Source organism: Bidens hawaiensis, unplaced genomic scaffold (assembly GCF_021521415.1).
Source record: "Bidens hawaiensis isolate Kalapana, Puna unplaced genomic scaffold, B.hawaiensis_p1.1 tig00060975_1, whole genome shotgun sequence".
Classification (NCBI taxonomy): domain Eukaryota; kingdom Viridiplantae; phylum Streptophyta; class Magnoliopsida; order Asterales; family Asteraceae; genus Bidens; species Bidens hawaiensis.
The window spans coordinates 1-66,671 of NW_027500975.1; the positions used below are offsets into that span (position 1 = coordinate 1).

A 66,671-nucleotide genomic window follows, 5' to 3' on the forward strand; every position below is an offset into this window, starting at 1 on the left:
ATTTGGTTTTCTCCAGATCACCTCAATTTGACTTTGACCCCTTGGCTTTGATTAAAACTTTTAATGATAGAACATATATATATATATATATATATATATATATATATATATATTTGAAAATTTATAAGATATTTCTTTACAAATCTACAAACAAATTTGAGGTTGAACATTGGACTTACATGCCACGTAAATCGGACTTACAGGCCTTTCATTCAAGATGTTTAAGGGACTTATATTATTGCCTCCACCCTTGTAGTTCTGTAATTAACCCTTATGTTTGTATTTTCTCAATAAAAATTTTGTGAACATGTATCAACTTTTGGTTGAATAAACATTTGAAATTAAAGTAGTTCACAGCTGTTCTTTGTCATTCTTTAACAGATGTTTCAATTTTGGGTAACCAAAGACCAACAGGCTTGTGTATAACTGGATAATCACTTTTCTGCCTATCATTTGAAAGATTTTTCTAGGAACATGCATAGACAACAATGTAACTCCACATAAATCTTAGCATTTTCTTTATGTTTATATCACCTTAGATTTTACATATCATGAGAAAGCAACCATACATGTCAATGACTGTACTAAGAGTTCTTTTAGCCTAATAAATCCATATGATTGGCTAAGTAGTCAATGTACTATCATTTCCAATAATATTCAGTTTAATATTCAATCACCCCAATGTCTCTTAATTGGCAGGTAAATGGTTGTTCTGTTTGACCACAAGTGGTTAACAGGATCAAACATACATTATGAATAAATGTCCTTTCAAAGTCAGAGCTATTGACATAGTTTTAAGTGAAAAAATAGAAAACAAGTTATGATTGCCCCAAATGCTTTCAGTTTTCTGGTTAATGGCTATCCTTTTAATCTTTGCAGATTGCAGGACCAAACATACACAAGTGTATGTCCTTCTAACTGTGCAAATGACATAATTTTCAGCAAAGATAACTACCTGAGATTTTTCATTGAAAAATCCTTCTTTTAAGCTTCTTTAAAGCTTGAACTGAATAGTACTATCATGTCTCTGCACCATTAACAACTTGCTCATGTATTTGATCAAAATTTTGTGATTATGCAAAAATTCATTTTGATGATTCATTTGAAACCTTTAACTTTGACATAAAGACATATTTTGATATGAACAGTTGTAACATATTAAAATCTTAATCATTTTCAACATAATTAAAACAGGCAGACATTTTCAACATTCATAGTCTATCCTATTCTAATATAATCTAAATGATCAAATAACATACATAATCAAGCAATCATAATCAAGTGATTACTCATGACAGCAGATAAGCATTTAATTCACATAGACAATTCAAACTACTTATCATGACTTCAAATCAGTTAACTAATAAACAATCATTTGCAACAATAACACATGAACAGCACAGATAGTTACTTAAGCACCAATCAGTTAACATCAAACAAGTAACATATTCAAGACATATTCATTCAACATTCAAAGTATGTGTCTTCAATCAAGTGTAGTCAGTTATCATATAGAGACACACACTAAACACATATCCTCAATCAGACCTCATCTGAGTTGATCATACCCAGAGCTTTCAAAAGAAAGTTGAATCTGGTTCTGTCAAGTGGCTTGGTGAATAGGTCAGCCAAGTTGTCACTTGTGTCAACTCTCTGCATTTCAATCAAACATTTTTCACTGCAGTTTCTTATGAAGTGATGTCTGATTTCAATATGCTTAGTCTTTGAATGTTGGACAGGATTCTTAACAATAAAATATGCAGCAGTATTATCAATCAAAATAGGAGTGTTCATTAAATTCATACCATAATCCAGCATTTGATTCTGAATCCAGAGAACTTGTGCACATCAAGCAGATGCAGCAATGTATTCAGCTTCAGTAGTTGAGATTGAGACAGTAGTCTACTTCTTGCATTGCCATGACACTAGCCTTTCACCCAAAAATTGACATCCTCCTGAGGTTGACTTCCTGCTTATGTTGCAGCCATCATAATCACTGTCTATGTAGGCAATAAGGTCAAAAGATTGGTTCTTTGGATACCAAATTCCTAAGTCTGGTATACCCTTCAAGTATCTAAAGATTCTCTTAACAACATTCATGTGGGAGACCTTTGGACTTGCTTGGAATCTTGCACAGACACACAGCAAACATGATATCTGGTCTTGAAGCAGTAAGATACATCAGAGACTCAATCTTTGCTCTGTATTCATGTTCATCTACTGGCTCCCCCTTTTCATCAGCTACCATCTTTTCCTTTGTATCCATAGGAGTTGAAGCAGTCTTTAAATCATTGCATTTGAATTTGTCTAGAATGTCCTGCACATACTTAGACTGGTAAATGAAAATCCCATCAGACTTTTGCTGAACTTGCAGTCCAAGGAAGAAGTTCATTTCCCCCATTGAACTCATGCTGTATTTGGATTTCATTACCCTTTCAAACTCCTTGCACATTTGTTCATTTGTTGAACCAAAGAAGATATTGTCCACTACCCATTGAGGCTGAATCATGTTCTTCTAGGAGTTGGACATTAAACCTTTTCAGATTTTGTGAGTTGCTTGAACTACCACCAACAAAAGCCTTAGGTGTATCAACACCATGTTCAATTGGTTCTTCAATGATGGGAATCTGTTGCTGCTTTTTGGTTGACAAGTTCACCATTGGTGCAATGAGAGCATTAGTTACTTGAAAACATGGCTTTTCTTCTTTGATCATTTCATTCTCAATCATTTCTATTTCTGCAGCTTGAAGGAAGCATACTACATCATCAACCTTCAAATCATTGAAATTTGGTTTTTGAAAGATGAACTTGCAGGAAGTATACCATTCTTTAGGCATTGAATTGAGCAGTTTTGTGTTCAGATCAAAATCAGTCATAACATAATCAGTTGTCATCAACTCATTCACAATAGCTAGAAATCGTTCTAGAATTGATTTCAATCTTTCTCCCTCCTTAAACATGAACCTTTCTAACTGTTGCTTCAATCTTTCCTTCTTTATATTCTTCAGCTCAGTATTCCCTTCATCATCTCAAGAATGGCATCATACACTGCCTTGGCAGTTGTATGATGTGCCACCTTGGTTAAAATTTCCCAAGACAGTCCTAGCTTAATCATAGCTAAGGCCCTGTCATCTATCTTTCTCAATCTTTCTCTTACAGCAGCGGTTGCATTAGCATTTGCACCTTCATTGTTGTCCCTTGGTCCATTCTTGATTGAATTCCACATATCAATATCATTGTAGCAAACGGCTGCTTCAAAGAGTACTTTCCACTTGTAAAGTTTTCCTGTCCATACAATCTTGGAATCTTGTTAGTAGACACTTCTTGTTCCTCATATCTAGACATTTTTGAAAGTATCAAAATCAGTTTCTTTGTAAAAACAAAGTTTCAAAATAATCAGATCTGAAAACAGGTTGTTCAGATCTGACGTGTCTGATATGATTAGAGCAAGATTATAAATAAAGATTAAAACTTTAATTGAAATAAGGAAGAGAAAACACCAATAGATTGTAGATCTGGAAGAAAAATGAATAACAGAGCTGCTGACGTCACTTTTCAATAGAACAGTTGTCTGTTTACGTCATCTTTCTTCAAATCTTCAATCAGCAACAATAATCTTACTAAAATAACAGTAAACAGCTCTGATACCACTTGTCAGCTCCCCGATTTCAGCTGGATCTTACTCAAATCATGTCATAATTCACACAAATAGATATGTCGACAAGGGAGTTAATGACGGGTTGCTATATTTAGAAAGATTACTGTTTATTAAAGGCGGAATCAATAATAAACAGGGTAGTTGCTTTAATATTCATATGCAAATAACACACACAAGATTCACTCAAAAGATTTCCATTTATACGAAGATCATCATACAAAAGGATAATCAATTTAGGGTTTCTTGTAGGAAAACGGCAGTTGTGACAATCGTCAATTTCAGGTTAACTCCGTTAACTCAACTTCTTCAATTCAAACTTAAGATCACTGAATCTATAACGCACACCTCATTACATTTAAACTAGGGTTTAAATGACGCTTAACACTTACTACATGTGTAGTCTTTCGGGAATTACACCGAAACGCAAACGAGTTGACGCAAACAATTGGTGAATAAACGAAAAACGTCAAAACAGTAATTATGTGATAATTATGTGTTAGACTTATGTGTTGTGTGATAACATCGTTATAAACACTAACTCAAGATGTAAACAAGTTAGTTTAAGCTAGATAAGTAATACTTAGAAGTGGAGGGGCCAAAGTGTAACATAGTATTATTATAAATAATAATAATAATAAACCCTAACTTATTCTTTCTCTCCCCACACAATCCCGATCGGACCTTCTTCCCTTGGCTCCCTTGGCTGCCGCCACTCATACACACACATACAACCAAGATTTCAAGCCTTTGATTGAAGATTAAGGTGCTAGGAAGGTATAAACGACTATCCTATGCATCCTTTATACTTAATTTCGATGTTTAATGGGTTAATTGAAAACCCTAGAGGCCGATTTATGTGTGTATGTAATTCATATGATTGTTGTTGATTTGATGATGATTTGATAACTAGATTGGATATTGTTACATGTTAATTGCTTGTGTCTTTGATTTGAGTTCAAACAAAAACCCTAATCATGTATGTAATGTGTATTTGATGGGCATGGATAGTGATTATGGAGTCTAGAGTGTTATATGAATGAATGATGGTCCGTAGATAGTTAATATGTTGAGTTTGGATGCAAACAGTTTCTGGACAGATTGTGTTATTGATGTTTAATTGACTGTAACGAGGTGTAAATTTGAAAATTGGTTGAGATTAGTGATACTACAGTAAACTAGTTTGAGTCTAGTTTCTAAAGAATATAAATTTGCAATTTTTGGACGTGTAAAAGTTAACTTTTATGATTTTACAAAAACGTTGTGCAAAGCTGAGTTGTTAGACCTGCTGTTAGGTTGTTTTGTAAATGTTATATCTCATGAACTACGAGACCAATTGGGTTGGTTCCACTTCTGGAAGTTGACTTATTGAGTTAGGAACCTAACCCAAGTGGTCTTGTATTTGTTGGATTTTTCATTTAACGGGAATTTCATATAACATTTTGTTGCGCATGAATTTGACTGTTATGAGTTTGCTGTAATGATTTGATTATTGTGAGAAACCTATATGGAATAAAAATATAATAAAATATGTTCTGAAAACCTAAGACATATATTCTTTTGTGATGATTTTTGGTAAATTAATTTTGATGCTATGATCGGTGAGATAGTACAATCTTTCAAGTAGAATTTCTGTATCGGTGAAACTAGCTGCTGAATTTTGTGAAAATGCATGAAACATGATACTTGATATATAATTGTTATGTTTTGACCAAATTGCCCTTGCGGGGAATAATTGCTAATTGATTGTCAGGATTCGACCAAATTGCCCTCGTGGGGAATAATGGCTAGTTAATTGTTATGTGTTGACCAAATTGCCCTTACGGGGAGTAATTGCTAGTGATGTACTTTATGAATACATGACACGTAAATAGTTGCTTACACATGTAACGTATCACAAATACATTTGTTAAAGTCACACACGATTCACAAACGAAACACGAAACATGTTATGTGCATAGGCATTATATGCCGGGTCTAGAGACTCGATAGTATTCCGACACTTAGAAAAAAAATCTCTTTGTTGTTTTAGAACGCTATAGAGAGTTTTTCTGTGACGCGCATCTTGGTGAATTATTTTGGGAATACTTCGCAAACAGTGAGTTTCACTTTCCCCTTTTAAACTTTTTAAACGCTTTTCACTTGGGGGAGATAACATACTCCGAAACGCATTTAAGATTTTGTTAATATAGATTATATATCACTTGTAAAGACTAAGTGGCAAACGCAATAACCAAAGTCCTTCATTCACATCGAACCGTTTAATATTGGATAATAGCGAGTCATTGTTGAGTAGTACTACTGGGTTTGACAAACCCCACCCAAAGCTAAACTCGACTGGAGGTCGAGTGGGTGTAATCTTGGCTAAACACATACCATGGTCGGGATAGACCTGGTGGCAAGGCAAATGATAAACAGTCAGCTTCGGTGTCGAACACTTAGTAATACTTGTTTTATAGGCTAGCTACCTATAGATATATAATTGACATAACACTATCTGGTAACGCAAAACGCTGAAACGCAAAACGCTGAAACGCAAAACACTGAAAGCAAAACGCTGAACGCAAACGCTAAACGCTTTATTTTATATAAACTTGTGAACTCACCAACCCCGTGTTGACACTTTTAGTATGTTATTCTCAGGTAGCCGAGGCGGGCGCGCGGTATAGGATCATGCATTGTTGAAAACGCTTTTGTTTATGAAAACTGATTTTAAACTGTTGTCATTGGATTTTAAGTCGTCCTGCGTGACGTAACTTTTGTCTTTTGGTTTTTACGCTTCCGCACTTATTTTCATTTAAACGTTTTTATGGTTTGATTATAACTAATGATTCCGATCCTGTAAGTTCACACCCTTTGACGGTAAAACTCCGTTAGTGGATTTTGAGGGTGTGACAGATTGGTATCAGAGCCATTGGTTATAGCGACCTAGAAGCTGCATGCATACTAGACTATAACCGCGACGACCCATTAGTTATAATGATACGCACTGCATAGATTTGTGTAGTCTTTGTTATCCTATCTCTTTACCTCTTTCGCTCATACGCGCGCATACACGGCTTACCTGTAAGGATGTTGACGCCATCGTCGTCATCATCCGACCCGATGTCTCACGCCTCTGGAAAGGAACCGCATCTTCCCAACTCATCGCCACCCCGTGTAGTCCCGGAACTCGAAGCTTCTGCACCGAAGAGGTATCGCTTATCCGGAGGCATGTACGAAAACGAAGTTAGCTGGGATTGGTACCCTAATATGATCAGACGTATAATCTATCGTGAACAAGTTCCCCCATTACCTCACCCGAACCATCCTGCTTACCCCAACACCCTACCACCCATAACCGAACCTGTAGGGCGTGTTCTCGCAGCTGTCGTTTCTTGTTTGGAGCGTGACGTTGGTTATATGCGCTATACGAGAGCGAACGTTTCAGGACTGTTAAAAGAGGGAACCGAGACTAAGGAGGAAATTTCCCGCCTGACAGCAAGGAAATGCAAGAGGCTAGTGATCAACAGATGAAGATTATGAGAAAGATGCAAGCCGAGATGATAGACTTGCAAGAGCAACTTCAAGTAGCAAGGACCCGAACCGAGATAGCTTTAGAGCGTTGCGATGTCCTACAAACGCAAATTGCTCAGAACGCAGCGGAACCTGAGGCAGAGCCTGAATGGGAAACCGAGGAAAATCCCGAGGAGGAACCGGAGGAAGAACCGGCTGAGCCAGAGGCACACTCGGACGTGTCCTCAGGCGACGACATCTCGGGATGATAATACCTAGATGGCTGGAAGAAACGCTGGACACGGACGTGGTAACATCAACTTGACTGCAGCTGAACTCCAAACTCTGCTGAACGACCATGCGGCGGCCGCTCTAGCCGCACATGTTCAGAATCAAGCTGGAGGTCCAACTGGAACGTGTACTTTCAAGAATTACCTTGACTGCAAGCCCAGTACGTTTAAGGGCACCGAGGGAGCTATAGGCTTCCTGCGTTGGGCTGAGAAGGCCGAGTCGGCATTTGAGATGTGTAATTGTCCCCCTGCCAGTAGGGTCAAATTCGCTGCTGGAACACTTGAGGATTCTGACCTCACTTGGTGGAATTCAAACGTGCAGATGCTTGGATTGGAACTGGCTAACGCTATGAACTGGGAGGAGTTCAAGAACATGATGCGAGAAGAGTACTGTCCGAGAGAAGAGATTTCAAAGTTAGAGTCAGAATTTTGGTCACTGAAGATGGTGGGCACAGAAATCGAAGCCTACACTACCCGTTCTCACGAGTTAGCTGTGATGTGTCCGCGGATGGTGGATCCGCCGAGTAAGAGGATTGAAATGTATCTTGATGGGTTAGCACCGCAAATTCAAGGCATGGTGACGTCTTCCAGACCAGCCACGATTCAACAAGCGATCCGTTTAGCTCACAAACTGACGGATCAAGCAGTGACCCAAGGTGCGCTACAACCTAGGGGTTCAACCACTAAAACCCGTGACAACCCGAGCACTGAAAACAACAACAACAGCAACCCGAGCAGCGGGAAGAGAAAGTTTGACAATACCAGATCCTCATCCTCGAATCCCCCACAGCAACAAGAACACTACCGCAAGCCCGAATTCACTCGAAGCTTCAACAATCAGGGTCACAACAACAATAACAACGGTAGCAGGCAGGGTTCGAGCGGCTATGCTGGGAAATATCCGAAGTGCAATAGGTGCAACTATCATCATGTTGGCCCGTGTGACTGTGTCAAGTGTCAGAGATGCGGAAAGATGGGTCACCAGGCGAAGGAATGTAGAGGAGATCTTGCGGCAAAGGGTGCTCCTAAACCACCTATGACGACGAAGGGATGTTTCGAATGTGGGCAGGAAGGTCATTTCAGGAAAGATTGTCCCAAGCTGAAACAGAACGACCACAATGGAGGTAATGGAAGTGGCAGTAGTGGTGGAAGCAATGGCAAAGGAAGAGCTTTTGTAATTGGGTCGGGTCAAGCCCGCAATGATCCGTACGTGGTGACTGGTAAGTTCCCTGTGAACGATTGTTTTGCTTCTGTATTGTTTGACACTGGAGCTGATAGGAGTTTTGTGTCGAAAGCCTTTAGCCAACTCTTAGACTTAACTCCAACTCCGTTAGATGCTAAGTTTCCTGTCGAATTAGCTGACGGTAAAACTATAGTAACGACTCATGTACTTGCGGGATGTAAGTTAAAACTGTCAGGTCATGTCTTTGATATCGACCATATTCCTTTTACGCTTAGTAGTTTCGATATCGTGGTCGGCATGGACTGGTTATCCGAGAACCGAGCGGAGATTATATGTCACGACAAGGTAGTCCACATTACTACCCCTTCCGGCGAGATCATTTCGATCTGAGGTGAGAGAAGCGGCATGACCACCAGCGTCATTACCCTTATGAAGGCGCAGAAGTACCTACGAAAGGGTCATCCGGCAATTTTGGCGCAGATTGTTGAGAAACCCGCGGAGGAGAAGCGAATTGAAGATATACCGATTGTGCGAGAATTTCCGGAAGTTTTCCCGGAGGATTTGCCTGGACTCCCTCCTATACGACAAGTCGAATTCCAAATCGAGTTAACACCCGGTGCAGCACCCATAGCACGAGCCCCGTATCTGCTCGCACCGGCGGAGCTTCAGGAACTGTCCACTCAGTTGCAAGATTTGTTGGATAAGGGTTTTATCCGACCTACCTCATCGCCATGGGGAGCCCCTGTCTTGTTTGTCCGAAAGACGGACGGGACATTCCGCATGTGCATCGACTACCGGGAGTTGAAAAAGGTGACGGTCAAGAACCGTTATCCTTTACCCCGAATTGATGATCTGTTTGATCAGCTTCAAGGATCGAGTTATTACTCGAAGATCGATCTGCGATCTGGTTACCACCAACTAAGAGTGCGCGAAGAAGATATTTTAAAGACGGCTTTCAGAACACGGTATGGTCACTATGAGTTTTCGGTTAGGCCTTTTGGACTAACTAACGCACCAGCCGTATTTATGGATCTCATGAATCGAGTATGCAAGGCGTACCTCGACAAGTTTGTGATTGTGTTCATTGACGATATCCTGGTTTATTCCAAGGACGAAGCTGACCATGAAGAACACATAAGGGTAATTCTGGAATTATTGAAGAAGGAACAACTGTATGCTAAACTCTCGAAATGTGAGTTTTGGCTTCGCGAGGTTCACTTTTTAGGACATGTGATCAACGAGAATGGTATCCATGTCGATCCCGGTAAGGTAGAGGCCATCAAAAACTGGGAAGCACCTAAGACTCCGACTGAGGTGCGGCAATTCCTAGGACTGGCCGGCTACTACCGACGTTTCATCGAGGGATTTTCAAAGATTGCTCAACCCCTCACCGCTTTGACTCACAAAGGCACTAAGAAAAATTGGGGTGACGCGCAAGAATCCGCTTTTCAACTATTGAAAACCAAACTCTGCAGTGCCCCTATTCTAGCCCACCCCGAGGGAACGGAAAATTTTGAGGTACACTGTGACGCATCGATACAAGGTCTCGGTTGTGTGCTGATGCAACTCGAGAAGGTTATAGCTTACGCCTCTCGACAACTACGGGTTCACGAGAAGAACTACACGACCCATGACTTGGAACTTGGAGCTGTGGTGTTTGCCCTTAAGATATGGAGGCATTACTTGTACGGTACCAAGTTTACCATTTACACCGACCACAAGAGTCCCCAACATATCTACGATCAGAAGGAGCTGAATATGCGACAGCGTCGTTGGGTCGAGCTGCTCAAGGATTATGATTGTGCCATCAAGTATCACCCTGGCAAGGCCAATTTATTGGCCGATGCTCTCAGCAGAAAAGAAACAGATAAACCCAGGTGAGTGCGAGCATTGCAACTCACGATTCATGCCAACTTACCCGATCAAATTCGCGAGGCGCAACTCGAAGCTTTGAAAGATGATAATCTTCTATCGGAACTCATGCGGGACATGAACAAACAACTTGAAACCAAATCGGACGGGGTCCGATATTTTGAGAACCGGATTTGGGTTCCACGGTTCGGAGAGTTGAGAACTCTGGTGATGGACGAAGCACACAAGTCCCGATATTCTATCCACCCTGGCTCAGATAAAATGTATCATGATTTAAAGGCACTTTACTGGTGGCCGAACATGAAAGCCGACATTGTCACCTACGTGAGCAAATGCTTGACATGTGCCAGAGTCAAAATAGAATACCAGAAACCATCTGGTCTACTGCAACAACCGGAACTCCCAATGTGGAAATGGGAACACATCTCAATGGATTTTATCACGGGTTTACCTAAGACACCGACGGGATGCGATACCATCTGGGTGATCGTTGACCGGTTGACTAAGTCTGCACACTTCTTAGCGATTAAGGAATCGGACAAAATGGAAAGACTGACTCGCGTCTACATGAAGGAAGTAGTGTCTAGACACGGAGTGCCTGTCTCAATCATTTCTGATCGAGATTCTCGTTTCACTTCGCACTTTTGGAAGTCGCTGCAAAGCGCACTAGGCACCCGTCTTGATATGAGCACAGCATACCATCCTCAGACGGATGGGCAAAGTGAACAAACTATTCATACCTTGGAGGATATGTTGCGTGCATGTGTGTTGGATTTCGGAAAAAGTTGGGAACCTCACTTACCTTTGGTAGAGTTTTCATATAATAACAGCTACCACGCAAGTATTAAAGCAACGCCGTTTGAAGCGCTGTACGGACGGAAGTGTCGATCACCTCTCTGCTGGGCAGAGGTGGGTGACAGCCAAATCACTGGTCCAGAACTGGTACTCGAAACTTCGGAAAAGATTGTTCAAATCCGAAACCGCATGGCAGCAGCACGAGATCGTCAAAAGAGTTACGCTGACAAGCGCCGAAAGCCTCTCGAATTTCAAGTGAACGATCAAGTGTTACTCAAAGTCTCACCTTGGAAAGGTGTGGTTCGCTTTGGAAAGCGAAACAAACTCAACCCACGATATGTTGGTCCTTACCGGATAACGGAACGCGTTGGTCCGGTGGCGTACCGACTGGACTTACCAGCGGAACTCAGCAGTGTACACAATGTTTTTCACGTATCTAATTTGAAGAAATGCTTATCCGATGAAACCCAAGTAGTCCCTTTGGACGAACTGCAAATTGATGAATAGCTACGATTCATTGAAGAACCAGTTGAAGTTTTAGACTGTGAACCCAAAACACTCAAGCACAGCAAAATTCCAATCGTTAAGGTTCGTTGGAACTCGAGACGTGGACCGGAGTTCACGTGGGAACGCGAGGATCAAATGATGAAAAAGTATCCTCACCTTTTTGAAGGGCTGACCAAACACAGAAAACCGCGAAACCCGACAAACCGTCAGCAATCACCGGAGGTATGAATTAAATTTCGGGACGAAATTTCTTTCTACTAGGGGATGATATGACAAACTGAAAATTTTTCATACTTTTTCAGACACTCATCACGACTTGACTCAAATTTTCGGGACGAAAATTCTTTAACATGGGAATGATGTGACAATCGTCAATTTCAGGTTAACTCCGTTAACTCAACTCCGTCAATTCAAACTTAAGATCACTGAATCTATAACGCACACATCATTACATTTAAACTAGGGTTTAAATGACTCTTAACACTTACTACATGTGTAGTCTTTCGGGAATTACACCGAAACGCAAACGAGTTGACGCAAACAATTGGTGAATAAACGAAAAACGTCAAAACAGTAACTATGTGATAATTATGTGTTAGACTTATGTGTTGTGTGATAACATCGTTATAAACACTAACTCAAGATGTAAACAAGTTAGTTTAAGCTAGATAAGTAATACTTAGAAGTGGAGGGGCCAAAGTGTAACATAGTATTATTATAAATAATAATAATAATAAACCCTAACTTATTCTTTCTCTCCCCACACAATCCCGATCGGACCTTCTTCCCTTGGCTCCCTTGGCTGCCGCCACTCATACACACACATACAACCAAGATTTCAAGCCTTTGATTGAAGATTAAGGTGCTAGGAAGGTATAAACGACTATCCTATGCATCCTTTATACTTAATTTCGATGTTTAATGGGTTAATTGAAAACCCTAGAGGCCGATTTATGTGTGTATGTAATTCATATGATTGTTGTTGATTTGATGATGATTTGATAACTAGATTGGATATTGTTACATGTTAATTGCTTGTGTCTTTGATTTGAGTTCAAACAAAAACCCTAATCATGTATGTAATGTGTAATTGATGGGCATGGATAGTGATTATGGAGTCTAGAGTGTTATATGAATGAATGATGGTCCGTAGATAGTTAATATGTTGAGTTTGGATGCAAACAGTTTCTGGACAGATTGTGTTATTGATGTTTACTTGACTGTAACGAGGTGTAAATGTGAAAATTGGTTGAGATTATTGATACTAAAGTAAACTAGGTTGAGTCTAGTTTCTAAAGAATATAAATTTGCAATTTTTGGACGTGTAAAAGTTAACTTTTATGATTTTACAAAAACGTTGTGCAAAGCTGAGTTGTTAGACCTGCTGTTAGGTTGTTTTGTAAATGTTATATCTCATGAACTACGAGACCAATTGGGTTGGTTCCACTTTTGGAAGTTGACTTATTGAGTTAGGAACCTAACCCAAGTGGTCTTGCATTTGTTGGATTTTTCATTTATCAGGAATTTCATATAACATTCTGTTGCGCATGAATTTGACTGTTATGAGTTTGCTGTAATGATTTGATTATTGTGAGAAACCTATGTGGAATAAAAATATAATAAAATATGTTCTGGAAACCTAAGACATATATTCTTTTGTGATGATTTTTGATAAATTAATTTTGATGATATGATCGGTAAGATAGTACAATCTTTCAAGTAGAATTTCTGTCTCGGTGAAACTAGCTGCTGAATTTTGTGAAAATGCATGAAACATGATACTTGCTATATAATTGTTATGTTTTGACCAAATTGCTCTTCCGGGGAATGATTGCTAATTGATTGTCATGATTCGACCAAATTGCCCTCTTGGGGAATAATGGCTAGTTAATTGTTATGTGTTGACCAAATTGCCCTTACGGGGAGTAATTGCCAGTGATGTACTTTATGAATACATGACACGTAAATAGTTGCTTACACATGTAACGTATCAGAAATACATTTGTTAAAGTCACACACGATTCACAAACGAAACACGAAACATGTTATGTGCATAGGCATTATGTGTCGGGTCTAGAGACTCGATAGTATTCCGACACTTAGAAAAAAAATCTCTTTGTTGTTTTAGAACGCCAGAGAGAGTTTTTCTGTGACGCGCATCTTGGTGAATTATTTTGGGAATACTTCGCAAACAGTGAGTTTCACTTTCCCCTTTTAAACTTTTTAAACGCTTTTCACTTGGGGGAGATAACATACTCCGAAACGCATTTAAGATTTTGTTAATATAGATTATATATCACTTGTAAAGACTAAGTGGCAAACGCAATAACCAAAGTCCTTCATTCACATCGAACCGTTTAATATTGGATAATAGCGATTTCTTGTTGAGTAGTACTACTGGGTTTGACAAACCCCACCCAACGCTAAACTCGACTGGAGGTCGAGTGGGTGTAATCTTGGCTAAACACATACCATGGTCGGGATAGACCTGGTGGCAAGGCAAATGATAAACAGTCAGCTTCGGTGTCGAACACTTAGTAATACTTGTTTTATAGGCTAGCTACCTATAGATATATAATTGACATAACACTATCTGGTAACGCAAAACGCTGAAACGCAAAACGCTGAAACGCAAAACGCTTAACGCAAAACGCTGAACGCAAAACGCTGAACGCAAACGCTAAACGCTTTATTTTATATAAACTTGTGAACTCACCAACCCCGTGTTGACACTTTTAGTATGTTATTTTCAGGTAGCCGAGACGGGCGCGCGGTATAGGATCATGCATTGTTGAAAACGCTTTTGTTTAAGAAAACTGATTTTAAACTGTTGTCATTGGATTTTAAGTCGTCCTGCGTGACGTAACTTTTGTCTTTTGGTTTTTACGCTTCCGCACTTATTTTCATTTAAACGTTTTTATGGTTTGATTGTAACTAATGATTCCGATCCTGTTAGTTCACACCCTTTGACGGTAAAACTCCGTTAGTGGATTTTGAGGGTGTGACAGCAGTGGCTCAATTAATATTCTTACTTAGTATCGTATTCAGCCGCCTATGTTTTCTGTGTCCTCAGGTGTGCCCTAATTATTTCTTTTATAGGCCTGACACCTTTGGACAGCTGTCATTCCTTCTAGAAACCCTAAATGCTAAAACATATTCAAATTACATATTCAGAAATAATCCTAAGTGTAAAACAAGTGTTCCGGGTAGGCTTTGCATCAATTTCGTCTTTCCCAATATGCTCTGCCATCCTTCAGGTCTTGGTAACATAGAAGTGTGATTGTGATCAGTTTCCGGGTAGACTCTACTTGAAGAGTATTTTACCCAGTAAAATACTCACCGGGTAGACTTCAATCTTCTTGACTTTTCCCGACAAACCCTTACGAGCAACCTTGTTCTTCAATGGTCCTTTCAACCCTTTGCTGATTAATAGCTTATTAGAAAAGTGTGCTTGGAAGCACTATTCCTTGCTTGAGTCGAACCTTTCCTGATGATTCTTAAGATATTCCATCAATACATCAAGCCTACTTGGACCATACTTATTAATGAATACCTTGCCCGGTCTTCCAATCACTTGGCTTCATGAGCTTGGTTAGCCAAAAGCTTACTCGGGAGTGAACTTAACTTGGCTTTGAAGAACAAACTTGCTTGGTATAGTGATCCTTACCCGGATGAGTATAAACTAGTGAACCATGCCCGGTAATAAACTAATTTACAAACCCTGCTCGGATATTCACTAAAGAAGACTTCCAGAAGATAACCTTCCCTGATAGACAAATATCGTGCCCGGCTAAGTAAAGCTTGCTCAGAAGTCTAAGGTGTGCCCGGATCCATACTTAGAAACTTCTGATGAGGTTGAGAAGATTCCAATCTCCCATATGTCTCTTTAGAATAAATCTTTGTCTCACAATCTCCCCCCTTAGGTCAATTGTTTGACTCAACAAGGTGAATGTTGAAGAAGAAGAGGAAATAGATGAAGTTGTTGTTGCTGTTGCCAGAAGATTGCAGCAGGTCATGAATGAAACATGGGAGAGGGAACACATTGCCCGAACGATAGATCCAGAAGAGCTGGCATAGCAGGAGGTTCTCATTGGTCAAGCTAATGTTTCCAAAATTATTGATGAAGAAGAGGCTGATGATCAAGTGGTGATAGAGACCTTGATAAATCTTAGGAGAACTGAGGAAGTGGATAATTCACTTACCATGGTATTAAGCAAATTCAGCCAATCTCAAAAGCGTCAAAATGAAACAAATTCAACAACTGAGCCCGAAAAGGACTTGAATATGGAATTGAATTTTGAAGAAATTGGTGAGTCTGTTGAATCAACCTTTGCAAAGAAATGAGCTGAGCGAATCAAAGATGATATTAGACAAAACCCATCCGGTTGGGAGTGTGCTGTTGTTTCAAGATATGGCAATAAATACACAAGAAAAAGGCTCAGACATGAAGATTATGATCAAGTTGGAGGAGCTGACTCAGTGAAAAAGGGGAAATGAGATGATAAGAACCAATATTATGTTGAGACCCCAGATGAGCAAGTAAATCCTATTAGAGCAGTTCCTCTACAAAGCTTAAGGACAGAGGAAGTGGTTGAAGGAGTGCCAAATGTTCCAGCTGCTGATATTCCAAACCCTAATGAACCAAAACTAGATGTTGTGAATGACTCAACTGAGGAGGATGATGAATCTGATAATGATGATGATGTTGATGATCAGGGAAGAGTTGATGCAAATGTTGATATTTTGTCCCCACGGGTGGAATTGTCAAATGAACCTAGGGAAAATATTCAACAATGTCTTGATGATGCAAGAAGGAACCATCCTTTGATTGTTAGTTTGATTAGACATGGTTTTAAATTTGAAGATCTGGCTTCTTTAACTGATGAGGAGTCGCAGAGCAAGTTAGACAAAGAGAGGGATACTGTTAAAAGAATGGTGGAAAAGAAAAACAGAGAAAGTCATTTTAAGTTTGAGCAACTTCGTGATGTCTACTATATAACCAAAGATGCTTAGAAAGAAAATGAATTTGAGAGAGTTAAGCTGAAAACTGGCAATGAAAAGGAAAGAATTGAGAAAATCTATAAAAAAATATGGGGGAAAATGCAGATTCTTGATAGAACATGGAAGAACTCTTAATGTTGTAGAATCAACGACTAAAGAGATGGTTGAAAGAGAGTTTAAGTATTTGTCAAAGAAAATTCATAATGAAGAAAGGGAAGAAAAGAAAAGAATGGAAAACAAGAACAGGGACAGTCTAAAATTCAGAGATTATCTGAGAAAACACAATTTCTCTGAAAAAGACTTAACCCACTTTAAATTTGAAGATCTTGAAAAGATATACAACACAACAAGAAAAGATGTTCAGAGAAAAGAAAAGGCACAATTTGCAAGAGAAGCTGAACGTGCTGAAAACCTTGGTAAATTAAGAAAGAAGTTTGATGGTAGATGTGGATATTTGTTAGACAAGGGTATGTCACCAGAGTTGGTGAATTGCCTTTCTATAACTGCTGTTGAGTCTCATTACAATAGACTGCAACGAAAATACAAGCTATAGAAAGTTCAACCTGAGTCATCCCGTTAGGCAGTCAAGGGAAGAACAGCCTGAGCCTCCCAAGAAGAAAAGAAGAATTATAACATTGAGGAAGAAACAAGAGGCTGAGAAAGAATCAAAAAGGGCTGAATTGGATTAAACCCCAATCCCAGTGGAAGTCAAACCTAAACCAGTGGATGAACCTATAATTCCATGGGAGAATGAAGAAATGATCAAAATTCTAAGGGGTTTAATGGTTAATCAAAAGGGAATGGATGTAAATGCCTTTAATGCATTAAACAGAGATCAACTGAAGGAACTATTTTATGTGCAAAAGGGTGAATGGGAAAAAGTCTTGTTGGAAGGTGACAATCCCAGAAGCTTTGTTGAAGGGAAATTTGTGCCTGCAGGGCTAATGAACAATCCAAGAGTAGTTAAAATGATTATGAGACTTTGCAAAGATGCAGGAGAAAACTTTGCAGATCTTATCAACTACCCCGCTGAACTGATTGAATCAATGTATATGAAATCATTTGCAGTATCAGGGCCTAGCAAACCAATGAAGTCCATCACAACTAGGCCCTCTGCTTCAAGGCAACATTCATCAGCATATAAAAGAGAGTCAAGCAGAGCGGATACACAAATAGTGACAAGATCATATGTGGATCTACCCAGGACTCTCTTCTATGACTCAGTCTCTCAGTCTTTGAAAGTAATTATGCAGAGTAGACAACTGAGAGACATTATATTTTGAAATGATTTTGCTGAGTATTCAAAAGAGCAATTGGAGAAGATGGCCACACTTGATTTGTATGATTACCATGACATCAATAAGATAGCCGTAAGACATCAAAATGAACTCTCAAAGTATTTAAGAAGTGAAGCTAAAAAGGATTCCCATTTCTTAATGAAAAGAAGAAACGGAATTTGACAAAGAATTAAAAAACCAGAAGAGTAACAAGAATGAGGAACATAAGTATGTTGAAATGAATTATCAGATGTCAGACAAAAACAACAATCCTTTGTCAAACATGAACACATAGCACAGGAAGAAGAATGATACGCCCAAACTATAGTGTCCAGAAGAATGGCATCATTGCTGAAATTGAATACAAGGAAAATGATGGCCACTATGTTCTTCGAAATTCAGATGGACTTATCATGGGTATAATCAGAAAAGATGAAGATTTAACGTTTTTGCACAATGAAGATTTGAGGGATATAAGAGATATGACCATTCCTGAGAGTCACCCTCATCTTTCAGCAAAGGGCAGGAACAGTAATCGTTAATCGAAGACAAGCAGCCTATGATGCAAGAAGAAGATGAAGATCTTAGATTAGGCTTTGCTTTGTAATGTCTACGGACAAATTTCTGATTATGTAAAAGTTTGACTTTTTGAATATGTAAAAATTTGATTTTTATTTGATGTGTATTTTGTCTAAGTGTATGTAACTGTAGAAGTGTTTTGGGACAGCTGAGGTGTTCCAATCTAGGGGGGTTGTTGAGTTAAAGATTTGACCTAAGAGAAGTATAAGGAAGATTGGAATCTTCTCAACCTCCTCAGAAATTGCTAAGTATGGAATCCGAGCACACTAGGACTCCCGGGCAAGGTTTACTTACCCTAGCAAGGTATTTTGTCCATCGCGCAAGGTTATATTCTAGAATTCTTCTTTAGTGAATATCCGAGCAGGGTTCACTATGTCTAGCAAGTTTGTTCTTCAAAGCCAAGCAAGGTTTACCTCCGAGTAGGCTCTTGGCTTACCAAGCTCTTTGGAAGATCGGGCAAGGTATTCATCAATAAAACAATGGTCCAAGAAGGCTTGATGAGAGTAATGAAATATCTCAAGTAACGTCGGGCAGGGTTCAACTCAAGCAGACTATAGTGTGTCCAAGCACCCTTTGCTTTGCTTAATAAGCTAATCCCTAGCAAGGAGTTGAAAGGATCTTGAAGAACAAGGTTGCTCGTAAGATCATGTCGGGCAAAGTTTGATATGATCAAGGAGATTGAAGCCTGCTAGGTGAGTATTTTCCTTTGGAAAATACTCCAACTAAAGTCTACCCGGAGAACTGTTCCCAAGAACACTTCAAAGTTACCAGGTCAACCTGTAAAAGACAAAAGGCACAAAGCCTACTCAGTGAAGACAAGTATTACAAAGTCTACCCGGAAGACCTGTATTTACACTTAGTATAGTTCTGAATATGTAATTTGAATATGTATTATTTATTTAGGGTTTCTAGAAGGAATGCCAGCTGTCAGGAGGTGTCAGACCTATAAAAGGAATATTTTAGGGCACGCCTCCTACGGATCAGCCACTTATTTCTGAGCGAATATTTGTAAGTGTGATGGCTGTCCTTGGATCGTACGGATATAACTTTCCATCCAAGAAACCCTAAATCGATTAAAGTTTGTATGATTCGTTTATATAAATGGAAATATTTTGAGTGATTCTTGTGTGTTAGTTACTTTTCTTTGATTCTCTAGCAACTACAATGTCTGTTTCTGATTCAGCCGTTAACAAACAGTTTTCTTACCTTAAAGAGCAACCATCATTAACTCTCTTGTCGACACATTTATTGTGTGAGTTATGACTTGATTGTGAGTATGAGTGATTATTAGGGACCGACACTACAGATGATCTTTGACTCACATTATCCTGACCGTGTCAAATCTGTAGAGGTGCTTGATCTGAAAGCCATGGGTCCCAATACCTTTGGACTAATGAAACAATCAAGAAAGGGATCGAAGATCGTGTACAAAGGTCTTCACAAGCTAGTCAAGTTTGGGAGATTTGCGGAATCTGAGCATGTTCCTATCAATGCTCAAATTGCTGATGAGCATGTGATACCTGCTCAGAGGTTCAATGTTGCGTTTGAAACTATTTCAGATGATGATGAATTGGAAAGTTCTCCAGTACAACACTTGGAGACAGAACACCAAGAACAAGAATATGCATCTACTGCTAATAAGCTGGAAGAATTTGAGAAGTTTAAATATCAGGTCCAGTCGACTGCGTTGAAACCTCCTCAAACAGTCATTGTGACACCAGATGAAGAGATTCCCGAAGAACCAGCCAACGATCTTATACCTCGAAGCAAAGAAAGAATGATCCAAGACCCGGTGTGCTAGCCACTGCAACAAAAACTAGCCAACAACCTGAACATGAGTCGGAGACCGTTGAGACTCACGTTGATACAAGATCGCCCACTAGTGTGAACCTCAAATCAAGAGCAGATTTTTGATGATATTGCTCAAGAGTTCGATTTTGAAGTTGATGTTCCATTCATTGACGAGCCATCAGGATCTTCTAACCTGATTGGTCAGTCAAGTTCTGAGAGAACGTTTAGCCAAGATCTAGCCACTAACATCGATACATGAAATCAATACGATAAACACGAGATCGATACGTTATATAAATACTTTATTAATAACTCAGAGATGAATACATTATGGTGGATAATAACTTATGGAGGCAATCCGGCATTGGTGAGGGTATAGATAATTTACGGCCTCTCATAACGAATGGGTAATAACGCAACGAATAAACCATCATTCGTTATGCCTTCATAACAAATGGGCCTCCATTCGTTATATTACATAACAAATGGGCTTATAACTTAATGAATAGCCTAGTTAACTAACGAATGGACTTCAATCGCTATGCAATCCATAGCAAATGGGCCATTTTACAATAAATATTCAACCTAGACTATATATAACTTATTCGATCGCTACGGACACCAAAACCGTGCACTAACAAGTTCAAGTGCTGCTGAGAAGATTTCTCACACCCTTGCTATGAAAGATAAATTTATGCAGAATAAGGTCAAGGGGATTACACTTGATGCTGAACCCGTGGATGTAGAATCCTTACAACGTCGAGTCGATAAACTCGAACAAGATTCAGTTGTGAAGGATATGCGCATACAAGAACTTGAAGCTAGCAACAATGATAAAGATTCAAATATTAAAGAGCTTCAGTCTAAGATGGATGGCTTACTGCTATGTACTTGGACCTCCAACAGAAGCTCGTTCAAAAGTTTCGAGACGAATTTAAAACCATGGAAGACGTTGCTTCAAAGATGCCCGTTGATGATCAATGTGGCAGTTCTAGTGGACACACGACTTCAAATATAGATGCATATGATCCATTAGAACAATATTTCTTTGCACCTTCAAGAACAGCCGAGTAATATGACATACTTCAAAGGAAGATACTCATTATGAAGAACTCCAACCAGAACGTTGAATCCTCTGATCATCCAGATAAGGTTATTATAAATCTGCAACATGGTTTTTCTGGAAAAATATGGTGATAGGTCCAGGATCATGTCATGGGGATTAGATATTAATAACTCTATGTGGTGGGTGAAATGAAAGTCCGGGACCACCGAGTACTACAAGAAAATGAAGAATTTGGATCCTGGACTAACGTAGACCTCAGCGACTTTATCAACGCTCCATTCCATAATCCAAACCATGACAAGAGAGCTACGAAAATCTGTCACTTCTTAAAGAGACAAGTCATTTAGGTATTCCCAAATATGACCACTGCTGAGTCATTTTGAAGAAAGCTAATGGTGTTCGGGATCCAAAGACTGGAAAGACATTGGTGAATGTGATGTGTCCCGCTACCAACAAGCCAACTCATATTCCTCTATCCACTTTGATTCCGGAAGGATCACTTGAGGAGATGCAATTTTAGACATACGATAGTGAAACTGCTACTGTTGTTGTTCGTCTGAAAAAAGGGGCAATATCGTTTTTTTGACCCGCGTTATCTATTGAAGTTTCATGAGTGAGACATCAAGACGTTGAGCAATTTTCAGATTATTGCCGAACCATTATCTGAAGTTGTTGCCAAAGAATATACAAGAATGGCGGCATCGGTAATCAGAACGGGTTTGTGGTATGGAGGATATAGAGAAGCTGATGCTAATGTTTTGGAGCACGACTAAAGACGAAGTTACAAACCATAGGGGAGATTTTTTGGTCAATATTAGTTGGTTTTTACTTAGTTTTATATTTGGTTTTGTATCCTGTCGTGTATGTGTATGTAAACCGAGATCCTTGTGATCTCGGTGGGCTTGGGTTTGTAATGGACTAGGTTGTAGTTCCCCTATATATAGATATGATATGTGTAGGGTTTGGGTTAGCCATTCACTTTGTATTGTTGAACGTGTTTTTTCGTGTACCAAGTGCTTAAGCATTAGACGTTAATATACGTATGTTTTGAAGCATCTCTTGTGTTCTTTTCGTGTTATTGTCGTTTGCCTTAAATCATTTTATGTTATATTTCGCAATAACCTAGAGATCATTGATATCATATTGAAATATCTGTCTAAAGTACTTACATCTCTTATTTGATCATGTTGTTGTCTATCATCTCATGTTCAGCTGCTTGCAAAAAGCAAATGACATCATCTAGCTTCAACTGAGGTAAATTTGCCTTCTCTTTATGAATTTGCTAGCAGTGTACCATTCACCAGAAAGAGATGAAAATAACTTCTTGGTCAAATCATAATCAGTGATTGCTAGATCAGTTGTTCGGATTTCATTCACAATTGCCACGAACCTCTGCAACACAGACCTTAGCTTTTCACCTTCTCTGAACTTGAAACAATCAAGATCAGACTTCAATAAATCCTTTTTAATGTTCTTCAACTCGGTGTTGCCTTCGAACATTTCAACAATAGCATCAAACATTGCTTTGGCTGTTGTGTGATCTACTACACTGGTCATGATTTCCCATGATATACCCAGCTTCAACATTTCTAATGCTTTTGTCATCTTTCTTTTTAATTCGAATTTCAAAAATTTTATTGTATTCTGTTCCATCTGGCACATAAGGCCCATTCTTTATAGGGTTCCACATCTCAACATCGTTATCAGATGACAGCTTCGAATGGCACCTTCCATTATATGTAGTTCTCCTGTCCGTACAGCCTAGGAATCTTGTTAGTATAAACCTCTTTCTCATCCATATATCCAGACATCTTTTTGGTAATTTTAAAATAATTTTGAAAACAAGAGAAAACTTAAAAAAAATTAAACAAAAACTTAAACACTCTTTGAAAAATGATCAGATCTGTGGACAAAATCCTCAGATCTGATATATCTGGACGGATAAGAGCAAGATCTATAATAAAGATAAGAAATTTAATGTAGATATGAGTAAGAAGACACTTTTATACCTCAAAAATATTGTAGAACTGGTAAAAATGAAAAACAGGGCAACTTACGTCACAAACTATTGCAACAGTTGACAGCTGATGTCACTTTTCATCTTCAAAATCAGAAGCAAGCTCTGATACCACTTGTCAGTCCCATATGGCTCACTCAATAAATCACTCACTCACTGCCGTAACCCACGTATAAGTGTTGACAAGAAGGTTAACGACTTACTATTTTTTGAAAAGAACAAAAGAATATTAAAGGCGGAATCAATAATACTCTTTAGTGTTGCTCAACAGACAGAAAAGTAACAAGCACACAAAGTAACTCAAATGATTTCAATATATATTGTGAAGAATACAATGAAAACCAATTAGGGTTTATAGGTGGAATGTTTGGATTTTTGGCAGCCTGCCGTACAAGAGTGAGACAGCCTTCAACACAATATTTGCTCAGTCTGTTTTTCAGGTGTCCAGAGGTCTGTCATAGGCGTGCCATAAATATTCCTTTTATAGGCATCACTAACATATGACATTCCCTTTTTAGAAACTCTAATGATTGGAACATATTGAAAACATATTACAAAAGATTCTAAGTGTAAACAGGTCTTCGAGCAAACTTTGCAGCATTTGTCTTTATCGAGCAGACCTGGTAACCATTAAGTGTGCTAGGGAACTGTTCTCCGGGAAAACTTATATTTTCCTTAGAAAATATTCATCTAGCATACTTCAATTCTCTTGACCATATCAAACTTTGCTCGATAAAGTCCTACGAGCAAACTTGTTCTTCAGAGATCCTTTTAACCTTTTGTTAACTTATTTGAACAAAACCAAGTGTGCTGGTAACACTGTAGCTTGCTCTGCATTAAACCTTGCTCGGCAGAAGTCCTTAAGTAAATTCTTTATCAACTTCCTTCAAGCTTGCTGGGACCATTGTTTATTATGAATAAACCTTGCTAGATCTTCCAAAAGACTTGGTTTTAGCTTGGTTTAGGGAAGAGTTTTTGCTATGAAACAAACCTTGCTTGACTTTGAAGAATATCCTTGCAGGACAAAGTGAACCTTGCACGTTCTAATATAACTTAAGAGGAATTCTAGAAGATCACCTTGCTGGGAAAGCAAAAACCTTGTTAGATTAAGTAAAAGCTTGCTAGGAGGCCTGAGTTTGCTCGGTTTCCATACTTAGCCATTTTCAGAGAGGTTGAGAAGATTACAATCTTCCTTAGGTCTTTTCTCATCCGAACAAGGGTCTTTACTTGTCGAAAAAATAGCAAGCTAATGAATACCTAAGCATTTAATCTAAGCACATACACTATCATCCGAATAAATCATTTATTTAAAGGCATTCATTTATTAAGAGTTGTGAAAAGCAGCTCCTAATAATCACTGTACCAATGCTCTCGCATCTTATTTACAATGGTTAGGAGTCTCACAAATTCCTTTGTAATGTACACAACCTATGTCATTACATTATTAGGTATCTTATAAATAAATCAAATATTTTGAGGATGGGAATTCAAAGGAGTCATATCATAACAAGTTAATAGAGGTGGCAATTGAGTTGGGTTGGGTTGGGTCGAAACGGGTCATGGGTCGGAACGGGTTAGGGTTGAAACGGGTTAGGTTCGAAACGGGTTAGGGTCGAAACGGGTCACTTAAAAAAGGGTTGTTTTGGTTCGGGTCGGAACGGGTTAGGGTCAACAGGTTCGGGTTAGAACGAGTCAATGTATGAACGGGTCAAAACGGGTTTCGAGTCAGTTTATTTTTTACCAACAAATCAGCGTGTTTCCAACACGTTACAGCTCTTTTTAACAGCAAAAGCTCGTTTAAGCGGTTTTTCAGTTCGTTTCAGCACGTAACAGCTCGCTTAAGCGGTTTTTCAGTTCGTTTCAGCGCGTAACGGCTCGTTTAAGAGGTTTTTCAGTTCGTTTCAGCGCGTAACAGCTCGCTTAAGCGGTTTTTCAGTTCGTTTCAGCGCATAACAGCTCGTTTGAGCGGTTTTTCAGTTCGTTTCAGCGCGTAACAGCTCGCTTGAGCGGTTTTTTCAGTTCGTTTCAGTGCGTAACAGCTCGCTTGAGCGGTTTTTCAGTTCGTTTCAGCGCTTAACAGCTCGTTTGAGCGGTTTTTCAGTTCGTTTCAGCGCGTAACAGCTCGTTTGAGCAGTTTTCAGTTCGTTTCAGCACGTAACAGCTCGCTTAAGCGGTTTTTCAGTTCGTTTCAGCACGTAACAGCTCGTTTAAGCGGTTTTTCAGTTCGTCACCTCGTTTAAGCGGTTTTTCAGTTCGTTTCAGCGCGTAACAGCTCGCTTAAGCGGTTTTTCAGCTCGTTTCAGCGCGTAACAGCTCGTTTAAGCGGTTTTTCAGCTCGTTTCAGCGCGTAACAGCTCGTTTAAGCGGTTTTTCAGCTCGTTTCAGCGCGTAACAGCTCGCATATCAAGTTACATAACCAATACTTCAAACAAGGTAAACAATGATGACATTTCCTTACCAAAACATCATTTAAGTACTTTAAGATCACATATTTGCACAATGTCTTTATCCAAAATAACAATGATGACATTAAACAATTCAAAGCAACTAGAAACCCTACTACAAGTTGCATTCTTGGTCAACACAAGTTGTTCCTCCATCTCGATCTCGTTTCATCTAAATATGTAAAAAAGGAAAGTTGTTATATTAATAAACATATACAAATATAAAATTAAATTGCAAAGAGAATTCAGTTTTTAATACCTCTCGGTCAATCTAAAATTGCTACTATTATAACTCGGAATCAACGCTTCAATGTCTTCAGCAAGTTGTTCCTCCATCTCGATCTCGTTTTCATCTAAATATGTGAAAAATGAAAGGTGCTATATTAATAAAGATATTTCATAAAATTTAGTTGCAAAAGAATGAACTTTTAATACCTTGTAAAACATCCAACCAATCTTGAGCGCATAGCAACGCCTCGACATTGGATGGTAGAAGTGAAGTTCGATACTTGCTCAAAACCCGACCTCCAATACTAAAAGATGATTCGGAAGCAACGGTAGTAATTGGGATGCTCAATAGATCACGAGCCATTAGAGCCACTTTTGGATACCTTCCTTGATTATCCTTCCAATACCGTAAAACATCAAGTGGTTGTTTTCTGTCTAGTTGAGGTTCATCTAAGTACAATGTTAACTGAGACTTTTCGTTAACATCATTTCTATATTGGCTTTCAAATGAGTCAAATCCCTCCAACTCGTCCAACGTGTTGTCACCAACATTTGAACTCTCGGGTCTTGAAGAATCGGGCATTGTCTCCGATTGAATATCATACTCCATAAATAGCTTATGAATGCCATCAACGATACTCTTCAATTTCGTTTTTCGCTCTTCAACTTTCATGTCAAGTTTTGAGAAACAATACTCAACAAGCTTAACCTTGTACCGTGGATCTAAAATTGCCGCAAAAGATAACACCATACTATAACTTTCCCAATATTTATCAAACTTTTTTTTCATGTCTTTTTCCATGTTACTAATAACATCATCTGTATTACGAATTGCTTCTTCAATATGCAATTGAATTTTCCACACTTGATGAAAATATAAGTTGGAAGTCGGATATAAGCTTCCAGAAAACAAAGTAGTGATATCATAGAAAGGTTTCAAAAATTTTGTGATTACTTCCACCCTTTCCCATTCCTCTTCTGATGGATTACTCTTAAAATTGGAATCAACTAGTGCTAACTGAGAATAAGCCCGACGATAAGCCAATGCACAATCAAGCATAAGATACGTAGAATTCCATCTCGTTACGATATCTTGACGAACATGTTTACCGCACCGTAATGAAAGTAATTCGATGCATTCTGCGAACTTACACTTCCTAGCAGCACTTCCTTTCACATACTTAACCGAATCTCGAACCTTTTCAATGGCTCCTTCAATTACTTTAATTCCAGCTTGAACAACAAGATTTAATACATGGGCAGAACAACGCACATGAGTATAATCACCATCACACACTAATACGTTATTCAAACGCAAATGACTTTTCAAAGAAGATACTAAAACATCATTATACTTTGCATTATCTAGTGTTACTGTGAAAATCTTTTTCTCAATACCCCATTCTGCTAAAAAGTTGATCATGTGCTCTGCTATGATGAAACCAGTGTGTGGAGGAGGTATAAATCTAAAATTTAGTACCTTTTTTCTTAGAACCCAATCCTCATCAACATAATGAGCTGTCAATGCCATATATCCGTCCGTCGTGAGAGAAGTCCATAAGTCAGAAGTCAAACATATCCTACTAGTCATGCTTTGTAATTTATCTTTAAGAATCATCTTCTCCCGATCATATACTCTTAAGATATGAGACTTTGCAGTGTTTCTTGTCATGTCATTCACATCAGGATGTAAGAATTTATGCAAATCTCGTGTTCCCTCATGTTCAACATAACTAAAAGGGTAGTTATGTTTGATGATTGAAATTGCTATCTTCTCTTTATACATTTCTAGATCCAAAGGGGCGCGCTTTATTGGTGGACCTAGCTCATCAATATCAAAACGCTTAGGGATATGTCGTTTTAAGTTCGATGTTCCCAAATTTGAACCAACCTTGTACTTCTGTCCACACGCTTTACAACTTACTTTCTTCGTCCCATCAGGTTCAACCATTACGCAACCAAAGTAGTCCCAAACATAAGAAGGTTTACTTGAATCATTTGAATTAACTTCATCATCTCGTTCCTCACCTATACTATGTTGATCAAAACCAGTGTTGCTTGACATATTCGCCAAATATTCTTGAATCTTGACCTACCAAAAGTCATGTAAAAAATATTAACAAAAGTCAAACATAACAAAATGCAAGTATAACAAATCCAACATTTCAGTTTTTGGTTCGGTTTTAGCCTAACAATTAATAAAAATTTTATTAAAGATATATACACCAAAAGATTATTAAAGATTTCCACTTTATATTAAGGTTGAACAATAACTTTGCAGGTTAATACAATCCATTGATCAACAGTATGTTAACATTCATTTTTGAACATATTAATACAATTCAATGTTGTATAATAAGGAGGGGATCATACTTAAACTTATTAATGATCTGCCAACTAATATGACCCGTCAATAATATTTATATTATTGATTGCAAATGAAGAATGCCATTCACACTAATGCAACACCAACATATACATAATCTAATTTGGGATTTGATAAATAACTCCTTGGTTGGAATATGGCAGACCGCAGACCAGTAGATATAACCATAATAATAATAATAAATAACTTTACACCTACAATAATCAGCAAATGCAGACACTGATCTATTGGAAACCATTTATGCATCTCCTTCAGTCTCTTGTTACACAGTTTTCAAACCCCATAAAACCCATAACACACTTCACTCATCTCATCACTGCATCACCATTGCCACTTCCAAAAGATTGAAGAACATAAGGGCTTCTTCTGTAGCTGAACAAGACACTGTTACTGTTCTAGTTTCACCTTCTGATGTCCTCACCATGTTCTTTCAGGTGGGTTCTTGTTTTTTGGTTGGTTAATGTAGTATGTACACCAAGTGTTTGATAAAATGTCTAAGAGAACTTGATCATGTTTAGTTGTTTAAAGATAATTTTTTTTAACTGTGTACTGGAATTTAATTACAACTGGAGAAAGATGAGTTGGATATTGTAACACTAATTCAAGATTCTTGTTTTATAACTGCATTTGCCTAAAATGATCTTGCTTGTATTATCCAGTTTGATTCAACACATGAAAACTGTGTAACTAATAATGAACTGGTAATAGTTAGAGTTATATCACATGAGATATCAACTGAAGATGTTTAACTTTACACCTACAATAATCAGCAAATGCAAACACTGATCTATAAGCATGAAGTTAATTTCAACAATTACCGTCAGAGGTCACCGTTAGCCTTCATCCTGTCGCTCGGTATATATATATCAATTCACCTGCAATAATCAACAAAACCTAAATTAAAGCACGTGCGATGCAGAATCGATTTATTATTTCAAAGCAATGAATTGAATCCATTACGAACCTGTTGAGAGAGTGTGAGTGTGAGAAAATTGGGGGAAACGAAGGTTTTAAATCACCAATTTGAGAGTGTGAGTGTTTCTTGAATCTGCTGAGGCGGAGATGAGATGAACTGATGAACTGATGAAGTCACGAACCCATGGTTTTCACTGGAGATCTATTCCCTAACCCTAAACAACCCATTCTAATAAAACTATCAACCCAATTTGACCCGTCATTCTTAAACGATTTTTCATATTTAACCCATTTCAACCCTTACAATTAAATTACCCAACCCATTTCAACCCAAAAGGTTTTAAATTTAACCCAAACTGACCCAATTAATTGACTTTGGGTCAGAATTGCCCCCTCTACAAGTTAATAATTACAATATAATATAAGCATAACCGATTATTGAATACTTTTAGAGAACCACTACTAAGGATGTTAGGGGATTAGCTATCCTTGACGGTAGAGTTACTTTCTCAAATACATCGGTATACTAATTTCCATTTCTAAGGTCTTTTGTGACGCCTTACCAAGCAAGTACCCATAAGAAGAAAACTAAGATAGGGTTACGATATAGAATCTTGGTGATTTAACATTTCTTCTGAGAAAAATATAAAGTTGTATAATCTAATCATATGTACTTTAATCACGAGTGAAGTGGCACTATGCGCTGTGAGTCTTTGTAGATGAAGCTACAATGTCTCATTTAGTTCATCGGAGATATGACAAACTATCACTTAAAAAAATATGATGTTTGGAACTAACCTCTTATGTAAAATCCTTGTTTGAAAGGGACTTGCTAAATACATTCGATGGTTATCCAAACGGAAAAACTTTATCATCAAACTTCACGAGCTAGGCTGCTCTTTGAATCCTATAACATACAATAAAACTAAGCATGATTTTTCAATGTAAACCGGTTAGAATCAGTTATTAGTTGTACGCATTCACTTCAAAAACAGTTTATACAGGTAATCGTACCATGTATCATGACTGGTGGAATTCTTTTCTATTATTCCTACTAGTCGTCATATAAAGATTCTGACAATAGATTCAAGTTTTCAGTTTGCGCACACAGAGTCACTGATCTGATTGACATACATTTATTTGCACGAGAGTGCTGTTCGGGAACATACACTATTGTGAAATGAATTCACATGTGTGTTAGAGTTTATGTTTACCGTAGATATACTAGACATTAAAGTCTAATAAGTACCAAAGGAAAAAAGGCATGATCATTATATACTTAGGCATAAAGTGTTTTCCTCACAGGAATGGAATTTAACAAAGTTATCTAACGAGATAACTACAATAATGTTTCTCCAATCAGAGATTGGTATCCGCCAAAATTTTGCATAAAGAATCACCAAGTTTATATATATATATATATATATATATATATATACTATATTAAAATATATATAGGAGGGACAGTAAGGTAATTTAACCCAAATCTCTTAAAATTAAGAGATACAACTCTATCTACATAAGTTACAACTTGATAGAGCATAAAATGTAACCTACTAAAGGGAGTCTTTTTTACTTTTTCTTTTCAGAAACCCTCAAAAAAAATCCACACCACCCGAATACTACTCCTAAAATCAACGGTCAAACATCCTGATCCGCGTCACTCTCCATGAGCCAATCAGCACACCCTTAAGCAACCTACATAAACAAACTCGCATTTAAGTGCATTTCACACCACACCTCGCTCATTTAAACTCACCTTTTATTTACACAGACGTTAACCTAAACTGCCACCAAGGGATCGGATCAAGAGTGGAGATGCAAAATGGTAGATCGAGAGAGGGTAATATGTAGAGAAAGAGGAAGCCTGGAGAGTTAACCGATGTTCTAATGCCGGACCACATATGTCCGTTTAACAGAGAATGCATGCAAGAAGAAACCAATGGCGGAGAAGGAACCCCCAACACCACCTTACGCTGTAGACGACATAAGGCGAGCAGTTTACATAAAGTTAGCACTTCAGGAGCTTTTCCGGTTAGACGAGAGGAGGTCGCTTTAGGTCTTTATGTACAAGCAATTTTCTTATGAGATAGACTAAAAAGTAACTAGGAACGATTTTTTACGTGTGATCTAATCTTTTCGGTGAAGAAGAACGACCAGAGTGTTGGAAAAATGAGTTATAGGCTATAGTTTTAGTGTAATATGAATATAAAATAGAAAAACCATAAAAAATTTAAGGTTTACTTGAAGGGTGAAAATTTGTAGGAAAAGAAAAACTGAAAAAGTTATCTTCATTTACTTTAAAAAATTCAAATTAATTTTGTTTTTTTATGTTTTGAGATTTATAACTATTTGAAATTATCTTTCTATTTATTATAAATACTCTAAAGGAGAAGTAACAAGGTGTTTGCTGTTTGATTCTTCAATTAAATTTATACTTCGTTGGTAGATCCAAAGAAGGGGAAGCAACAAGAATTGAAATGGAAATGAAATCGATTTCATACCAATCTCATAACGGAAATCGACCCTTTTATGCACTAGCGGTTCAGCTTTACAAAAGGGTTTCATTGATCGGTCTTCAAGAATCATGGGTTTGAACTTTGGTTTTGCATATGGTTTTGAATTTGGTATTCTTGTTTTACAGCAAAACCACTTTAAGAAAGGTAAATTTGTGTCAGAATGCTCCTGTAGCATAACTATTTTGAAATTTGTGTCAGAATGTTACTTTAAGCTTTAGCATGTTTTGTGGACCTGAAATTTTGAAATTCTTTTGAATAGCTTTTCCTACAAAGGCACTCTCTCGCTTCTTAACCAAGCTTAACTATTTTGTAATATTATATTTATTTATTTAGAGCTTTGAAGGAGATATGAAAATTGCAACACTTATGTTGCTTTAATTTAATTAAAATTAAAAGTTTAAAACGGGTTTTTTTAACTTGTCTTGAAAAATGATTTAATTTTCATCATAGAAATGTGTTTTAAATATTAAAACTATATATCAGCTATATACGCGTCAATAAACAATTGACGATGGAGCAACTAAAAAAATAGGCAAATCCATATTATTCTTATATACTTTTCTCTACATAATAAAGTATTTAAATAATCCAATATCTGTTAGATAAGCCTCACGAATGAAATGCTTACAATTTTACGCTTCATGTTTTGCGGCTCAGTTCAAGACAGTCGCTTGCAATAATCCTCTACACATGCGTATATAATTTTCTATACATAATATGAGTACTTGAATATCGAATAACACCGATTAAACCGACCTTATTTGAGCGGGTTTTCGTTATAAGTTTCGAACCTCAAAAGTTGGGAAGGTCGGTTGGATAAATGTCAAATGGGATATCTTTGTTTACCTGATCATGAAAATCTATTTTATAGTTTAGTCCGATCCATACCGTATGATGATATTCCCATCTTAAGGTGTGCTAAATTTCTATAAACATTTTGTATTGTCTTTGTATATGTTTGTTAATTTATTGATATGCAGTTAGTTGTGTCTCTACGTGCAATATGAAAAAGGATGAAGAGCATTCAATTTGCTTTTGCTGGGAACCCATGAACCGACCCATGATGCACATGGATGATTGTCACGAGGACCATGAGGCTGGTCAACTGACAAATGTGGTTAGTGCGTTCAGGATAAATTAGCCCATTGCGTCTTTTTATCTATCATAGTGTTTAATTTTAGGAATTATGATATATTTTGTGATAATTGTGTATTTTTTATTTACCATAGTGTTTTTATTTATTTATTTTTGTCATTGTTTCTTTTTACCTCGACATTGTGTTTTTTTAGGAATTATGAATTATGATCCACCTTCTCTATCGTTCCTTCTCAGACACCATCAGATCGAAGTTCAAATCAGGTTTTATCAACATCTTGTTCTGTGTTTGTGCTACTAATCCATCTCAAATAGTGAATTAGCAAATCGATTCAAATTAATCAGTTGTTGTTGTTATCAATTCATTTTGTTAGTCTTGGTATGACTTCCAATTCAATTAGATCTTGTAGATCTATGATATTACTAAGTATTTTTGTGGTTTTTGTGTAACAATACATGTGTGATGTGTATGGATAACACAAAGACATTAGATTAGTTAATGTTGACCTGCACTTGAAGTATACATATTGTGCTTTGTTTAGCCCTAAAAATCTTACTCATCTTACAAAGGCTTTGACTTTGGATGCCAACAGGTTTAGTTCAGTTTCAAAATTGATTTGTAAATTAAAATTCTGATAATGTGTGAAATCTACAACAAAAAATCAAAATCATTTTAGCATTTGGAAGCTTGAAAAAGGTTAGTAATTTGACATCTAAATCAAATGTGTACTCTTTCTGCAGTAGGAGTTTCATCTCTACATACAATTATTAAACTTCTTGATATATGACAATTTTTGTTGGCAATATAATGATTGTTTATATAATATTGCTTTTGAAAGAAAGTTTTCACATATATAAAGAAAACTTGATTTGTTGGTTTTTAAGACACATGAATAATGGAGGCTAAATTGAGATAGAACTTACATCAGACAACATAGAGCGGTTCACACAGCATGTTTCCAACACCAAATAGTTTCATGGGACTATGTACACGGTTTGAAAATAAGAAATGGGCTAATATGCTTAGGCTGAGGGGTGTGGAGCGCTAGAAAGGGCGCGTGAGGACGTTCGATCGCGCCCCGGGGCGCGAGCACCACACCACCGAGGCGCGAGAGGGGCGCGAGCGCGGAAAAAGAGGCAGGCGCCAGGGGGATCGCGGGAGAAATTGGGCGTTTTAAGGCCTGGGAATGCGTGAAGAGCCGTTGGCTATTTATTTTTATAAAAAAAAAAAAAAAATTTTGTGTTGGTGGTGGTGGTTGGTCTTCTAGGGTTTCTTGAACAGGAGTGGAAGGTGTTGATAATGGTTTCTGGGAATTAGATATGGTGGAAACTAAAGTAGTAAAAGGCTAGAAAAAAGAAAATAATGATTATAATATTATGATATTAAATAATAAAATAATAATAAAAAAAGAAAGAAAAGTCGAGAGATTGTGGAACCTGCTGTGATCAAGACCTATCAGTTAAACACTTCACACACAATATTAATATTATTATTAAATATTAATATTATTTAATATTATTATTAGATTAAATTTATAAAAAAATAAAAAAATAAACCGCTCGCGCCCCCTCTCGCGCCCCTCCACACCATGGCCCGGGGCGCGAGCACCACTACCAACACCCATCTTATCAAGTTTCTCTCTCTGCCACACGTCACAATATTATTGGCTGGCGCCCCCACTCGCGCCCCCTCTCGCGCCCCCCACACCCCTCAGCCTTAAATGCAATCTTGTGCAAACACTATAACAATGATTGAGCAAAAAACTTTTCAGAGACTTTTTCATAGTCAATCATAAGTCAATTTTAAATAAATTTTTATTATTGTTTGATTTATAAAATCTTAATAAAAACTTTTATTTAATATGTAAAACATTAATTAAAAGTGAATTTTTACATACAAAACATTAGCAAAAGTTTTTGTTTCACACATAAAATATAATCAAAAGTATCATTATAGTAGAATTTTGCTTGGAAGTTTTACATGTTAAACTAGTTGAAATAATGTTAATTAAAATTTATTTTTTGGTTTGTAAATGTTAATGGTAGTTAAATTAAACTATACATTAATTGTTAAAATACTTCTATGATGGCAGATTATTGTTCAACCGTGTTGGTTTTTTTACTGCATATCGTACAAGCATTCTATGCAACCATACAAGCTTTCCATGCATGATATTCACCTATCAACCTTTAGATGTTTTATGGGCAACACGTGTCCTTGGCTTTACACAACGTTTATCGGTCTTCCATTTACCTTTGTTTTTCTCTCTGGATTTGCATCCCCTATGGTTATTGCTTGGCGATACTCTTCTATGTTGGTGCCAGTTATTTATAGGTTATTAGCATTTATTCTTCTTTTTTGGTGAATCTATATAATGGTCTTTATTGATTGGATTAATTTTCGTTTATATCGATTATCAATATTGCCTAAGTGGGTTATTTGTGACTTATATCATGTTGTTTCCTTATTGCATTAACTATTACCTTCATAGTTTGGTGGTTTGAGAAACTAATTGGTGGTGTAACCTATTTTGTTGTTTGTAGGTGTTGAGGCATATTGATGATTACCCTCTGTTTCCGTACGTCTTTAATATGTGATTTTCTTTAGATTACAAGGTATTTGTTTATAGTGTTGAGGAATTTGTTATTCGTTCGTTTTTTTTTTGGCCCGCAACTTGAGTTGTGATGATAATTTTATATGTTAAGTTTCATAGGTTACTTGCTTATGTTTTTGATTTCTTACTAAATGTTTATAATACCTTATCGCTTGGAATTCATTGGGTTGTATACTTTAGTTGAGTTATGATTAACCGAATAAATAGGTTACATAAACTTTAATTGGGGATTTAGTTGTTTGCATACAATGTTATCTTTCTAACGTTGATATTGTTGTTTTTTATACAGGTTTGTGGTGAGTATGTTTTCGGCTATGCGTGTTTAATGCTCTGTAAATTGTAGTTTTCATACGTGTTAAGTTAATGTTCCTCTACCTTTAGCATATATGGTTTGGGTGCTTCAGATTTAGTATGCTTAAATTCAATGTTATTATGTTTCTCTATTTGCTTATACATGTAAATTGGTAGTTCGTAAGTTGTGATTACGTGGTACGTTTTTCTTATTTGATGTTGCATACAGTATTCTGTGACTGTATTTCTTTCACTGTTACATGTATTATGTTAATTGATTAACAATCACAAGACACTTGAATATTAATCGGTCATAACATAACTAATTTAATATTTAATATATGGTTAATTTATAGCTAATGGGGCTGCTTTCATAACACTATGCCTATATGCTATGGTTTGTGAAAGGCTTTTTCTTTAGTGTTGGTTCAACATCTGTTTGCATACAGTATATCATAATTCAGATGTTATTGTTATCACCAAATGCTATGTATTTCAGTTTGATTTGGTATATACTCTTTAACTCTGCAGGTATTTAGCATGATGTATTTATGTTTGTTGGCGATCTTTTCCCCATTTCTACTATCGTAGGTGACTTCTTATAAGAGTCTTAGGCTTTTTTTTTGTTTTTACTATTACACTTCAATCAATCAATCATGCCCAGTAAAATCTCACCGACAGCAAAGCTATAAGTAGGGTCTGGGGAGGGTGGGATGTAGGCACACCGTACCTCCATCCAAAGGAATGAAGAGGTGGCTTCCAGAGAGACCCTCGGCTCTAAGTACATGTGTATGAAACAAAATAAAGGAAATCAAAGTTTAACAGTTATATACAAACTACTACTAATTATAATAACATTAATAATAAGATCACAGTTTAACAGCTATATAAAAGCTAATAATAATTATAATAATAATAATAATATATGTAAGGGAAATACCATTATGGTATGCGACCTAAATAAGTTAAGTCTAAGCCCTAAGGTATTCAATTCTCTCTAAAAATCCTTAACTTTAATTCTACTTGTCCACGAATTCCTATCCTCAACCATGTCCTCGGAGATGTTTAGGTCTATCAAATCATGCCTAATCCTCTCATCCCAAGTCAATTTCGGTCGTCCTCTACCCCTCCTCCCCTCTGTAGTAATGTTTTCTACGGATCTAACAGGATTCGTCGTCTGTCTTCTCTTTACATGTCCAAACCATCTCAATCTCCACTCTCTTATCTTGTCTGCTATGTTCGCCACCCCTAACCTCTCGCGAAACACAACGTTTCTTATTCGGTCTAGCCTTGTGTGCCCACACATCCAACGTAGCATTCTCATTTCTGCTACCTCCATCTTCCGCACTTGTGCCTTCTTGATGGCCCAACACTCTGTTCCATATAGCATTGCAGGTCTAACTGCCACCCTATAGAATTTTCCCTTTAGTTTAGTCGGGAAACTCTTGTCGCACAATATACCTGTGGCTGCTTTCCATCTACACCATCCTACCTGAACTCGGTAGGTGACATCACTGTCTAATTCCCCATCGCTCTGTACAAATGATCCTAAATACTTGAACTTCGTTACCTGCGGGACCACCTGCCCTTCAATTGTGATCTGTGCGTCTTCATTGTCGTTTATCCCACCAAAATCACAGTGGAGGTACTCCGTCTTAGATCGGCTAATCTTTAAACCTTTTGTCTCTAAGGTTGTTCGCCACTCCTCAAGCCTCATGTTTAGATTTTGTTTTTTCTCAGCAAGTAACACAATATCGTCTGCGAACATCATGCACCACGGGAGAGTCCCCTGAATCGACTTTGACAACTCATCCAAGACTACTGCAAAAAGAAACGGGCTCAACGCTGACCCCTGGTGAAGACCTACCTCTACAGGAAAGAAATCAGTATCCCCCACTGGCGCACGGACACTTGTTTCACTCCTGGTATACATATCCATAATTATCTCTATGTATTTCCTGGGCACTCTTCTACCCTCCAAGCACTCCCAGAGCACCTGTCGTGGCACACTGTCGTAGGCCTTTTCTAGGTCAATAAACACCATGTGTAGATCACGCTTCTTCTCCCTATACTTTTCCATTAATCTTCTTAGAAGGTGTATTGCCTCTGTGGTGGAACGCCCCGTCATGAAGCCAAATTGGTTGACCGTAACCTGAGTTTCTCGTCTAAGTTTACCCTCAATCACTCTTTCCCATAGCTTCATAGTATGACTTAGTAGTTTGATTCCTCGGTAGTTACCACAACATTGGGCGTCTCCTTTGTTCTTATAGATAGGAACTACAACGCTGCTCCTCCACTGGTCTGGCATCTTACCTGATTTGAGAATACTATTGAACAGAGTAGTTAACCACATGACTCCTTCCTCCCCCAGACACTTCCACACCTCGATGGGTATGTTGTCTGGGCCAACCGCCTTAGACCTTCCCATCCTCCTAAGTGCATCCTTCACCTCTTCTCGGTTTTTACTATTACACTTGCGTATATTTAATGGTTTGCTTTTATTGTAGTAGCATCGTTTGTCATTTTTATATTGGTTGTACATTTTCAATGGTGGTGTGCAGTTCTAATCTTTTTGGCTACAAAGGTGCAGGAACCTTAACATTAGAAAAAGGTGTAGTGGCCTAATGATAGAAGTACAGACCATCATTATTTTGTATATTTTACAAATAACTTAGATAGGGAACATTTGCATGTGTTTTTGGTTAAATGTAATATAAGCTTATGTTAGTGACAACAATAGTATAATTGTTATCTTTAATTTACGTTAGTCGTATGAGAATTTTGGTATAAGACACGGGTTATGACTACTAGTTTTTATTTAACAAGTAAATAGTTAATTAAAAGTTATTTTCTTACATGTAAAACACTATAAAAAGTTTTGTTTTACATGTAAACCGTTAAATCAAAACAAATTATTATGCATGTAAAACCATTATCAAAAGTATTATTTATATTTTACATGTCAAACTACAACTTTATATTCAGTGTTGATTCATTTTAAATTTTATATTTACTAAACAATTTATAAATTATCATTACATATAGAATTTTTCTTGAAAGGTTGAATGTTAACTAGTTCAATGCTAATTTAAACTATTGTTTAATTTGTAAAATCTTTATGAAAAATTTTATTCAACATGTAAAACATTAAAAGTGAAATTTTAGATGTAAAACGTTATCAAAAGTCTTTTTTACACATAAAACATTAATCAAAAGTTTTGTTTATATTTACATGTGTTAATTAAAAGTTTGTTGTCATCAAGATTTTATATGTAAAATGTCACTCTACATTATGATTTTACTTCTACTTGTAAAACAACACTTTCATTAACATTTTAAATGTAAAACACACAAGTTACATTAAAACTTTTCATGTAAAACAACATTTTTAATTAAGATTTTACATGTAAACAATATGTTTTAAATAAAAATTTTTCATGTAAAACAAAACTTTATATAAAAATGTATATATAAGTTAAACAATTTTCATTAACATTTTAAATGTAAAACACTTTTCATTATTTTGCATACAAGAGAAAAAGTTTGATTAAGATTTTACATGTAAAAGAACACGTTTGATTAAGATTTTACATATAAAATAACTTTTTATTAAAATATTACATGTAAAAGACATTTTTATAAATATTTTACATGTAAAACAACAATTTTTGAAATTTACTTTCAGTTAAAATCAAACCTTGTAAACACTTTGAACATGAACTACCTTCGAATCTCCATATTTTAGTTAATCAATTACATCATCCAAACATAATAAAAAAACTCACCAAGTTTTTTGCATGTCTTTTTTTACTTTTGTGGAATTTGACATGTAAAGTTATATTAATTTGTTTTACATGTAAAACAATATGTAAATCGTTTATAATATCCTACTTATAATATATAAGTTAGATACATATTTCTAAATCAAAAGTTTCATGATCAAATGGTAAAACAGTATCTAATTTAATAGCATAAAAAATCCAAAACCTTAAGTAACTCAATCACTATAATTTACTCCTATATTATACAATTTGAAGAGATAAATTCTTGTTCATAGCCGGATTTTATAATTAGACACATGTTCATAATTTTAGCATCGAGAAGACCAATGTCACACAGCTTAACCATGAATAAGTTCACACACCCTGCAGTTGTTAGTGCATGATTTGTTGTCTGTAGCCGATCGAATAAGTTAGTGATAGTATAGTCTCTATATTTAATGTAATATGGCCATTCGCTATGGTTTGTATAGCGAATGGGTCCTTTCGTTATAGACTAGGCTATTCGTTAAGTTATATTCAAAAAGTCCTCTAAATTCAAAATTGAATGTAAAAAACGTTTGATTTTCGCATATCATGAATGACTAATGTTCGTGATCAATCCTACTAAAATTCAGCTCAAAACAAGACATTTGCAACTTCAAAATTGCAAAAATATGATGATCAGTTACAGTAGCGGATAAGTCACTCTTAGCGTATAAGACTTGTATGTACAGATAAGTACGTATCTGACGTATAAGTAGTTATTCGTTGACCTGGCGATATCCGTTGATCAAGTTATTCGTTTGACCAAGACATATCCGTGTCTGATAAACATATCCATACAGTATGTTTTGATTTTATGAAGATGGATAATTTGAATGCTTTCTTGTCACAGCCATCAAGTTTGCTTCAAAGTTTGAATCTGGATAATGAGATGGGGCCAATAAGCCACCTAAACTTCTCAGATTGGAAGATTATTTATAGTGGGCTGATAAATTTGAGACTCACGTGCAAGCTGGAAACTATGATACTTGGTTGGCTGTTGAAGAGGAATATGTGATTCCGAAGAATGATAACGGGACAAATTATCGACTATCACACGTTGATGAAGCTGACAGAGATTTGTATATTAGAGAAAAGAAGAAGTTAAATCTTTTTGAACAAGCGATCAAAGCTGATATACTCCAAATGCTTCAACATAATGGGTAGTGTTACTCTATTTAATCTCATAAAAATTTCAGAGATTCACTTTGAAAAGAAGAATCTCAAAAAATTTTCCATTTCTGTGTACCGCTGTGTTGGGCCTTCTCATATGTCTTCTCATATTAATACACACCTTCATGTTTGCATAGGGATTAGTGACTTTCTTGGGCTTGCCAAATTATAGTTCTGTCATTTTGATGTCACTCCATCTCCTTTGCCTTTTAGTCTGTTCTGCTTCAATGTATTCCAGTTTTCTTTTCTTGTTCAACAAAGGAAATCATGTCCTTGCTTGTTCTTTTAGGTACTTTGATAGATCATTTCTCTGTTGTGCAGCAAATCTATCTCTTTGCTGATAATCAAAGAGTTTTAGATCTGTTAGCTCTTCTAGTTGCTCTATGTTGAACTCCTTAAAATCATCCCTGAATATAATCGTTTTGAGTATACCACTTTTCATTATTACCTTCAGTTCTTGGTCCTAGCACCATAGTACAGATTCTTTGGTAGATCCACATTTGTTGGTTGTCTATGTTCTCTCTGAAAGTTGGACCTAATGTTAGGGATGGGAGCTCTAGATGTAGAATACCTTGATGAGTATAGTCCTTGATGTTGGGGCTTTCTTACATGTCCCATTGATTCAAAAAGTTGAATGATTTTGTCCTTGCTCATCATAATCATGGGCAAATAGTCAACACCTTCTTTGGACATAGTTTTCATCATTTCTGTAGTCTCCATGTCCATTTGTTCTTTTGAGGGTGATCTTGGTCTTTCAGCAGCATGCCTTTTGGGACTTGATTGTAATGACATAATTTTCTTTTGTTTATCTCCTACTTCATCAAAATATATATTCTCTTCATCAAATAAATCCTTCAATTCCGGCTGCCCCAAATTATCAAATACACCTGCTGGCATACCCGTCTTCATCATTTCTTGCCTCAATATTTTAATCTTCTCATTGTCTTCCCATAGTTTTAGATAAGTCATCATTTCAATTTCAACTGGCTCTTTCCTCACTTCTGTTACCAAGAAAGGAGTTGTAACTGGCTCTTCATTTTTTTTGGTTCTTCCACTCCTCCTTGTATTTAGCCAACTCTAACTCATATAATTCTTTCTTTAGAGTAGTAGTTAGCTTATTCAAATCACCCAACACTCCTCTTGCCTCCATTAGTCTTTCAAGTAATTTCTTTTTGTCCTTGGGCAAAGTAGGTTTATTCTCGTCTCCAATTCTTGCTCTGGCTCTATCAGTAAGTATCTTTCTTTATCTGTCTTCTTCCTCTTTCTCCCTAAACTCTTTCGTTTTTCTGTGTCTTGATTGTTCAACAACAATTCTTTCATTATCTTTAATTTTCTTTGTCAATATTCTGAATTTCTCTTCCACTTTTCTTTTGCTCATAACCATAACCATGTTCTACCATGAATCTAGTCTTTATCCATACTTCCTTAGAACATTGACTTTCCTTTTCAGCTCATCAATGGCTCTTTGTTCATTTCTTTTCTTTTCTTCTTCTTCTTCTTTTTCCTTCAAAGCTTTGCATAGATCATCCATGTCTTCAAAACTCATCTTGCTTAGCTGTTCATCCGAGTATTTTCTTCGTTTTAGGTGAGATAGGTATTGATTTAGTAATTTTCACCTATGCTCTCTTTTCTTCCATACCTCATCTCTCTTTTTCTCGAACATATAATCAAGATATTTCTCAGACAATTCATTTATTTCTTCATACTTAAACACATGACCCATCAAGCTAACAACTCTTGGATCCTATCTCTTCAACTCTTCCCTCCTTGCTTCAATATATTCTATATGCACATCAAATAAATTAATTTGAGGTGAAACTAGTTCATCCTCTTTATCTTTAACCTCCTCTCCTTCCTCATCATCTTCTAAATCAGATATATCCTCCAATACCCCAATTTGAGGTTCATTAGATTCCATATCCCTGTCTTGCTCATACTCCTCTGGTTTCACTATCTGCGAAAGGATAGCATGGATAGGTTCTTCATTTGATTTATTATTTTCTTTCTCTTTCATCACATTTTCTCTTTCCACCTTCTTTTTCTGAGATTCTTCTAAATTGGGTATGTTTTAAACCATACCTTTTTCTTTTTCTTGCAAATTTGACCAAGTTTACAGGCCACACTCTCTCAGTAGACCTGATTTCATGTAGTAAACCTTCAACAGTCTTCTTGGATGATTAACTTGCCATCTCATCTTGTATCCTTTTTGCATCATAGTCAGTTACCAATTGTTTATCAGGATTTTCATAGATAGGTTTTTAAGTTGGTGTTGTCTTTTCAGAATTTTCCTTTTGAAATTTGTGAACAACTACAACTAGTGCATTCTCAGCATCCTTAGTTTGTTTTGGCTTCAAGAGTCCCTTAAGAACCTCTTGATCCAATTCCCCTTCAGCTTCTCTTAATATATTTTCCAATTCAATTTGTTCCATAATGAATCTTTGTTCATCCATTTCTTTTCAGTTAACAAGAAGTTTGGAATGTACCTTTCAAACCATTCATTCTGAATTTGATCATGTAACTTCTTGGCCTTTTCTGAAGAGTCATGAACAATAATAGATGATCATTAGATTCATCTGTTCTGTTCTTTAGTGGCTGGAGTTGACACTCCTCTTCTGCAATGGCCTTTCCTTTTTATTTCCTCTTCTCCTCATCCTAAACAGGAAGACTAGATGGTCCAACCTCTTTCATCACTGTTAGTGGCATCTCTTCTATCTCCTTAAACAAGTCTTCAAATTCATCATAAAGAATGTCAAGATCAGGGTCATTCTCAATCAATTCATCGTCCTTAATATCTTGATTAATCTTAGCATTTTCCACAACCTCCCTTTCCTCCACAACTACATTCAGTTCCTCATCATCAATCACTTCATACATCATTCCAATCATTCTTAAGGAGTTTTCACCAGCAGCCACACAGGCATTCTCCCCTTGTTTTGATGCATCTTAGTTCTTCTCAACCTCAGAATCTAGGGTTTGAATTCTTTGTAGAGCATTGTGTAGATGATGTTCCAAATCTATATTTTTTCTTTCAAATCTGAATTAGTTTTCTTCAAATCACAATTCTAAACTAAGAGATCAAAGTTTCTCTACAATAAGAACATTCTTGCGGTTGGGGATGGTGTATTAACAAGGGAAACCAGTTCAAGTTCAGATGAATTGGTTGATTGAGTTTGGTGGATAGGGCTTTGGACAATTTGTGAACATGTGTGTGGTAAGGGGTTTCTGGTTGAATCAAAGGTGTGTGGCTTTGGGTGAAGGAATATCAGTTTGGGTAATGTTTATTGAGTGAGTTGTTGATTGGTAAGGTGTGCCTAGTTATAAGGCGGGATGGAATAAGTTCTGGTATGTAGGGTTCAGGTTTCTTTGGACAGGACTGAGATTTGGTTTGAGGTGGTGAGTGTGGTGGTGATGGGATGTATAGCTCAAAGGTTTGTAGTTAGTGAGGTGGAGATGGGATGTATGGCTCATTGATTTATGGTGAGTGAGGTGGTGATGGGATTTATGCTTCATGGTTTTGAGTTTTAGGTGGTGGAATGTATGGCTCAAAGGTTTGAGTGTGGGTTGGTGAAACAGGTGGTGTAATGGTTGAAACATGGTGAACAACATTAGAAACAACTTCATCATGAAATAAATCCCCCTCAACATGTGCTATAAAGTCAACCACATTACTATCATCAGAATCACGCTCATCATCATCATCATCATCATCTTCTTCCTCATCACTACCTTCCTCAATACTCATCAGAATCAGCCCATATAAGCGAACTTGTTAGCAACTTCGCTTACATACAAACCTCAAATCTAACTAACACGATTACAGACACTGAACTACTGACATCTTGCACCAACAGACTCCCCCTTGGCAGTAGATTCATCTCTTTAGCTTCAAACACGTGTCTTGTAATCTTCAACAATCTTGCATCTTCATCTTCAAGCATGAACTCCTTCGCGTACACAAACTGATACAACTCTTTGATATTTCTTCGCTTCGTCTTTCCACGCAGGAATATAAAATATTTTCTTCTCATGCAACACCTGCAAATCAGCTTGTGACAAGTTCACTAGATGCATCGGATCGTACACTCTTAGCACCTCTTGTTCATCTTCGTCTTCCATCACTGCTTCAGCTGTTTCACAATCAACATACCACCACTTTAGATCTTTGAGCACATCCTTGGGCATCTGTTTCATCGGCACTTCTTTAAGACACCGGATCGGCTTATACTTCATAATCATCCAAGGTTTTCCATCTGCTCTCAAACCTCTATCCTTGTCTTCAACAAGTTTTCCCTTTTGTGGTTTCAACAGCTCAAATTTCTTCTCTTTTATACTCTCTTTCCACACAATTTTCCCAATAACTCTAGCCATATTATCATCACTTCGGTTAATCAACCCCAATCTGGCTAAGTCTTTCACTTCACATTCTGGCAGTGTATTCAACGATCTTAACAGTCTTCTGAAATACTGAACACCGTCATATCTCTTAATCACGAAGAGCCTCAACTGCTCATCATATATCCAGCAAATAATCCCTTTCTTCGCTTCAGCATAACCTTTAATGTTGTAACTCTTCTTAAACATTGTAGGAACCGCTGGTTTCTTCGTTTTGACGAACCACTGAGCATAGCCTTCTTTCCATCTAGGCTGCTCTTCCCATTCAGATTCATCACTTGCCATCTCTTTACTCATATCTGCTTTCTCAACATCTGGAATGTCATGCTCAATATTTTCCTCAACTATCTCTCCCTCTTCTATCTCTGTATCAATCAAAATCTCTTCACCAATCTTCTCTATCTCTTCCACTGGTAATACATCATCATCACCAACCAACTCATCATCCATCTCTTCAACTTCCACTACCACCACATCATCACCACCAGCTGCAGTTGTCGACTCCCCCTTAGTTGTGGAAGTTCCAAGAGCTTGATCAGTTCTTGGCAACTCACCACCTGCACCTTTCGATGCATTGGGATCATCGTCTCTATCATTTCGTCTCTTGGTCCTCAACTCATCGCCTTTACAGCTCGTCTCCCCCTAAGATGCCAAGAACTCCTTCAGAGCATCTATGATTTTTCCATGTTCTACCAGCAGGGACGACTGCATCTGATTCTCTGCAACTAGGCGTTGAATAGCCTGGGTCTGGATAAGATTTATCCTTGATTGTTCTGCCACGACCCGTTCAAGTGCTGCTATTCGTTCTGAGTCTGATAAGGTTGCATCGAAATCGAACCTCATATGTGATATATCTTGAGTGTACTGAAGAAGGATTTCCGATGTCACCGGGACCTCAGAAGTAGAAATAGACGTAACCGCAGGTGGTATCGTCACCGATAACCCTGCAGTGGCCACAACAGTCAACTCGATAAATTGTGCCACGACCTCCGATGGAATAACAGTCGGAGGCGGCAACGAAACGATCTCAGGAGCCGAAAGTTGGAAAGTAGTGGGTGGGAGGCCAAATGTAGATGAGGTAGCCACCACGGGAACAACCGTAGCGCTTGGCCTTGTAACCTGTAATGATGAGGGAACCATTGTCATACCGGATAGTGCTGGTGGAGTGAAACGTACCACCCTAGAGCTCTCACCGACTCCCGATCCTGCACCTATCCGTTCCCTTCTTGATCTGCGTATTAACTGTTGTACCTCTTCCTCATAGTCTGACTCGCTGTCATCATCAGTTCTCTTTCTCTTCCCATGAGTCCGTTCATGTGTTACCAAAATCTGTCTCGCTTCGGCCACTTCATCATCAGAATCTGAGCCAGCCACCGTTGTAGCTGCCCTAGTAACATTCACACCCGAAGCACGTTCAACCGGGACCTGTACATTCTCCTCTGGATCAACCCTTTCCATGTCAAAAAATCCTTGACCGCTAAACGCTGCGTCAAGGTCAACGTTCTCCTCCGGTGACACAACAGGAGCAGCAGGTATAGCTTGAGGTGCCCCTGCCTGTTGTGGTGCCGGGTCCCTAAACTCGTCCCCACGAGCAGGCACATACCCCGGGTTGATCAAGTACCCAAAAAGTGGAGTATGGAGAGGACGGAGCTCAGGTTTGCTCCTCGCACTCGAAGATCTGCATTGGGCGAAGATTCTTTTGTTCACACTCTCTACATATCTGATTGGACGGCACTGAGGTAGCGTAGGAGCAACATGATTCAAGATCATTTGTAGGAATCTTGGATACATGATGAATCTCTCACGCGCCATCGCTCTTCTCTGACGATCAATCTCATAAAAGACCATCTGACTAAAGCTGTATCGCTTGTTGTAAGTCAGAGCAGTCATCGCCGACTGCATGGTCGCGCCCATGCCATCAGTGCCCGCCTTTCTCCCTGACATGCATACAATCATGACATGCATGAGAAAGCGCCACTGGTCAAGCAAAAATCCTTTCCTTCTCTGAGTATCCCCCAAGGGACCAGAGTATCCCATCGTCAAAAACGCTCCATCACGGAAAGGAGCTACAAACTCTGTCGGGTCATCCCTTGTCTCATTTCTAAACCGTAAAGCCGCCCGGATTTGTTCAGAAGAGAACTGAACAATCTGATTGTTTACTGTTGCGCGCATCACCGGGGGTTCGACTCTACAGTCATATTCCACGGTCTGCCAAAAATTCTCAATGTTGGGCAAGGATATCGGCAGAGTTGTTGTAATCGCGTGGAATATCCGCGAGCGTAACAGAAACGTGATGATTTCGCGGAAATCATCAACTCCGCTCGCCTCCGGGTCTAATGTTATATACATGTTGTGACCCGGGAAGAACTGTCTTTGGTTATCACCTCCGTCATCACCGCCTGCACCACCTGCTCCAGCAACAGCAGCCATATCTGCAACAAACAGGTTAAGTTAGATAAACGTCAAAGCAAATCACAAGTTCGCCTGTTACCATGAGCGAAGTTGTGATCTATTATGTAAAGGCGAAGTTAAAGGTGGGGCGAAGTTGGGAAACAACTTCGCTTCAACTTGAACTTCGTCTGATAACTGTTAAGTAAACTGGTCCAGGCGAAGTTAAAGAGAACTTCGCCTAACCACAACATCGCCTCCTAAACTGTTTCAAAGTTAATTATCAGGCGAAGTTAGACCTCAGGCGAAGTTACGGATAACTTCGCCTAAACTATAACTTCGCCGAATTCGAATCGGCAACAGTTAGGTTTATCGAACGACGTGTAGATGATGAAATTGGAGATCGAGGACTCCGTAACACATGATTTTATGAAGTTTTAGACGTTCAAGTAAATTACTATCACGTAATAACAAGTTTGAAAATCGGGTGTTTAAGGTTCGAAAGAACGAGGTCGTTAAATGAGTCGAAACGACCGATGATTAACCTCAATAGACAGAGATTATACGATAAAAGAACCCTACACACCTTGAAATTGGATTGAATCGAAAGAAAGTTAACACAGATTGAAGAACGATAAGTTCGCTTAGGTTATAAGTTCGCTGAGATTTGGAAAATAATGAATCGTCTGACCTTAAAACTTCTATATATAGGGTCAAAGTTAGTACAGGCGAAGTTATCGATAACTTCGCCTATTCCAGGCGAAGTTATGAACAAGTTCGCCGGTATTTACAAAACAAACCCCTATACTTTGAACAATTTTCAATAAAGTTTTTAAAAAATTCCTTTAAAGCGTTAAATGATACGATCAAGACCAAGTAACCACGTATAAAATAATACAACTACATAAGTAGAAAAACTTTTAAAATAAAAGTACACGGGATCAAATTTCAGTCTTGACAGGGACTACCATGTTTTAGGAAAGATCCAAACAGGAATCATACTAATTACGTGACTGTCACACAGATCCGTGTTCAGCTGTATTATGACATAAAGAGACAGGTTGTAAGCAGGTAATATACTTAAAATGGTTTTCATCGTTTCTGTGATACGAGTTAGGTTCAATTAAGCTCAAAACTTAAGTGGGCAACAACTTAGAGATTATGATGTCTCCTATCTATTCTCAAAGCGTATTTGGCTTTCCCCAAGTCACCCCGAATTGACCTCGACCCATAGTGTCTGATTAAGTTGTAATTACTCTTCGATCTTAGACTCTGCTTCCCGTTCACCTTCTTGCGTCTTGATTGATAATCATTAACATTATGAACTCTAGAATATTTTTTTTTTTAATATGTATATACACAACTTCAAGTAGAAAACAACTGCAAGTCCCGAATCTGGATCACTGCAGTGTCTTGACACGTTATCTTCACGGGAATCAGAACACTCACGGGCTCGTGTATGACTGGGTAATCGCTTTTCTGCCTATCATTCGGAAAGATATGTATGAAGACATGCACAACTCTTAAGGAGTTTCCACATAAAATCGAGTAGATTTAGTTAGTATCACTTCTACTTTTACGCACCATAAAAAGCTACCATGACATACAATGACTGTTCTAAAGTCTTTTAGGCCTAATAACTTCACTAGTTAAGCACACAGAATCAGTATATCTATCACTTTCCAAGGTTGGATCAATTTTCTGTTAACATAGTAAAGAAACTTCTTATGAAGTAGTAGACTTGAAAACTAATTTCATCTCCCGGAAAGAAAAAATTTTTTTAACTTCAATCGCCCCGACCAAATCAAAGTCTTCAGGTAAACGGCTATCCCGAAGATCCAATGGATCAGCTGGACCGACCACATACAAGTATGTGTCCTTCTAACTAAGTATGATTGATTAATTTTCAGCGAAAGAATAAAAACACATCATAAACCGCCCCGATCAGTTTCAGTCATCTGGTTAATGGCTATCCTTATATTCTACAAGTAGAAATGAGGACCAAACATATCCGAAGATATGTCCTTCAAACTGAAGTAACCGACATAATTCTAAGCGATAGTGACGTTTTTTTTTTTTTTTTTTAACACAAAAACACACGACATGGTTACTCGGGATTGATCATCCCATTCAGCTCAACAAGGTTTTGAAATCTAGTTTTGTCAAACGATTTCGTGAACAAGTCAGCGAAATTATCTAACGTGTCAACCTTTTCGAGCACAATCAGTTTCTTCTCAGCACAATCCCGTATAAAATGATGACGAATGTCAATATGTTTAGTTTTACTGTGCTTTACGGGATTGTTAGTTACTGAGATAGCAGCAGTGTTATCAATGCAAATAGGAGTAAGTGAGAAATTCAGACCATAATCGCGCAACTGTTGTTGAATCCAAAGAACCTGGGAGCAGCAGATGGATGCTGCCATGTATTCTGCTTCACAGGTTGAAATGGCGACTGAGGTCTGCTTCTTGCATTGCCATGACACTAATCTGCCACCAAGAAACTGACATCCACCTGTCGTTGACTTCCGACTCTGATTGCACCCTCCATAATCAGAATCTGTGTACGCGACTAGCTCCAAGTCTCCTCCTCTCGAGTACCACAACCCCAGCTTCGGCTTGCCTTTGAGATACCGCAGTATCCTCTTCGCACCCTTCAAATGAGATTCTTTTGGGTTTGCTTGAAAGCGTGCACAAAGACAAACAGCAAACATTATATCAGGCCTAGAAGCAGTTAAGTACATTAAAGAACCTATAATTGCCCGATATTGGGTTGGGTCCACGTCTGCATCGTTGTCTGAATCAGCACCCAATTTGTGATTGACGCAGACTGGAGTATCATATGGAGTGCTGTCCTTCATCTTGAAACGTTTGAGAACATCATGGACATACTTCGTCTGATGAATGAACATCCCATCTTTCTTCTGATCAACCTGCAATCCTAAAAAGAAGGTTAGTTCACCCATAGCACTCATTTCAAATCTCTTCTTCATGACGGCCTCAAACTCCTGACACATGGCGACCTTTGATGCAGCAAAGATAATGTCGTCCACGTAGACTTGCACCAGTAGAAAGTCGCTCCCTTTTCTCTTGAAGAACAATGTGCTATCAATCTTACCTCTTTCAAACTCATTCTCAAGCAAGTAATCGGATAACGTTGAGTACCAGGCACGAGGTGCCTGATGTAGTCCATACAGCGCTTTACTTAGCTTGTACACGTGATCGGGAAAGTCAGGGTCAGGAAAACCCGGAGGTTGCTCAACGTACACAACCTCATCGACTTTACCATTTAGGAACGCACTCTTCACATCCAACTGAAAGACCTTCATCTCCTTATGAGCAGCAAATGCCAAAAACAGCCGAATGGCTTCCAATCTTGCCACAGGAGCAAACACCTCATTGTAATCAGTCCCCTCTTGCTGATTAAAGTCTTTAACAACCAGCCTCGCCTTGTTCCTGATAACAATCCCTTTCTCATCTCTCTTACATTTGAAGACCCATTTCGTGCCTATCGCATGCACATTCTTCGGTTTTTCAACCAAATTCCATTCTTCCATTTTCTTAAACTGAGCTAACTCTTCTTGCATGGCTTCGACCCACGAGCTGTCCTTAAGAGCCATTTGATAGTTCTTTGGTTCAATCTGGCTGATGAAGCAGGTGTACAAGCATTCGTTGATAATGCCCGTGTCTTTAATGCTTGTGTAAACACAGGTGTGCTCATTCAAGCTTTTTCTTGTTTGTACACCGGCGGACAGATCACCTATCACGTTCTCCAAAGGATGATCTTTGTGAATTCTCGTAGTCGGAACCGAACTGACATTCAGATTATCTTCCAAGTTCGAAGATAGCTCATCAATGGGTGATTGATGTTGAGAGTGAAACGGATTGATGAATTCCTCTTCAGTAGAGGCAGCAGGGGTATTGACAGCATTTGACGAGGAAGGCTGACATTCATCATACTGTGGTCGTTGCACCAAAGTGTCTTCCTCATCGCATATCATCTTCGTAGCAATTCTTTCCTTAACTTCTGCAAAATCCAGATAATGTATGTTAAAAGATTTAAAAAGTCTATCATAGTCGAAAACCCCAGCGGGTCCCGTGCTTGGTTTTGGTGATTTTGTAACTTGTGATATCAGTGTTACACACCACCTCAACCTTACTGGTCGATGTAATAAAGACCCGTCTGTTGGGAGTCCCAACAACGTATCCGACTAAGATTCCTTCGTCGGCTACTTCACCAAATTTAGAATTGGTCTTTAATATCGAACACGGGGACCCGAATGGTTCAAGACCACTCAAGTTGGGCTTTCTCCCATGCATAAGTTCATAACAGGTTTTATTTAATCTTTTAACAGTTAACACTCTATTAAGGATATAACAGGCTGTTGCAACAGCTTCAGCCCAGAACATCACGGGAAGTTTCGAATCAGCCAGCATGGTTCTGGCTCCTTCAATTAAGGTTCTGTTCTTCCTCTCAGCCACTCCATTTTGTTGCGGTGTATACGGTGCGCTGTATTGGTGTTCTATCCCCTTCTGTAAGCAGAAGATCTCCATCTCATAGTTCTTGAATTCAGTTCCATTGTCACTCCTGATGAATTTAACCCGTTTTCCCATGATATTCTCAACCTTGGTAATCAAATTCTTTACCATCTGCACTGTTTCATCCTTTGACTTCAGGAAATAAACCCAGGAATATCGAGAGAAATCATCAGTGATCACCAAGCAGTAAGATGTTCCTCCTAGACTTTTTACATTCACGGGACCGAAGAGATCCATGTGAAGTAATTCTAGGGTACTGACAATTGAATTGACCTTCTTGGTGTGATGGGATTTCTTGTGTTGCTTTCCCTTTTTGCATGATAAGCATTTGTCTTCAAAGTTGAAATTCTTCAAGGGAACACCCAGCACAAGCCCATTTTTGACAAGGTAGTTCATTTTCCGAAGATGAATATGCCCCATTCTCCTATGCCACAACTCGGACTCCGATTCAGTTGCTTTTGACAGAAGACACGATTCTTCTGTGGCCATCTCAGTCGACCTCATATCCATGATATACGTATTCTTCAATCTTGGAGCCTTCATAACAATCCAATCCTCTGGTATCTTGAAACCAGGATATAGCACGATCGCCTCATTCTTTGTAAAATGTACGGTGTACTCTTTGTCACAGATCTGCGAAACACTCAGCAGATTGTGCTTCAGATCTTCAACAAAATTTACTTTCTCCAAAGTCATCTTTCCATTCGACACCGTCCCTATTCCTTTAATCCTTCCACCGCTCTCTCCTGCGAAACTCACTCTTTCTCCTTGAACAGGTTTCCAGTCGTGTAACAATTTCTTGTTACCTGTCATGTGCCGGGAACAGCCGCTATCCACAACCCATTGATTGTTGGCAGCCCTGTTCAACTGTTCCTGCACGATTAAAGCAGATGATTAAAATCTGGGGACCCAAGACCGATTGGTCTTGGGTCGATAACTCCCGTACCTTGGCTGTCCAAAGTTAGTATCATAATAATTTCTGTGAGTCCTAACTGGATACCTTCGTGTGGATTGTCTATGAGGCCATTCAAACCTTCGTGAATTAAAGGAATTATTACTTATGGTTTGGTTGTTAGCAGTGAAAAACTGAGATCTATTTCTTTGAAAACCTGAATTAGACCAATTTCTGAATTTTGATGGGTTTTCAGTTTTAACATTTCCGTTAGTTCTATTCTCAGTTCTCGAAGGCCTCACACCTCTGAATCTCTGCTTCAGAGGGCAATTAGCAACTAGGTGTCCTTGTTGATTACATCTGAAACAACTCCTGTGTTCAACTTTCTTATCAAAAGTTGTCTTAGATGTTGAGGCTGTATTACTGCCCGTTTGTCTCACATATGGTGGGACATACGGGTTTAGTGGAGACTTCTTTTCAGGTGTTTTATTTTTCTCTCCACTTTTTGGTAACACTTCCTCTTGTTTTGTCTCACTCGACTCAGATGACTTGTCCGAGTTTGATGAGACAGGACTCGGAGCATAAATCTTAACACTAGTAACAGGCTTACTTGTTTCGCCTTTACTAACTTCTGGTTCTTTAATCGTTACTTTAACCGGAACTGTCTGACCATAGTCAACATCGACAGATTTCTGATTACTAGGGTCATAAGTGTAATTATGATTGAAAGGTGGTGGAACTTCATGATAACCAATTCCTCCCCTTTTTGGGGAACCTTGATCACTAACGAGGTGATCAAGTATAGCGGAGGAATTTCGGAATTGCTCAAGTTTCCTGTTAAGTTCCACCACTTTCACCTGGTGATCAGCTATCTGTTTATCCCTTTCAGCTATTAGTTTGGTTTTCTCTTCTAGTACTTCATAGCTAAGATCAATCACTTGAATTTTTTCAGCAAGCTTTGCTTTAAGACTTTTAATATCTTTCTCACTAGCTTTAATTTTTACTTTGTAACTATTTTCTCTAGCTTTAGTGAAATGATGATCTTCTTTTAATGTTTTAAATTGCGCATCCAAACTAACAAACTGATCAGTTATAGTTGTCAGTTGTTCAGACAGATGTTCACACTTAGTACAAGGGAGTTCGGTACTTACCTCGGAGAGCTGGTCTGCCACATCTGCCATGTAAGCTTCATTTTCGCCGGTTCCCTTCTCACTATATGCAGTTTCGATGTTTGCCAAATTGGCCTGTTCAAATACTTCTTCAACATGCAGATTCCAGTTGTACTCCTCGTTCTGTCTGGAAATCATGGCTCTATAGTCATTACCACTACCACTCTGCTGTGTAGATCTGTTTTGACTGCGTTCTACACGTTCATTTTTGCACTCTTTTGCAAAGTGGCCATTCTGCTGACAGTTGTAACAGCGAACCTTCGACTTATCAAACCCTGGCCTCTCACCGACAAACTTCCTGCCAGTCTTCTTCATGAACCTCTTAACCCTTCTCACAATCATAGCCATCTGCCACTGCAGATCCATCTCCTCCAGATCATCAGCATCGATCTGATCATAGTCTTCATCCAAAATTGTAGGATCAACAATCTTACCCTGAATGTAATTCTCATACGAAGCAATAAAAGATGCATAGAGAGCAAACTGCTGTTCAGCAGATTTAACACTCATGGGCATCTTCGAGTAGTTGTTGTTTGAAACACTTGGGGAAAAACTACTCTTGGTCGCTTGAGGTTGAGAAGCATTTGATCCTCCAGCTACAAAGCACACATCACCGTTCATGTTGAGAGATACATGTCCTTCGTGTGTTGAGTTAGCGCCTGACTCTCCCTTAGAGTAATAAGCAGATGATTCAGTTTTCGAACTTGATCCTGAGTTAACCTTTGCACCATACATACCCGGATCTTGAACCTGATCGGTAGGTGTCTCCTTTCGTACCATGTTCAGTTCAAACGTTCTTAGCTTGTTAACTGCTGTCTCCAGGTCATAGTCAGCAAAGTCTTTGTCTTCTCTCATCAACACAGTATACATCTCCCATTTCGGTGGGAGAGCATCAAGAAGCTTTTCAACAATCTCATCTTCTTTGTAAACAATTGAATAGTTGCTGAGTTCAGTCATCAGATAATAATATCTAGTGATGATATCATCAAGTGATTCATTCTTCAGATACTTGAAGACCGAGAATTGGGTTTTTAGAAGTTTAATCTTCGATGCACGAATTCCCACATTGCCCTCAAACCGGTTTTCAAGCGCTTCCCAAAGCTCTCTGGCAGTTTTATATTTTCTGAAAGTGTGCAGAATCTCTTGTGGAAGAGCCATTGTAATTGCTGCATGAGCTTTGCTTTCGGCCTCATACATTTTCTTCTCTTCTTCTTCCATTTCTTTGTATTTCTTGATCTGATCACGACCCTCATACTCAGCAGTAGGTGGAATGTAACCATCTTGTATGCACACCCACATCTTAGCATCTTGGTACTTGACATATTGTTCAAAACGATCTTTCCACGCTACATAATCGGTTTTCTTAAGCATCTTCGGTGCCTTTGTAGCCGAACCCGCTTCCACTTCCATCTTAACTAGTTCCGTAATGTTTATTGAAGACATCTTTCACGAAACCCAAAGAAACTCGAAAAATAAAATTTTTATTTTAAACAGTACTGTAGGCGAAGTTGTGGATAACTTCGCTTAAGTCTGAACTTCGCTAATTCTGAACTTCGCTTCCTTTTTAAATTCGCCTGGTTCGGCGAAGTTGTGAATAACTTCGCTTGAGGTAAGCGAACTTGAGAGGTAGGGGAAGTTATGGGTAACTTCGCTTGAGATAAGCGAACTTGAGAAGGTAGGCGAAGTTGTGGATAACTTCGCTTAACCTTATATCTTCGCTGAAACCCTACGAACAGTGACGGCAACTTCGCCTGATGAACACGATGAATATGCAGGTTTGATTTCTGGATTTTACGAGGTTTGTGAAGGTGTTATGGGTTGTTTATGATTGTAGGAGGTGGTATAACACAAAAACTCAGAAAACTCGTCCCGCGAATAGTCGAACGGAACGATTTCTACACCCGCGTGATAATCCCGAACCACACAATCGAGCAAAAGCTCTGATACCAATTGTAGGTTCCCAGCCGGATCTACACGAGATATCGCGTTCTACGTAGGTGCGGAATCCCTACGTAAGACGTTACGAGCGTAGAAGACTATACGATTAAACACGTTACAATAAACACAAAGACGTTATATTGCAACCGTTAACACGTGATACTATGATCACTGAATACAAACTCTCTGACTCGAATACACGAAATAACAAACTCTCTTCTCTTTCTCTTCTCAGCCGTAACCTAGCTGAATATATAGGCGACAACTTCGCCTGGTAAGTTCAGGCGAAGTTGTTCCTAACTTCGCTTGTCTAACATGTTCGCCCATATAAGCGAACTTGTTAGCAACTTCGCTTACATACAAAACTCAAATCTAACTAACACGATTACAGACACTTGACACTGAACTACTGACATCTTGCACCAACAAATATTCGACAAAGGAAATATTGTAATCTTCTCAACCTCCTCGGAAATGGCTAAGTATGAAAACCGAGCAAATTTGGCACTTCGAGCAAGCCTAGACTTATTCAAGAAAGGTATTTCACTCTCGAGTAAAGTTATCTTCTAGAATATTTGCATATGTGTGTTAAGTAAATTATATGAATAATTTATTTTGAGAGAAATGTTATTTATTTGATATATAACAAAATGTGATATGAAAAAATAAAACAAAAATTGAAAAGGGTTTTGGGGGGAAAACCACCCAAGTGGGTCGGCCCCCTCCACCCTCTGTCTTGTTTGTATTATCCCCAAAACATGCAAGGGTTGTGGGTTGTTGCATAGTTTGTATCAACATCTTTCTCTCTCACACACATCTTTCTCTCTCTCGTTTTCTCCATTGGAGCCGAGAAGAAGAAGAAGAAGAAGAAGAAGAAGAAGAAGAAAAAGAACAAAGGGATTTTGTTCTTGCAAAGTGTTAAGGACCCTAGCAACCTAGGTGTTTGTTGGAGCTTGTCGGGTATACAAGCTTGAGGATTCCTTTCGTTGGATTCTAGCCATTCAATCTCATTCATCCGTTTTCGGTTTTGGACTTGAAGGTATGTATGTTCTTGAAACACCCTATGGTTTATTTTGATAATGTGTAAATCGTATATGGATCCTGGTTTGGGTTATACATAAACGGGTTTATGTGTTTGGTAAAAACAAGATTTAAAACTTATATTTCCGCTGAGTTTTCCTTAATAAATGGTTATTTTGGACTTTGATAATCTTGCTAAAACCCAACAATGGCATCAAGAGCCTCTTATACGTTTACATGCTTTAAATCGGGTTCTAAAGTTCTCGGGTTTGATGGTATTTGTTACGATTTTGGCCGAGAACTTTAGGCATTTTGGTTGCCCCTTGGTTTTTCAAGTTTATACCATACATGCATGTGGTAAAATCTGGATAAACTGGTCATTTGGATGATGATTCTGTTTGGAAAAAATCTGTATTTTTCAGCTCTGGCCGAGAACCTTTGGTTGGAAACCAAAGTTCTCGGTCCGGCCGAAAACACCGCGAGACCCGTTCTCGGTTGGACGGGAACTCATGGTTGTGAACCATGGTTCTCGGTTGGCCGAAAACATGTTCTTGGTTGGACCGAGAACTCATGATTGTGAATCATTGTTCTCGGTTTGACCGAAAACTAGTTCTCGGTTTGACCGAGGACAATTGGTTCTCGTTGAACCAAAGCTTTCGGACCGAAAACTCTGAAGCTTTGGTCTTGGCCGAGAACTATGTGTTCTCTGTTTTAGGCCGAGAACTAAAGGGTTAAAGGGGAACCATTTCTGGTCAAGGGTTGACCTGTTTGGTCAAAGTTTGACCTGCTTGTGTGGATGTTCATAACCTAGCCATGACCTTGTGTTTGTTGTGTTGTTATTTATGCATTTGGATGTAATATTTTTTTTATTTCGGGATTGCAATCTATTTATTCTTTTAAATGGTTTGTAATATAAGTAGAATAGTTGTATTTATTTTATTAGACAAAATGTATTAGCATATATTTTGTAAAAGAGGATGCAACTACAACACCCTTTTGGTTGGAGCCCAAGTGGAAGCCCAAATATAGAAGAAGGATCACGACTAGGAGTGAATGCTTGAAGCATAAGGATGCGGAGTCAAGTGGGAGTTCACTATCTCATACCTTGTGTCATGCTCGTCCCTTAGGAGAGACCTTATGGCACACTTGTTTCGGTCAACAAGTGTTGTCAATTTTAGGTGGCTATGATTATGAACATGTGATTGTATTTTATGCTTGTGTGGTTGAGTTATCTTTATTGTTTTATCTTGCTTGGAGGTTAACAATTAAAATCGACAACTAGCATAAAAGTGATTCCTTAGAAATTATTAAGTTATAAAATTGGTTTTATTAACTATTAATGATTTTATAATAAAATGGTTTTATTAAAAGGAATTTGTAAATTGATTTTCAAGAGTTACCTAACATTTGAATGCATACAAATGGAAGGTACATTAAATGGTTTTCTAATTTAGAATTTTGAAAACTAAAATCCCTTTCAAAACAAGTTGAACACCATCCATTAATACGACACTCGAGTCACTTGGAGACTTGATGTGGGAAAAAGGTCTCCTAACCACATTTAAGAAAACTTGTGATCTTGAGGTGATTTTACAATACTTGTGGGATAAAGGTCACCTAACCACTTGTATGTGTAAACTCATACGTGTGTATAAGTAGGACGACTTGATTTGGAAACCATGTGAATAGGATCACCAAAGCATGGCGTACAAAGGTGTTGATGGGATTAAACAAGCCAATTAAACATATGATGTTAAACCGATCCCATTAAACTAGAATTTGCAAAGGGTTGAAATTGTCAAACGTTGACTACCTTGTTAATTCGAGTAGTGGGATAAAGGTCACCTAACTACTATTCGGATAAAACGTTGGATTCTAGATTTTAATCAATAATTATCTTGGAGACATTAAAGGGTATTAATCATTAAAATTTATTGATATCGAAAATACTAAACTGAACCTTGTTAAATTCTTTTATAGATGGCCGCAAACAATCAACATAACGCTATTATCCCACCCGTGCATAACTTATCACTGAGATCCATTCTGGATAAGGATCGTCTGAACTATAATAATTTCATGGACTGGTATCGAAACTTGAGAATTGTTCTCAAGCAAGAGAAGAAGTCCTATATTTTGGACGATCCTAATCCCGATGAACCCGATGTCAACAACTTGGATCCCTACGCGGATTGGTTAAAATACACCGAGGATTCGGTGCAAGTTTCTTGCCTCATGTTGGGAACAACGATTCCCGAGATCCAAAAGGATTTCGAGAATCATGGGGCGTATGACATGATAACCCAGCTTAAGGAAATGTTCCTTACTCAAGCAAGGGTGGAACGCTTCGAAACGGTTCGAGCGTTTCATGCATGTCGTATGGAAGACACCCAATCTGTATCATCTTATGTACTTAAGATGAAAAGCCACATTGATCGACTTGAACGGCTTAATTGTCCCATCTCAAGAGAGTTAGCGACGGATTTGATCCTAAATGGCTTAACTAAAAGGTTTGAGACATTCGTCATGAATTACAACATGAACGGATGGGACAAAAGCATTGGTGAGCTTCACGCAATGCTTAAGACTGTCGAAGCCGGCATGGGTAAAAAGGTGTTACCCGTTCTAGCGATCAATGAGGGTGGCTTGAAGAACAGGCATCGCCCGGAACCAAAGGCAAAGGTTGCCGTTGGTAAGGGGCAAGTCAAGAAGAGGTTCAAGGGAAAGGCAAAGGCGGAACCAAAACCCAAGAAGCTAAAGGTTAGCGCTGAGGATCCGTGCTTTGGTTGTGGCGAGATAGGTTATTGGATGAGAAATTGTCCAACTTATCTCAAAGAGTTGAAAGCTAAGAGGGATGCGGGGCAAACCTCAAGTACAACTTTCATGATCCATATTGATCTTAATATTGTTTACTCTAACACATGGGTATTGGATACCGGATGTGGAACTCATATATGTAATTCATTGTAGGAGTTCAAAAGAAGAAATGATTTCAAGAAAGGAGATATTAGTCTCTTCATGGGAAATTGAGCAAAGGTTGACGTCCAAGCCCGAGGAGATTATGTTTTGAAGCTTCCAAATGGTTTGGAAGTTATTTTGAAAAACATTCTATATTCTCCTAGTTTGATTAGGAATATTATCTCTGTTTTTGTATTAAAACAATTTGGATATGTTGACAATGATATTTATGTTTTCATGAATGATTTATTTTATTTTAAAGTGATGCCGTCTAATGGCATTTATGAATTAGTTCATGATAATACATTCATTGATAACTCGTTGTACCAAGCTAACACCAAAAGACTCAAATTGGATTTGAGTGAGACTTTTCTTTGGCATTGTCGCCTTGGTCACATAAACAAGGATCGCATTATTACACTTCAAAATAATGGTCTTTTGGAAGTGAATGATGAATCATTTGATAAATGTGTGTCTTGTTTATTGGGGAAGATGACCAAGGAGCCCTTTAGTGGAACTAGTCAAAGGGCACATGACTTATTAGGTATCATACATTCGGATGTATGTGGTCCTTTTAAGACAATGACAAGAAATGGTGAAAGATACTTCATTACTTTACCGACGATTATAGTCGCTATGGGTATGTGTTCTTGTTAAGACACAAAGATGAAGTTTTTGAAATGTTCAAAGTCTTCTAAAATGAAGTACAAAATCAACTTAATAAAACAATCAAAGTACTATGTTCTGATAGAGGAGGTGAATACCTCAATGATGCGTTTCTAGATCATCTTAGGAGTTGTGGGATTATCTCACAACTTACTCCACCCGGAACACCGCAACACAATGGTGTGTCCGAAATGAGGAATCGAACTCTATTAGATATGGTTCGATCTATAATGGCTAAAAGCACATTACCTCTATCGTTTTGGGGTTTCGCATTGATCTATGCTGCCCGTATTCTAAATATGGCACCAACCAAGAAAGTGGAAAGGACACCTTTTGAAATATGGCATGGAAGGGTTCCATCATTGTCATATTTAAAGGTATGGGGTTGTGAGGCTTATGTCAAGAACAACACCCAAAACAAACTTGAGAGTCGATCCACTAGGTGTATCTTTGTAGGATATCCCAAAGATTCGATGGGATATTATTTCTACAATCCATACGAGCATAAAGTGTTTATAGCTTGAAAGGTTGCGTTCTTGGAAAGAAGGTTCCCTATGGAAGGAACTGAAAAAACCGTGGAACTCGAGAAGGATCGAGAACCACAAATCGATACACGTTTGGTTGACACTAGCAATCAACAAGAGGTTGTTGATGATGATCAAATGGTTGATCAAAACACATAAAACGTTCACAAATCTGGTAGAATTAGCACCCCACCTGAAATATATGGATTTTTCATGGATGGATGCTACGTGGTAGATTCCGATGAACCAACCACATACCGAGATGCAATGTCACAATATGATTGTGATATATGGCTGGAAGCCATGAACGTTGAGATGCAATCCATGCATGACAATCAAGTATGGGATTTGATTGTACCACCTCTAAATTCCAAACTGGTTGGAAGTAAATGGGTTTTCAAGAAGAAAACTGATATGCATGGAAACTTGGATACTTATAAAGCTAGACTTGTAGCAAAAGGTTTCACTCAAACTCAAGGGGTTGACTATGATGAAACTTTCTAGCCCGTGGCGATGCTAAAGTCTATAATGATATTGTTTGCCATAGCCGCATATTACGACTATGAGATATGGCAAATGGATGTCAAAAATGCTTTTCTAAATGGGCATCTTGAGGAAGATGTCTATATGTTTCAGCCCGAAGGTTTTGTCGATCCACAACATCCTAACAAAGTACGCAAGTTGAAGAAATCAATCTAGAAGTTGGAATCACCGTTTTGATGATGAAGTTAAGAAATTTGGATTCCTCAAAAATGCTGATGAAGCTTGTGTGTATAACAAAGCTAGTGGGAGCATCATCACCTTTCTAGTATTATATGTCGATGACATACTACTATTTGGAAATGACATTCCAACCTTGGAAGGTGTAAAAGCCTGGCTTGGAAATTGCTTCTCCATCAAGGATCTTGGTGAAGCCGCCTATATTCTGGGAATAAGGATCTATAGGGATAGATCAAGGCGGTTAATAGGTTTGAATCAAAGTGCATACATTGATAAAATCTTGAAAAGGTTCAAGATGGAAAACTCTAAGAAAGGTTTGGTACCTATTCAAAGAGGAACAATATTGAGTGCTTCTCAATGTCCAAGCTCAAAGGTTGAGTGTAACGATTCCAACGAAACCAGGTTTACCCTAACCGGTAGACGTTAGTTACGTCATATGTAATGTCGGGTACATGAGTTACCATGGTAATTATACGAGAATACATGGTTCATTGTATTGATTGTATGTGAATATATAATTCACCGTATTGAATATGCGATCAAACGATCGATAGTTATTGAAACCCGAATGAATCGAGGGTTCAATTATAGACGAGATATATGATATTTAGTGATGTTACGAAGTATTAAAGCTTCGGGGTAAGTGGATTAAAGCACAGAAAAAGGATTTCGATTTAATAGTACGTCGGTACGTTAAACGAAACCTTTAATACCAAACCGAGCAAGAGACGATCGATCAAGCCGAAAAAGATGCGTAATAACTAATAATATGACGTTTTAAGTTAATAAATGTCATGGTTTATGTTTTTAAATCGTTTTTATATAAATTTCATTTTTTAGCCGAAAAACAACCGTTTTGGCCTCGTTTTAAACCGAATTAAACGTTTAACCGAGAAACGAACTGAATCAGATTATCCAAAACATTATCCAGATTACGGAAATCCAAAAGAGTGGCCAAGAATGAATTTGTGGGTCCCCACCCCACCCTTATGGGTTTCCGATCGGCCTCCCATGGCCTTCATTTTCTTTTTTTTCTTTTTTCAATCAACAATCCACAAACTTCATCAAATCCTCTAAACTCCTTGATCAAAACCGAGACTTTTAACAAGAAAAACCAAGGTAAAGATCGAATTATATACGTTTCCATCTTCGTTTCTTGAGTTTGTTTGCAAGAAAATGAGGTTTCAAAGATGAAAACTGATTCTTGCATGATCAAGTGATGTATACGGGTTATACAAGGGATCTTGGTCCAAGAAATGAGTTAAACGAATCAAAAACGAATTTTTACGGTTAAATCTTTGTTTTAGTATCATAACCGTAACCATGAAAGAAATGGCTTGATCGTGAGTGTAACTTGCTTGGTATTGTGGTATGTTGTTTGTAGGCTCTGTATTTAGTGGTAGATAAGGCGGAAAGATGAGTTTGTAGCTTGTAGTGGCGGAAAACGAAAGGTATATTCGGTTATGTTCGGTTATGGGAAATTTGGACAGATTGTTGATGCTTTAGAGTTAGGTCATGAAATTTTACAGAGGTGTTAAACACATGAAAAGATGAGTTCTGTGAATTTTTGGTAATATTTGGATAAAGGATGAATATTTGGTGAATTTAATGCTCGGTTTTGGCCAAAAAATGGTGAAAAATAGTTAAATATCATGAAAACTTCTGGAAAATTTCAGATAAGCTTTTCATATTATGTATAAGTCACACACAAAATTTGAGGTCCGTTGGAGAAGTCTAAGTAGGCTTTTCGGTTAAACGAGTTCTAGGGATTTCTAGCTTGGTTTTGGAAAAAGGGCATGTAAAAGAAGATTTTGGTTCTGGAAAAATTACAAAGGACTATGTGGATGGCAGGGGACATCCAGGAAAAATTTGGGATTTTTCTAAGGTCGTTTGGTATTTACGACATATTTAGTGTTTAAATGGTGTTTAAAAATAGATAAATAAATTTTAAATATAAGAATTAATTATGGAATTATTTTTATAAAATTCCCCACTATTAAAAAGTGATTTGTGCAAAATTTCAAGATCCGAGAGTAAACGGATAATTAATCGTGCTGATTATCAAACTTTTAAAGTTAAAACGCGGTAAACCGGTGAAGTTCGCTTAAGCGAGCTGACTGGTGTATAAAAACCTTAAAAATGGATTATTTTCATATAATTGAGTTAAACAAGTAAAAATGAATCATCCGAAAATAAGTCGGATGATTTGGGTATTTTTAACCGATTTTAACGGTTTCCGGTACGCCAAAGACGGAAACGAGTCCCGCGGCCAATCGGGACGTCTAAACCGAGCTATAATTTCACATTTTAAATTAAATTATCAGACAACCACTATTTTCGGGTCGTGTGTGACCAAACTCATTTTTGAAACATAAAACGGATATTCGTGCTAGGCACGCAAAACGAGGAAAACGACTAATAGAAATTGTGACCATGGAACTCTAAACGACATCACAATCTGAGTCCGGAGAAGTATTTCTGGGTTAACATTGCCCCCGGAACAGATACAGTACTGGGTTAACAGTGTCCCCAGATGTACCGATTGATAAGGTTAAATATTATATAAACAATAATTGTATAATAACGATCGTATGGATCATATTACAGATTGGACGTGTTAATTGATAATGATTGTTGTTACCTGCTTGCATGTGCTAAGGTGAGTTTCACGAGCCCCTTTTTACTGAAATGTTTTAAATATTTTTCCGGGGCGGAAAGCATGTTTCTATCAAAATGATTAAGTACATGCTGAACGCATGGAAATGAATGTATTTATATAATGTTTATTGTACGGGAATCGTACGGTAATGTATTAAAATGGTAATTGTTTGAGTTGCTAATATTGTAAGGTCCCGCAACAGTGTTCTGGGTTAACAGTGTCCCCAGAGGTTATTGGAAGTGTTCTGGGTTAACAGTGTCCCCAGTGGTTATTGGAAGTTCTGGGTTAACAGTGTCCCCAGAGGTTATTAAATGTATTTATGGGTTAACAGTGTCCCCAGATAATATTATATTATGATATGGATTTATCATGGTTTACTAAAATTGTGAAACTCACCAACTATTCGTAGTTGACCCGTTTTCTCACATGCTTTTCAGGTACAAATTAGATGAAGTGATTGCTTACGTGCTAAGTGCTTGATGCGTGTAAGATTTGTGTGCAGGATGTTAGGATACATTAAACAGATAGAATTACGAATCGTATTGTATGATGTGTGTATCACCTAGACGGTAATGAAAGATGAGATAATGAAATTTTGAAGTATATTAATGCATTCGGTTTTCTTTATAAACAATGTGGTTGATATCAGAGGTGTCTGTCCCATCCCGTTTACGTTTCCGCTGCGGTTACGGGGTGTTACAGAACTTGGTATCAGAGCCATTGGTTATAAAAGAATTAGGATGTCTTTAAAAGATACCTAAAATATAACCAGTAGCTCAAGTATTATAGGATCTGAATATCAACTAATAATATATAGTGACGGGATCTGGATGAACTTGAATGGACAAGTGAGTTATTATGGTCCGGAACATAATAACAGACTTGTCCGCACGTGGGAATTCAGGGGAAGTCACTGGGGACATTAATAGGTAAAAATGGCAACATATGTGTAAAGTATATGATATTATTTATACGTGCTAATGTGTATATATATGTATGTACATATCTTGTGGGTACATGTATTGAGAAATGGGACCCGGATAAGGAACCGGGGGATGAAATAATAAAAGTACCGAGGATGCTGGAATTCTTAGAGCATCGGTTGATGATAAGTCTGACTTATCGGGTCACAGCTATGATAGCACCAAGTTAGACCTCCCGTGTGACATTAACCAGAAATATCTAGTAACCGTCACTCCCAACCAAAATGGATAAATCTCATACCCTACCAACACCGGTACCGTATATCCTAATAACCCCAGATGTTCACCCGAACCGTCGACCCTCACGTACGGACGGATCCGTACCTGAACCCATTCTTATTCCATTAAGGTAAATAAATAAATAAAATAATAATAATAATAAATTTGATAATAAATCAGCAGATAAAAATAATATATAGAAATATATATATGTATTTCTCACTCTCAAACATATGAGTCATACCACCTCCAGATCGAGAATTACTGATTTTAGCAAACCTAGAACGCCTGAGGACATTGACTGAGCAAGTGTAGAGTTTCTCATAATAGTAATTAATAATATTTGAAGGCAACCCATGTTGCGCAATTACCTTGAACCTTGCAACTCCCTATGTTATCCTTACATTCGTTAGATGTCTACACCCATGTATGCTCGAATAGAATGATTACCTATATACAAAGAAATGTCGGAATCATTATAGCATAGTTGGTTGTTCGTTCGTAGGTGGTATACTGTGTATGCCGGATATACGAATAGACACGGATATTATAACTCCGTGGTACGTAATCGTTTGGTGCTCATGGTGAGCATGTATCGGTTTTGCTGA

At 37.9% G+C, this 66,671-nt stretch overlaps 1 protein-coding gene across 1 annotated transcript; it reads right to left on the reverse strand.

Moving 5' to 3' along the window:
- Positions 1-26,082: 26,082 nt before the first annotated feature.
- Positions 26,083-28,265, reverse strand: LOC143603186 (zinc finger BED domain-containing protein RICESLEEPER 2-like). The gene is made up of 3 exons (XM_077080068.1): positions 26,408-28,265; positions 26,232-26,325; positions 26,083-26,144 (listed from the first exon to the last, which is right to left on the reverse strand). The coding sequence occupies exons 1-3, from the start codon at positions 28,263-28,265 to the stop codon at positions 26,141-26,143; spliced, it is 1,956 nt and encodes a 651-aa protein (XP_076936183.1). The 3' UTR covers positions 26,083-26,140.
- Between the last annotated feature and the right edge of the window lie 38,406 nt (positions 28,266-66,671).

Bases quoted from the DNA above. Each gene is read 5' to 3' on its own strand.
- LOC143603186 (XM_077080068.1), bottom strand. From the start codon at position 28,265: ATGTCAAGCAACACTGGTTTTGATCAACATAGTATAGGTGAGGAACGA. The intron at 26,326-26,407 runs GTATTAAAAGTT...TCACATATTTAG, and splicing joins TTGGTTGGATGTTTTACAAG to ATGAAAACGAGATCGAGATG.